General features: G+C 30.4%; 7 protein-coding genes and 1 long non-coding RNA gene across 10 annotated transcripts; 4 read left to right on the plus strand and 4 right to left on the minus strand.

Moving 5' to 3' along the window:
- The first annotated feature begins 18,494 nt into the window (after positions 1 to 18,494).
- Positions 18,495 to 18,982, plus strand: LOC108550821 (uncharacterized). Its single transcript, XR_001890443.1, has 3 exons — positions 18,495 to 18,549; positions 18,697 to 18,798; positions 18,902 to 18,982. It is a non-coding gene; the product is annotated as an uncharacterized LOC108550821 (long non-coding RNA).
- Positions 18,983 to 20,588: 1,606 nt separating this feature from the next.
- LOC108550803 (uncharacterized) lies at positions 20,589 to 23,489 on the plus strand (the record flags this gene model as incomplete). The annotated part of the gene is given in 4 exon segments (XM_017904668.1): positions 20,589 to 20,688; positions 23,130 to 23,180; positions 23,183 to 23,209; positions 23,212 to 23,489. Coding segments are annotated over 4 exon segments (402 nt in total), but the record flags the coding sequence as incomplete, so codon positions are not given.
- A 5,500-nt stretch (positions 23,490 to 28,989) lies between these two features.
- Positions 28,990 to 32,599, minus strand: Ubqn (ubiquilin). Its single transcript, XM_017904685.1, has 7 exons — positions 32,227 to 32,599; positions 31,914 to 32,112; positions 31,512 to 31,800; positions 30,702 to 31,406; positions 30,451 to 30,577; positions 30,252 to 30,384; positions 28,990 to 29,235 (listed from the first exon to the last, which is right to left on the minus strand). Exons 1-7 carry the CDS (start codon positions 32,326 to 32,328, stop codon positions 29,159 to 29,161), a joined length of 1,632 nt encoding a protein of 543 aa, XP_017760174.1. The 5' UTR covers positions 32,329 to 32,599; the 3' UTR covers positions 28,990 to 29,158.
- Positions 32,600 to 33,564: 965 nt separating this feature from the next.
- Smg5 (Smg5 nonsense mediated mRNA decay factor) lies at positions 33,565 to 38,383 on the minus strand. Its single transcript, XM_017904686.1, has 8 exons — positions 38,122 to 38,383; positions 37,250 to 37,472; positions 36,970 to 37,134; positions 36,507 to 36,772; positions 36,087 to 36,267; positions 34,276 to 35,989; positions 33,871 to 34,206; positions 33,565 to 33,648 (listed from the first exon to the last, which is right to left on the minus strand). Exons 1-8 carry the CDS (start codon positions 38,193 to 38,195, stop codon positions 33,581 to 33,583), a joined length of 3,027 nt encoding a protein of 1,008 aa, XP_017760175.1. The 5' UTR covers positions 38,196 to 38,383; the 3' UTR covers positions 33,565 to 33,580.
- Positions 38,384 to 38,707: 324 nt separating this feature from the next.
- On the plus strand, positions 38,708 to 39,432 carry gdl (gonadal protein gdl). The gene is made up of 2 exons (XM_017904684.1): positions 38,708 to 38,772; positions 38,882 to 39,432. The coding sequence occupies exon 2, from the start codon at positions 38,908 to 38,910 to the stop codon at positions 39,430 to 39,432; it is 525 nt and encodes a 174-aa protein (XP_017760173.1). The 5' UTR covers positions 38,708 to 38,772; positions 38,882 to 38,907.
- Lon (lon protease homolog, mitochondrial) lies at positions 38,982 to 44,998 on the minus strand. 3 transcript variants are annotated; one of them, XM_017904682.1, is made up of 11 exons: positions 44,600 to 44,998; positions 44,152 to 44,376; positions 43,915 to 44,084; positions 43,311 to 43,630; positions 42,905 to 43,096; positions 42,534 to 42,838; positions 42,267 to 42,406; positions 41,908 to 42,190; positions 40,876 to 41,779; positions 40,248 to 40,503; positions 38,982 to 38,995 (listed from the first exon to the last, which is right to left on the minus strand). In XM_017904682.1, exons 1-10 carry the CDS (start codon positions 44,860 to 44,862, stop codon positions 40,264 to 40,266), a joined length of 3,042 nt encoding a protein of 1,013 aa, XP_017760171.1. In that variant the 5' UTR covers positions 44,863 to 44,998; the 3' UTR covers positions 38,982 to 38,995; positions 40,248 to 40,263. The 3 variants fall into 3 exon arrangements, with proteins under 3 accessions (XP_017760171.1, XP_017760172.1, XP_017760170.1); XM_017904683.1 differs by lacking the exon at positions 38,982 to 38,995 and having other exon boundaries at positions 40,209 to 40,503; positions 43,311 to 43,579; XM_017904681.1 differs by lacking the exon at positions 38,982 to 38,995 and having other exon boundaries at positions 40,209 to 40,503.
- Positions 44,999 to 47,938: 2,940 nt separating this feature from the next.
- On the plus strand, positions 47,939 to 55,400 carry LOC108550814 (gamma-tubulin complex component 2). Its single transcript, XM_017904687.1, has 17 exons — positions 47,939 to 47,991; positions 48,163 to 48,333; positions 48,404 to 48,548; positions 48,758 to 48,929; positions 48,999 to 49,142; positions 49,224 to 49,378; positions 49,495 to 49,623; positions 49,702 to 49,878; positions 49,952 to 50,126; positions 50,254 to 50,447; positions 50,517 to 50,727; positions 51,224 to 51,392; positions 51,499 to 51,673; positions 51,965 to 52,108; positions 53,254 to 53,331; positions 54,732 to 54,892; positions 55,322 to 55,400. Exons 1-17 carry the CDS (start codon positions 47,939 to 47,941, stop codon positions 55,398 to 55,400), a joined length of 2,532 nt encoding a protein of 843 aa, XP_017760176.1.
- A 559-nt stretch (positions 55,401 to 55,959) lies between these two features.
- pain (transient receptor potential cation channel family member painless) lies at positions 55,960 to 60,660 on the minus strand. The gene is made up of 3 exons (XM_017904669.1): positions 60,615 to 60,660; positions 57,868 to 58,962; positions 55,960 to 57,533 (listed from the first exon to the last, which is right to left on the minus strand). The coding sequence occupies exons 2-3, from the start codon at positions 58,952 to 58,954 to the stop codon at positions 55,960 to 55,962; spliced, it is 2,661 nt and encodes an 886-aa protein (XP_017760158.1). The 5' UTR covers positions 58,955 to 58,962; positions 60,615 to 60,660.
- Positions 60,661 to 60,948: the final 288 nt, after the last annotated feature.

Here is a 60,948-nt window from a genome sequence, read left to right on the forward strand (position 1 = left end):
TTATAACCTATACTTAAATATTGTATATATAATAGTAATCTTAACTAAAAATCTTAAACTAACCATCTTGAAATGTTTAGTAGTTCCAGTGTTAAATAAATACTTACATCGATCTTATCGTATCGTTCCTATGCTTATCTCATTTTGTCAGAAAAAAATGTTCTTATACTACTTTCCCACTGAACCTCTCGAATATTCACACACTATTTCAATCACGATCGACATGTAGGGTATGGCTATATCTTTCGCTAGGGTCTTTTATCCTGACGATAGACACCGAAGGTTCCTCGTTCAGTAATTTCTTCTTCACTCGAACGACGCAAGTTGATAACGTAACACCTATGCTCGGATAAAAACGATCGAACTCGATGGACGTGTGAAAAAGATAGTGCCCTGGTTGATACATAACAGCCAAATATCGTTATCGTTGCTAGGGAGATAAACACGAGCATAGGTTAATTAGGATTTACCATGTCATGAGTATTCTGCCATTCTATACTTCTTTATATACAGTTACTCACAAAATTGACAATTTATGTGGTGAAAATTGGCGGGAAAATGAATTAAATCCTTCATATTTGACAGTGAGAATACAGTATAGATTTATTAGTACAGTTTAACAGACAATCGACAAAAGAAAAACAACATTGTGTTAAACTGTACTAATAAAAATATACTGTGTTTTCACTTTTAAATATGCATGATTTAATTCATTTTCCTGTCAATTTTCACTACCAACATAAGTGTATGCTTAATTTTGTAAGCAACTGTATTCGAAGATCGGTTACTTTTATTGCAGGAGAAAGTATACTACGTAGTATGTAGGGAATTTCAATAAATTGATTGGTTGCGATATATGGACGTAGGTTATTTGATTAGGTAGAAAAAAATCGATACGTGACGTGGCAATTAGTGATTATAGTTGACTAGCAATAATTACAGAAACTCAAAATAATTACTGATATTACAGATTCGCTTATGGATTTCTGTCAATTAAAAGAAATAACGCTAAAAAACAGTATTCGATTAATTTTTTAAATGATTTTTATGTTATACTTTTATATCGATTATTTTCTTATTAATTTAATAGTTATTTACTATAAATCCTGTGACCAAATAAAAATGAATGTCGATGAACCTGTGGTTGCTAGTATAATATCAGTATAAATGGAATATTTTCTCTTGAGATAGAATTTTATTCTTCAAAATACTTCTAGTATTCCCTTAAAAGCTTCTTTTATCAACTGAAATAAAAAATATGAAAAATAATATTTAGTTTTAACGAAACTTAGCTTTTATATATATACAATAATTCCTTGATGTTTTTCTTGAAATTAATAATTTTTTATTACAATATTATTAATAGTAATAATATCATCAAAAATTTGTTAAGATGAGAACAAGTATTATATGTATAACAAGGTTAACAAAGACCAACTATTTAGTTTCTTCATATTTCTTCCATAGTCAACCATTAACATCATAAACATCATTAAACATCATTTCCATCATAATTAAGCTTTTTCTCGGTCCAACAAACTGCATATCTCGAAAAAGCATATCCAAGTTTCATAACCTCAATCACATAGAGCGTACCTAATAAATGTCAATAGATATCAATGAAACAAAATAATACAAGAAGCAGAAAAAACAACTGAAAAATATCTACCTAATTATCATTTAAATTTTTTGCATTCCTGATACGAAATACAAAATATATAATTCATAGTTCATATACAATCGATCTGAATAATTATATTCACCTTTTGCACTCGAGACACCTTCAGTTACCGTTCAATAAAATTTTGAAGAACAATATTAATTAATATATCAAATTTAAGACAATGCAACAAGGTATCAAAATCAAATAATTTAACGTGTTAATTATTGCACGATTTCTTATTTACCGTTTGAAAAAAAATCTTTAAATTTCCACTCTTCTCTAGCCGAAAAATCCTCGAGTGCTTTTAAGGTTAACACGAAATTCACATCGAGCAATCCAAGTTTCTCTCGTACTGTACCAACAAAAGGATTAAACAACGAGTTTCAATCTTCGTCGCGTCTTCTTTTATCTAAATCCTTCGTGTCGACTCGTTAACGCGGTAAACATTATCGGAGGCGTCTCTCATCACCGCCTGCCTTGATTTCGAATTTTCACGGAGTAACTCGATTCGATCCCGCAAATACCCCCACCATCGCATCCTCTCTCTCCGTACTCTGCGCCACGATGTTCCAGATAACGTGGCACGATCCTGAACTACAGGCTCGGGCTGGGAGAGGTGGCACGCGGAGAGAGAATCTACAGAAGAAAGAGAGAAAGAGACAGAGTAGAGGCCGTTGTCAATAGCCAGACTTGACTCATAGAAACGGGTTCCGCTCGCATTCCGGACGTCCAGCCTCCGCTGGTCACACTGCCTTCGTCCAAGCTCAGGACACATTCTCTTCTTCTCGTATATGGACGTGTGTAAATGTGTAGAATGCGCGTATACACGCGCCACCGCGACGAGGATCGCGCGATTCCACGCTTTTATTCGATACCGGGGGAACACCTGTGTGGTGTGCTGGCTCCGTGGGAGCAGAGGAGGATACAGCGCAGATTTACGAACCGGACGCGAGGTCACGCGGTAATGGGATCGATTTCCAGTGATTTTTGACTAAGTTCAGAAGTGTAATGGACCTCTAAGCCTAATTAGTGTTGACACCGTATTTTACCGTTCTCGTTGCTGTTATTGTTACCTATATCGGACAATGTAAGTAACAGAGACACGCAAATAATAGAAATAATAAAGTCGCGTGAAGAGATTCGGCTTTATACGTGGCTACTGGTAAGACATAACCTAAAACACGTACAATGAAGTGTGGTATCTATAGAACTATATATTTTCATATGGATCGAGAGGTAATTTCTAATACAATTGTATATTTCCAATATGTGTGAAACAGTAAAATAAAATTAAGATTCTTGTAATTTTTTTCGAAATACTTATTAACCTTTTGATTCTATAATATTAGGTACAAGCTAAAGGATTCGATATTCAATCGATAATCAAGCGTATGTGTTATACATTATTAAGTAATAAAACCAAACCGGTGTGATCTTTCGTCCAAAAGTAACTAGGAAAATAAGAAATAAACTTTTATTTTATACTGTATTATTTATTTGGAAAATTGATTTTAAAAATTGGTAAGGTACACGTAATATTCTGTTATTAATCATTATTTGTATTAATTTAATCTTTTAATTTCCAACGTCATTCCTATACAGTTCCTGCACAATATCGCTCCATCATATAATGGAATTAACCCTTTGCACTACAATGACAAGTCTTCGAATGACAAATTCTTTATATCAAATTTCGAGATCATAAGCTATACTCACGCGACCATAATTATATTTCACACGTCTTAACACGCATAGAATTCTTAGAATTTCTCAAATTTTTATCCAATCTTATCGTACATGGAATAGGTAATTATACTGTAATTATACTGTAATTAATAATTATGATATATACTTGGTAATTAAAATTAGATACTACTTCGATATATAATTTTTCGTAATTAAATCGTAGTGCAAGGGGTTCAGTATCATAACAAGTGGATGTAACATTAAGAGAATTTCTCAAAAATACTTCACAATCTAAGTTTTCATATTTCCGACTATCGATTCACTGAAAAATCTTTCGGATCCCCCAGGTAATAATATTCAAAGTTCAATTCCAATACCGACTAACCCGTTCGAAACCAGGAAGAGAGAATCGGATGAATCCCGACCGTGGTTATCCTCCGAGTGCGACTATAACATGGCGAAAAAGGAAACCTGTTCTTTAAAGGCTTTTGTGAATCATCCGAATAAATTTCGACGAAAATATCAAACGGCATAGAAGAAGTGGAGGAGCTCGTATAATTTGAAGAGAAACGACAGGTTCCCGTGTGGATCCGCTTGATTTACCGATCGACTTTCAATCCTTCAGCCTCGCGCACCCTGGTCGGCGTCTCTTTAACTAACAGCGACATACGTTAAATCGACGTATAAAGTGAGAGGTTTCGTAAGAGAATCGACATGTCCTCTGGTGTTCACCGGCATAATGAAGAGAGCAGCCAGCCGGCGGACCCAGCTACGAAACGAATCGAGAGAAGATGAAGATCGGAGATTACATTCTTTCGATTCACTTCTCGAAACGGTACAGGCCATGAATATATGTATATTGCGTGTACAAGCACAGACGATTGCGCGCGCCGCGTTTGCAGAGAAGGGATTAGACAGGTTGCCGGAACCTGGAGCCCTAACCGTGCACCATACTTTTCTTATTCTATGCGTTACACGGGATTCATAATTGTTTTATAGCCAATTTTCCGTTTTCTCTATTCACTGACTGTTTTGATATCTTGCGACTTTTGGAAAATTTTACTTTATGTATGGTGTCTTTAATTTGTACTGTAGAGTATGTAGTATTTGTAATTTGTTAATTTTAACAAATTTTGGTAACAAAGTTTGAAGACTTTAGGTATAATTTATAACGACAGTAATATTGGCAATACTTGATATAGATAATTTATACTTTTATAAAAATTGAAACTATGTATATATAACTTAAGTATAAACCTTTTATATTTAAACCTAAAGAAATTTGTACCATTATCCTTCTGCAATTTCGCATTTCCGAAAATTATAATTTTTTTACTTATCTCTCCTAATTTTCCTGACTATAACTTAACAAATGCACGTTTCTGTTACAATTAAAATTAACGAATTCCGTTACATTCGATGTTAACCTTAAAAGAAAAAATTATTAAATCGATCGAGTTTTACTTTAATGATACATGATACTATATGCAGTATCGAAGTACATATGTATGTAAAGGATCATTCAATGTATCGACAGTGCATTCCGGAGAGCTAAAATTATCGTGTTTCACGACGCGGTCACGAGCAACGAGTAACAGCTCTGTCGTCGTTTGCCATTTTAACGTGAAAATGATGTATGGTTCCCGTTTGTGGCTGATGCACGTGCAAGCGATTCTAAAGTGTGTCCGGTGGAACCTGGCACGCATCACCCGTTGATAGCAACTGTTACGTATGCAACATGCCCGCGTAACTGTTCTTCAACTACGAAAATTATCCTGTCTACGTGTGTGGGTAACAGCACCCTAATGTACATATATGTAACTGAAAAATGGTATACCTTATTTGATTAAAAGTTTGTAAATTATCAAATTTAGCTTATATCTTTATTTTATTTTATATAATAATTTGATTTACTTTATATGCAGCTTAATAACTTGTGAATTTGACGGTTTTCATGATTAAAAATATGTGTATAGATATTTAATATGACAGGATGCAATTAACTTGCACTTTTGCACGTTCAACCCTCCCAGAATTCACTCAAGATTGACTAAAGTGCAAGAGAAATATATTGGCCGAGCAAGGTCATTTCTCTTCCACCGCTATTCAGTTTTACTCTTACCACAGAAAGAAAGACAAAGACAATCTAAAAATTAAACAAGAAAGACAAACATACAGAAGATGCCAGACAAAGAAAAATGCAAACTTCAGTGACTAAAAATGAAGTTTCTGGAAAAAACTGAAGTAAAAAAGATAGAATTCTTAGTATACATGGTACTATACACTGATCAGGCCAGTATAACTACTATCTTTCTCCTTCCTATTTGCTTCAGCCTACATGCTGGTAGCTTTGCTTTATCTCATAATTAATAAAGCTATAATTTCGAAAAGAAACACAAGATTATGTTACAAAATAAATATGTTTCAAATTACTATATGTGTGTATCTGCAGATTTCGTTATGGTTAGGTTCGTCGCTATGGAAAACCGATTGCGGCGGAATAATCTTCAATTAACACATTGAACATGTACTTTAAAAATTAATCTGCTCACGCATTTTCTACATTTGTCCTTGCATTAGCATATTTTCTCTTTTTCCATTTCTCTACTTCTCTTGTACAAGGCAAACTTTGCATTTATTTCTAGAAAACATTCATTCTAACCTTTTCTTGCATTCCAACATCAAATATACGTTTCACTTCTGGTGGTTAATTTTCTGTCACTCATAAATATACCATCGTATGAAATTTTCATTTTCATATACGAAACATTACTATTATGATTTACGATTACTGTTGTGCAACAGCTCAACGGTTCATCTATCGTACAATCGCAACGAAATAATGCGAACCGATATGAGTTAAGTGTAACACACACGCGAATATTCTTCTTAATCGAAATATGCATTTGCATAAACATCACAATCTAGAAGTAAAAAATAAATCAGATAAATCGTGTAAGAGTATATTTTTAGCTGATTATAAATATCAACGAAATATACGATATTTGTATAAAGACATTTGCAAAGTCTTTTTAAGGTTATGAAATAAAACGCTGCAAGGATAACTATTTCTATCTTTCATGTAAAGACATACACACATAAATTCAGGAACGTTTACTCCCACACAAATATTTACCAACACACGTGAAGCTGTTATTCAGTCACTATGATTTATGTACATAGTCAACTTCTTATCTCCTGTTCATTATATTTTCCGGTTATTGTTTGAAAATAAATATCCGTATAGATTGAAGAATACGAAGAACATACGTAGGTTTATCGAATGAAAGTGAAATTCCTAGTACAAGCTGAAATAAAACAGTAAAAGATACAGATATTTGTACGATGTTTGCAACTGTCAATTGACTAATTGCATATTAAGACTTTTGCCACCGTAGGCAATCAGGTTACCAAGAGAAGTCAAAGCAGAGTATCCTAACCAAATATCAAGTGAATCTGCAAAGTGGTGGGGATTGACGCAGGCGCCTTTTCTGTCTATTTGGACATGCGCATTGAAATTTTCATTTTTGCGCGGTAGAACTATATCCTCTTTACATAACAACGTAGTCTTTTGTTTGTTGGCATTTTTATTCGATCTATAGCTTTCCATCGTCTTTCTTCTTATGACAGAGTGAAACCAAAGAATAACACGGAAAGAGAAATGGTCTTTTGCTCGGCCAACATATGGTCAGCACTTCACTTACTTTCGACTCTTCCTTTTAATATCACAATCATCCGATCAGACTATAATGCGATCCGATCTACATATATCATCACGCTTACAGCAGCTTAGCTGTAGATCACACTGTGTGCTTTTGTAGGACTTATTTGTTGTTTATATGAGAAATAACTGTACTTCATTCATATTAAAACGTAAATAAGCGTACAAATTTAATGAATGTATTTTATTCATTTTAGGAATGAGAAAAGATTATAAGACATGGAAACACTTTCTTTTCAAGACGTATATAAATATGTAATTTGCTTTCAATAGAGATTGGTGATAATTAAATTACCAAGTGTAAGCTTCTACTATTATAATGTTTTATGTTTTATTTATAAATACTGCGAATATTTATAATCTAATAAGTTGACATGGTATTGAGGTTATGTTTACAATTTGAAATCACAAATAGAATCACAATAGTATTACATCTTATCTATATCTTTCTACCAATGAAGGTTTGTTAACATAATTTACCGTGAAATAATTTTTATATCAAAGGTTAATATTAATTATCTTTTTCTCAGTTCCCGCCTATTTTACTCGACCAAGGAAGGATTATGTTCACCGAAGGTTCGCTGAAAAATTCATTGGGAAACAATGGCGGTAGCATTCAAGCTTCAAACGTTCAGACCTCGTGATTTACTCTTGGGCCACGCATCCACCGGCTGGAATTAAATTACTTTCTACGGGGCGTTCGCTGTTTATGAAATCGACGCGATCCCTTAACAGCAGCAATCTTATTATCAACGATATGCGCCGGACGTCCGTTTCATTAAGCTGCGCATAAGAACTCGACGCGAGCACAATGCGGGCCTATTTGAGATCGTCCGGGCAATAATTAAGCATAATTAATGTCTCGGATAATTGGACGGGAAGATGCTGGCCAAAGGAGGTTCACAAAATCAGGATAAAACGCCCCCATCTGGTTTGAAACGAGGAAATATTCCTCAAGAAGGTATACGAAATTAATTGCCTGGTTAGTTGAGCGTGATAATCTTATGGAAACGATGTGAACAAAGTCAGGAGATGTGTAAATTGGTAAATGTACTTCCTCGTTCTATAAACTTTTAAACAGCAGCTGTAGTCTTGTTAAAGGATAAATTTAAAAAGTTCTCATTGTATTTAACATTAAAAATATATAATATACTATAAATATGTTGTTTCAAGAAATCTTAATATTTGCTATATTATTTGCCATACTATTGTCTGATTATTTAGTAGAAAATGAGATAATTATGATCACTTTTAAAATTAATTTATTTTTGAGTTTTCTTTATTTTATTTTTCAAATCTTTTGCATTTAATGACAGTAAAAACATATTCTACTGATGTATCTATTATAACAAAAAATTTAGAATCAAATATAAACACTTGTTATTAATGAGTTTGTATTAACAGATTATTATTATAATTTATTTCCCCCAACATTCAATGTCTAATAAATCCCCTACTTTCACATCTTTTCAATCATAAAATAAAATTATATCAAATAACCGTGGTTCTGAAAATATTAATATCACCAATAATTCTTACAGATAAACAAGTAATTTAAAAAGTGATCCAAAGTACAAGTCCGAGTGTAAGACAAAAAATAAACAAAATCTCAAAATTCACTACTTAAGAAAAATTATTAGTCAAGATATCAACTTTCATCAAGGTATGTATTAAATTATTTATTGAAAATTATTAAATTATACAAATTTTAGAGTATAAAATATGGTATACTTCACTCGGAATTATACATCGAATCGAACGATAACATTTTATTTACCGACAAAGATATATCCCATGTTGTACAACTGTATCTCACGAAAATTTTAATTTTCTTTTTTACACAGACATAAAAACATTTTGCGCGCACACCTAGCCACTATCCTTGTCCAAAAAGACACAAATTCAAATACAATCAAATCGCGTGGACCAACGAGGATAGTTTCTCTATCCATCTATCGATACACATAAACACTGCACCCCAGATTCAGGGATTGTTGATAGATCAAAGAGAAAAAGGAAAGAAGGGTGGTAAGGAAACAACAGTGGAAGACAGTAAATTTGTGAAATTGGATGAAACTGCATAGGACTTCACCCGTCATCGAAGAAACCCCGCAAGATACAGTAAGCTTGTTAATAATTTTAGAACGGTCTGTCTGTATATCCAGAAAAGCTGCTCTCAGGTAATTCGAGTCGCTCTTTGTTGATTTCTTCAACGTCCTGTCGAATGAGAGGAACTCGTTCTTAATTCCTATCACAGTACTAGTTACAATTTTAAGAGAAAATATAAAAAAATTATCTTATAATTCTTTACTCCTTTCAGAAAATCATTTGACTAATTTGTGCAAATTACATGGCAAGTATTTTTTCCTAAAACGAATTTGAAGTTATATACTACTTTGTGCATGTATGAAGCAAATAAATAATTAGTATAAATTATAAAATATATTGCACAAACGATTATTACAAAATTAACATTACTAGTAATCATAAAAATCATATTTCATCTTTAAAAAATATGAAAGGAAATAACAAATGATTTTCTAACATAATTTGGTCAATGTATGCATATTATACTACGTGAGTAATATTTATTTGTTTATATATAGAAAAATTATTATTAATATAATTAAAAAAGAATGAAAAAATTAAATATCTGAATAATCTTACAATTTTTAAATTGTTTTCCAGGACGTAAGTGTTTGGAACATTTAGGAGAATATTAGAAATAAATAAATAAATTAAGGTGATTTTATTCCCGTGTCTAAAGGATATAGTCATCGCGGAACAGCTTGATAATGATAAAATTTTTTATTTTCGGATGCCTCAAATAGCTTATACTGTTTGAATCGTTTCGCCCGAGGGAAGTACACGTTTCAAAGACGGTAATAACACGTTTCGTTTCAAGGTCGAGGCGGCTCTATGGCATCCCAGAGAGTCGAGAAGTGAAAAAAATCTCCGCAACGCAGGAAATTTAAACTTCGAAACCCGAGACTCGATCTGTGTGCTCGACTCTGTACTTAATGTAATGCACTAATCAACTTTTCAATTTCCGCTTCGTCCCATTTCGTAATACGACTTTGTCTTATAATTTGAAAATTCCTTTTCGATTTCGCTAAATATTTGCTCATTTCTTAGAAAATCAACGAAAGAAATTTTATAAAGAGGATTTAAAAATTAAAGAAATATTTCAAAAAACATCGTATAGATGAAGGATAGCGAATGCTTTGAATAATTTAAAAAATTAGATTTTTAGAAAGCACTAAAGATGATCCTAATTTTAGATTCAATTAAATAATTAAGAAATACTGTATTAGATTCATAGCCAAGCATGTATTATAAACATAATCATTATTTAATTATCAAGCCTAAAATGATATTCAAATTAATTTTGTATAAATTAATATATGATTAGTACTTAACATCTGACGATATGTCACCTTCATGTCGTACAGTATTATAATATATCATTTTTAAAGTCCAATAACCATTTATTTATAGTCATTTATGAAATCCATAAAGACCCATATTAAAGACAACATTATGTATTTTTGTTTCCGACAGTCATATTTAAAGCACGGTAATTATTCGAATCGTCACTCCAACGATCATGCGATCAACACCTGTCTCTCAATTAAGAAACGATATTACGTACCATATCGTGTATATTATATATACACAATTGACGCTTTACAGAACGCCATTGCCAAATATTGCGTGAGGACCAATCAACGCTATTCACCTGTTGTACGCCACCAAGGAACATGAATGTCTTTTTATTACTGCTCATATCATTTTTCTATCGTTATACCACGTAATAGAACATAATTTAGACAAGATACATTTATCTACTGCAAGATAAACCACGCGCAGGATAGATTATTGTTGACGCAGCATCAGATAACCTCAAAAATGTTATAAAAACGCGGTACTCTGCGCAGAGTGGACTGCTTCATATCGAGTGTTCTAAAAGGGTAAGAATATCAGCTTCAGAATATCAGCTACAGTAGTGTGTATAGTAAAAATACACAATTAATAATTTCCGAAATATTTTATGTGTATAATTTATGTTAACACCTTACTCTAATTTTCAGTAGATTGCAATTAATTAGGAACAATTGACGATGCTATGGTCTCCAAGATCAGTTATTGCAATATGTCTTCTGTGCCAAATTACACTATTAGCATGAATTTCTGTCAACACCTTACTTCGATAAGTAAAGATAAATTTGGACGCTTTTAAATGACCTTGAAAGATGTATCGAGAATCGTATGTATAATAGTCCATTGAACCTGTTTCAGAGTCGATTACACGTCCGAAGGAAGACAAAGAATCAAAAATAAAGTAACAAAAGCCAGAAATTTCAGGGACATCTCCATCTAGAAAAATTTTGTATTCGTCATAACTCCTGAAAATATTGAGTTCTGCTTGGAGAATCAGTATTTAAGAAGACGTTACCTGCTAAGATTAAAACAGGACATCTTACACAATGCTAAACAAATATTTCGAACAAATACGTAGATTAAAAATGTTTTAACACGACCACTGGGGTCAATGTTTTGTATTTTTATAACCAAAGTTCAGAATTTTATACCTTAGGATGAAGATCACGAACAGAATGCACGTTTATATGAACTTTTTGAATCACTTTTGCATCGTCCATCAGCTACTGAAATGTGATCCTTGTGTTATAAAACATGCTGCATATTAATCTACACGATACAGGAAGGTCTCAAATAGAAGCATCGTGTAACGGTAGTCAGTTGACGTACTAACACCCTAAGTGTCATGCAATATTCTACGTTTTCCAATGGACACTGAATCAAAACTGAGGTATCCTTCACGCAACCTTGATTAAAATTTGATCAGCTCTGTTGAAAAGATAAGTTTAGTTATATACAAAAATCAATCTAGGATATGAGGTATGAATAAATAATTTGGAAGACTTAAAGAACGAATGTTTATATTAACTTTAAATAAGAATTGAAGGTTTAGGCGAACTGCGTTGCGTACCTTCTTGATACTCTCTCAGGAGTCGATTAGTCGCTCTAGAGAAGCACTCAAAGATAGACTTCCTTGAGTAATACAAGGACTTAAAAGAGAATATATATATCGTAGTTATTTTACAATTATAAACTCATAATCCCAATAAGCCTAGATTGGTCCAGATTTCCTGACAGTAAGCTGTGATACTGAACGTCTTCTTATTTATGTTCCGTCAGTGTATACACGTACATATCCCAGTGGAAGAAAGAGCTTCGTGGCCTTTCACCAAACGAGTTGCTGTCCCTCTTCCTGATATCAAATTAAATTTTAATCTTCATTTGGAAGGTGGAAATATTTCCAACGAAACCCGTTAAATAATCTTAACAATAATCTAACACTTGTAACTCAATACCGAACCTCTGGTTCCGCCGTAAGTAATTATAACTGTAAGTAATTATATGCTTTCCCCAATTCCTTCCGTTTCACACCTGTAACTGTTTTGCTTGTAATTTTACTCGGTTTCCTTAGACAGTCAGCTGGTTTCCATTCCCCCGTAACGGACAACGAACAACGTAATAGGAACTGGAGGAATCCAGCAACGACGCTAGATCAACTGCAAGGTCAATGATTTTCCGAGCAGACCGATGAACTTGCCTTGCACATACATACGTGCACCGTGGAGTACCATCACCTCTCATGGAGAGAAACCGAGGAGAGAGAAAGAAAACGAGAGGAGGCAAGGTCGTTGCCTAGATAACAGTTGCAAGGTACAGTTGGCTCATGTGCCTGAAACCATGCGATCAGATGCGATCGCAGAAGGCAAAGGGAGAGGAAATGCTCCCATTAGCTGCAACATAAATTGTTATTCATCCGCAGGTTAAACAATACCCCGAAGTACAAGAAGGATGCTCGTTTCCATGGAACGGGTTACAGATTCGCTAGAACCAGCTCGAAGAAGAAACTTGCCTGGATAAAAGGTATTCTGGCTGATGTGGAAAAAATATTAGATAATGTGTCCTCTACCTTCCCGCTTTATGCAACAGGATGTTACGTTTTAATCGAGCCGGGTAACCAACTGTGCAATAAGCGGTTATCGGTATTAGTACTTCTTAATTTCCGATAATTTCTTTCAGACTATATGCATCCGTGAGTTTTTACTTCCCAACGATAGAATTACCGATCTGCGATTTCTGTTTAAATATTATTCGCATAGACGATAATAAACGCAATGTTTTTGATAAAAACAGTATCGAAATTGTCCAATACCAATACCATAGGTATTGAAAATGAGTATATAGAAGGTAACAGCAGACGACACCCAAATTCACTTTCCATTATCACTGTCACGTTTATAATTATCTATTCGAAACGATACTGAAGACACACACACGCGTATATACGCGAAAAAGAATATTAAGATACCCTGCGATCAATGTCGCATTATCGCAGCAAGGTATTCGGGGAAGCAGATACGAGTAAGAGGAAGAAGCGACGCCTGTGGGAGAACCGGGAGACATTTGTTATGCGGCTGCGGAATAAGTGGCCCTGTGAACGAATATAATGAGTGTAAACGTAGGTAAAAACACAGGAAGACGGGGTTATTGATGCAAGTAACCACATTGTTGGAATGACTATGCGAAATTCACCGGAGAAATATACTCGAAGGCGATCCCGACGCGCTTTGACGCCGCTGTAAGAGCCAGCAGGTAGCGGCCAACGATCCTCCTCCCCCTTCCACTTCCTCCTTTCTCGCCCTACCGCCCTCTAGCGTATGTTGCTCGTGTGCGAATGTAATTTTGCGACTACACGCCATTGAAAGAAAGATTATGTATGACCGTGCGATTACTCCATCCGTTATACCAGTATACCATCTTCAAGCTCTTAAAGAGCCAGTTAATAGAAGAGTCGAGCCATCGAATATTTCATTCAAATCAGCAGTGAGAGGAGGGGCTTCTGACTGGCCTTACGCTAGGCCGCCATGTTGCTGAAAAGAAACTGTGGATAGGACAATAAGGGTTAGATGAGCAATTTACTATATCCATTTGGAGGATGATTGTTGCGCCAAGTGTAATACGACGAGTAACACGGTGATGGTGTTAATACTGATTTTATAAGGCGAATTGGGTTTAGAGAGAAAGATAATGGGGTGAGGTTTAGGTCATGAAAAGAGGGTTTGAAATTGGGGTTTTAGTGGCGCTGGTTATTTGTTACATTGCTACTTGTCTTTGTTATCACGACATTGTTAATGATTCTGGTTAAATGTGAGCACTGACTGGTTTTAACCTGTATTAGCCATGACTCAAATATTCTTACTATAAGATTTAAGTACGAAGAAACGTACTGGTATATTCAATCTGATTATCCACAAATTTTTAAGACAATTTACTGCAAATTCTTGACAGACATTAATTTAGGGGTTATAGTAAGAAAATTAATCTCTGTTTTAACATCTGTTACAAAAATAATTAACACAGCTGCAACAATATCTCCAGAAAAAATAACTGAGCTAAAATTCTGAAGTTTCCCAAACCTATATTTCTTTTAAAATATTTAAAATTTGATCAAAACGAAATTAACCAATATTAAATAAAATAAAACACCTAATGAAAACGATAAACTGAGTTTAATAAAAAAAATTTCAAGGGAAAAAGGATCCAAAATATCACCGAAAAAGTTACCACGTTAATTTACCTTAGAAAATTTCTTTTCCGTTACAGGTAATTTAGTTACTCCAGAATTAAGTAATTCAATTTCGAAGAAACCCCAACAAAAGGACGTCATTTGTATGTTTAAACATTTCCCATAACAAAATTACTAAAAGTGAGAATAAAAATAAGTGACAAAATTTCAATCAATCAGAGCGAGAATCAGATACAGAAAGATCAGATGGAGAGGAGGTGAAGGTTACATTATCGGCGTGATATCTCAGCTTATTTTCTTTGGTCCGGTTGGGAAGGAGGAGCAGAGCAACGAGTGATGTAAGAGAGATGTACCTACAGGGCGCCTCTTCCTTCTTCTTCTTCTCCTTCCATCACTGTTCCCGGCGTCTTCTACAACTCTACCACTCCACCGAACATCTCCTTCTTCAACTTTCTCGAATAGTCCTTGTTTTCTTTCTGTTTCACGCTGGTCCATTCGAAGGAAGCACCCATCCAGCCCAGCCCGGTTGAATTTAACGTGGCAGGTGCCTGCTGAATGGACATTGGGCCCCGGTTCTCTTCGTTTCTTCTTCTTTACCAGCCTTTCTGTCTCTCTCTCTCGCAACGATTTCTCCTCTCCTCCTTCATCGTTCACGATCTTCATGCTTCTCTATCTGCCAGTCTATGCCAGCGTTCCCCAACCGAGGGTCCCAACGGGCCTGTTACGTTTCGTAGTATCGTTTCTGAAGTTTCTTTAAGCGGCGCTATGTTTTTATTTACCGAATGAGAAACCCTTCTATCGGAATCGCTGCTAAATCGTTGTTAGGTTAGGTTCGGTAAAGTATTTACTGCTATTAAATAATCCTATCTGTTGAAACAGATTATCATACTTCTTTGTTAAAAAGATATGTTTAGTTATATACAAAAATCAATTTAGGACATAAGGTGTGAATAAATGGTTTGTAAGACCTAGAGAAGGAATGTTTATATAAACGTTAGATAAAAATTTGGGGTTAGACGAACTGCGTCACGTACCCCCTTGGGGTACGAGTCTCCTCACGAGTCGGTCAGTCGCTCTAAAGAAACACTTATAGATATACCTTCCTTGAGTTATACTAAATGACATAATTTACAAAGGATGTGTAAATTATAGCATTTATCGTTAATAACAAATTATTAAAAATATGAAGTTATAACAAAAATAAGAAATTAATAAATCATGGACGTGGGTAGTAAAAAAATTAATTATCAGGGAAATCAGTAACGATTGTGACTATTCGTCTGACCTTCAGTAGACACCGGTTGTTAGCTGTATAAAGACCGTGGCATTATATAGCTGGAGCTCATTTGCCAATCTGACTCCGGATCAGACAGATCGAAAGTTTAATCAGAGTGGGTCTGAGATGTGAATAGGATGAACAGTGGTTATCAGTTAGCACTGACTCAATTGCATTTTGAAATTTTATTAAAATTAATCGTCACCTGAGTTTTACTCTTTCCTATTGTTTTAGGTTCCCTCCTTACTGTAACGTTGCTATGTAAGGATAGTTGTGCAAGATAATTCCAAATTTTCGTAAGCTGCTCTCTCAAAATATTATCTGTCGTTGATCATTCGACGAGTTTATCAGGACATCGTCGATTGATGCTCCTCTTTGTGTCGAGGTTTGCGGCCCTGGTCGACTTACCCGGTACCGGTGCATACTCGACCAGGGTATGAGACCTGTAGTTCAGACGCGCATACATGCCTACGATCAGACCTCATGGGGCGGTCCATTATTGGCTTCTACCCCATACGGCAGGGGCACGTGCGTCCGGCTACTAGGCCTCTCTGGGCCCTCGACTTGTCCCCGCGGGCATGATCGGTTTGGCGGCGTTGCCTTCGTTCCTGTGTAAGCCGTGTCGAGGTCGGCCGTGGCTCAAGTTGGACGCAGACCGATCGGCCAAGGGTGTTAAAGCCTGGAGTCATCTTGTGCATGCGAATGCGTCACGGCTAGTCGTCCGTTTCGGACCCGTTGCAACTTAGTTTCAATTTATGTGTCTTTAGTTTTTTGACTATTTCCTTTGTACCGGGAAATTCGAATCTTTTTTGGAAAGATGTCAGTGGTATAAAAATAAACAAGTGTATCTTTGCCTGGAATTCTCTTTGACTAGGAGACCAACCAATGTAGTTGGGTCCTAAAGGCTTGTTACTCGATGCAGAGCTACGTTCACATGATGGGACCTGGTATTTGGAATTATAAAAGAAATCTTTAGGAAAGGCTATCAAGGTAAGAATTACACGCAAAATTTAATCCTTTGAGCGCTGAGTTGTGCGACGTTAAATATTAAACGCTAAACGCTAAATATCAATCGCATATATGTATATTTACAACGCAGATTAAATGGTTATGTGAAAACCCATATATGCATTCATAACACAAATTGAATGGTTATGTGAATACCCATATATGTGTTCATAGCGCTCAAAAGATTAAAATATATGTAATCCAGTTGTAAGTTCAAAAGTTCTTTTTGAAACTTACAAATATAGAATAAATGATAACTATAATATAATCGTATCGAGATGCAAATTAAGTATCAATTAGTTGCGGTTCCAATAAATTTAAAAGTAATAACGTTGCGGTTTTGAAACTCTAATTGAGATTGTCAGAAACTCTTCTGTTTTAACAGTTATAACGTCATTTTATTTTTCGCACAGCTGTTTTAGGAGGGCTCTTCTATAACGGTTATTAACGGTTACTTTTCAAACAGTTTCAACAACTGATTCCGAAAGAGATCCTAACCACATAATAAAACAAGTTCCAACCGACCAGCTGTCATCAAGTCTATTCGCAGAACCTGCGTGGCTACGATAATTCTAGCTTATTACCATAAAGTGTTCAATTGATAACTCACATTACCTTCCCTAAAAGATATTTGACAAGTTGCACCCCTGAAATAGTTATAGAGTAAATTTGGTCACCAGCTGAACCCCAACAATTTCAAACGGAAGAATAACCAGGTACCTAGTAGTAAAAATCTTTCCCCTTAGGTATAATATATTTTACCTTAGGAAATCTAGCAAAATATTAACTTCTTGTACTACGATTTAATTATGAAAAAGTATGCATTGAAGTAGTATTTAATTTTGGTTAACCACTGTATACTTATCCTATCAGAGATAAAATTAGATAAAAATTTTAGAAATTTTTCGAATTTTGTGCATGTTAAAACGTGTGAAATATAATTATGGTTGCGTGATTAGTGTAGCTTACAATCGTGAAATTTGACATGAATATACACAACAGCCTAATATACACAATATACACAATCTGTGAAACACGCTAAATATATATATATCAACTTTGCAAAATTTACCAAAACGCACTAAACAGATCAATGTAGCAATATCTTATGATACTGCTAACATTTGGTATCATTCTTGTTTCTTTTATTCTGAGAACACATTACCTAAAGATAGTAGAGTCAAGAGAGTATCTTCGTAAAATCTAAGACCAAGGAAGCACATTTCCTTAAGAGAAAAGACCAAGACCTCGTTAAATAAATATATACTTTTAAAACATTAACAAGGTGATAGAAAATAAGGATCTATGATCTAGGCTCAATTAGACTAATCATAAATTAGCGGTAGCCTGGCTTCACTAGGTTAAACTCGATTTTGCTTAACTAGGTTAAACTCGACTTAGAACCTCTGTCGATAGATTTGGTACGAGAAAATGAATCTAACTCGATTATGTTCAGGGATGTTTATGATCCCCATTTCTATATAATTGACTCTCCCACCATCCCTGGGACATTCAAGTGAGGTCGACTGCAACAATAATAACTATACTTGCCAAATATCCTCAATGAACCTGTAAGAATAACACATCAAAAAAACGCAACCTAATATCTGGTTTCAAACAATTTGCCAATTATTTAACATACTGAACTACATCTATTACATTATATGATCATATATTACTATAATTTGACAACAGCTAATAACGCATCGATATTCCAGAAACATTCCGACATTCAAAATATTCTAATCTCAATATCCCAATAATATTGCTGCCTCAACGAATCACACGCTATGGACACGCGTCCTAATATGTATTTCCAGGTAATTAACATTGTTGATACATTGATTTGCTAAAAAAAAAAAGTACGTTTCATTTCAACGAAGCATCGAAGTTAACATCAAAGTGCCTTTCGTCTTACCGCAGTTATTTCCAATTCCAAATCAATCTTGAAGCCGCTCAAATACCATCTCGTTCGAATGAGAAAAATTAAAAAGAACAGCAGCGCGACCAGTGGAGCTGGCGGACACGCCGGTTTCGCAAGCGGCCGCTCGAAAAGGCAAGAAGAATTGTCCGGCGGCGTACTCCTGATCATTTACAGAGAGAGTCACTCTCGTTGACGAGCCTTTGCGTTACTTCTTTTTCTACCGCGGCGGCCTTCCATATCCCGGCGTCCCATCGAGAAGCCAACGTGCGCACGCACGCGCTACAGTAAGCAGAGGCCGTTTGCGCATGCCAACGAATTTGATGTAGTGCAGCCTTTTGTTCGCTGGCTTCTAATACCATGAATCGCAGATGGGGAAATACGGCTAAAAACACACGAAGCGATCTTTAATCAAGTTTTTAATACCTTAGCGGAGTGAGAGACTTCTTAAAAATATTTTATTGCGAAGAATAATTTCTTTGGAACATTTTTGAGAAATGGCTAAATTCAAATTCTACTGAGCGGCAAAGGCATGGCGCTTCAATTTCAGTCCATATCATCATAGTTAAATTCTTCAGAGGTATCTTTATACTATTGAATTCATAGGGATATAATTTGCCATAGTTATTCTACACCGAATTATGTAATGTTTGTAATATAACTTTTTACTTTTTTTATATGTAAAAAAAAAGAATGAAGACTGCAGCTTTTCATTTTATTATTTCTACTATTATTATTAGTAGAAATAGTAGCAACAATAGCAGCAATGACAATAATACCAATAGCAATAGTAGTAGTAGAAATAAAAACAGTAAACATGGCAGGTACAATAGTAAAAGTAACAGTGATAATAATAGTCAGACTATTACTACATAATCACCTAAACACTAACTAACTTATGTCTTATGAAAAATACTAACGTGATTTAATATAAAATTCATACGAATATTAATATAGATATTAAAAAGTTATTTCATCTGTTACTATTTTTTCTAATTGGCAATAAAAACAATTGGAGATTCTGCATTCAAATCTAGGTTAGAAAAATATTTATCGACCTTACAATATGTACGTCATTATTGATACTTTCAGACTTGATTTAACGACCTTCTCATATATAAAACTCTCAAATTGTGATGTACGGTTCGTTTAACATGATTTATCCTCTTGTTTGAACAGAATATATTACAACAGAAAAATTAAATCTCAAATTTCAATATTACGATGAATAAATCACTCGAATTATCCACAAATATTGAGTCATCAAAATTTGTTAAAACTTTGTACTGTAAATGATGTATCGATATATCGATATTTCATTATCGATACTTCCTATTGGTATAACCCGTAAAGGTTAGATTTAACATGGATCTAACAGTTGCGTATATACAATTAATGGACAGAAACATATACGCAGTTTCTTTAATTCGTTCTGTTCTCTTAATTCGATAGAAGAGATAACGCGAAAATCTGACCTTGAATTTAACAAATCTCTATTGATACAAAAGCATCGTTGAATTACCCACGAATACCAGAACATTTTTTACACTCTGCACAACTGCAAACGTCGGCGTTGAATTGACAGCCGGTTCGTTAAGAATCGCCTCGGGTGTTTCTAACCTAAACGCATATACGTTAGGAAGGACATGCGCAAAAGACAAGTCGCTGCAAATGTAACGTTTGAACCGCGTGCATGCGTGTGAAGGTGTAGCGAAGGAATGGCGGGAAAAAGGAAAATTGCAAAATTGCCGTGAAGCGACCGCACAAGTCGACGATGAGGCGAATATCGCGTTGGTCTGTAACCCGACGTTTTGCTGGCATTTGCGCCTCTTAGTACGATCACTTTTCATTCTGCTTGCATTTCTCTTGCACACGTTCTCTTCTTCCCTTGCTTCGTTCCCGTTTCTTCTGCTTCTCGTGCTCTATTTGGTGCTTTTGAAATCATATATAGGTATAAGAATGTGGATTACGCAAATAGAGGTAAAACGATAAAATATATTTTCACAGCAAATACCTCCTTAGTTATGACGTGTCCGTGGTTTTTCATTTTGATTAATCGTAACGACATTTGCATCTCCTTATCGAATAGGTTAAACGTAAGACCAACTGAATAACAGAAGAATATTAGATTTTTAGGAATTTCTAGGACCTCCAGTGCTGTAAATGTTGTGCACGTTAATACCCGTGAAATTTTTAATTTACAATCATTTACAAAAATATTTATTTCATTAGTCATAGTCTGGTGTGATCTAAAGAAAATATTAAATTTCAAATTAATACAAGGATTAGAAAAAAAAGAAATTAATCTAAAAAACACCAATATTTAGAAAGAATTGATACAAAGAAGGTATTGATTAATGCAAAAAGGCATTAACAACCAATTAAACAACAATACAAAAATTATAAATAAAGTATGATGAACTGGAATTGTATTTTTGTTAGTATAAACTAAAATTTAATAATCTCACGTTCCACATATTACAAAGGAAAAAAAGAAAATGAATTTAATAAACTACAATATCGTATTAAGTGGTTTATGACCGCGAATTAATTAGTAAACAACAGATCAAAGTCGAAGCAGTTGTTTGAACCAAGGCCAGATCCCAATTTCCTCAACTTTTCAACGTTTTATTTTACACGAGATGAACGTACACAACCGGCGTGTACCTAGTAAATTCGAAACCATTACGCTAGTCTCACACTCTATGTATCCTTTTCTTACTCTCACCGAACTATTATTTGCAACACCTGCACTGGCAAGCACAGGAAGTATCGAACGTTAATACTCACTATTTAACCACAAGTTGAAATCGAAATCTAACCCAAACTTAACCTCTTCGAACGCTGAGCTCATTAGTGTTCATCTTTTTCGACGACTAATTTTAAATGTTGCATACCTACGATTGCAGTAATTATATACTTAGATGAAATTTAACGTGCATTCACGGTCCCCTAATAACTAGCAATTTGAGAACAACTTACAGTTTGAGAATAAGCAAGTAATTAAAAAGAATTATAAAAATTAGGTCATGAACAATGTTATTAAAAACTAATTAATACGTATATGATAAATACTATGTTAAAAATGTCTTCTTTTGCTTTCTTGCTTTTTGTAATACAGGAACCTAAAAATGAAATTTATAAATAAATAAAATCCTGTATGACTTAATGGTTAAAGTTTAATTCCGCAAATATTTAAAAAATATTATTATTCTCGAAGATAACCAAAATCAAAACGGCGGCAAATTTAAAAATAAAGTTAAGTATAAGACATTTTAAACCATAGTTAACAATTATAAAGTCACATAATCTCCAATGTTTTATGAAATGTTTAATAAAAATAATAAGCTAACCTTTAATCAAAACAATAAATGAATCTCGAGGAACTTTTTATGTAAGGCATCAAAAGATACTATGTAGTCGAAGTAACCTCTATGAAAATGCAGTCACAATTGAGACAAATGAAGTTCGTCAGCTGGATTTTCGCCGTTTTCACTATTTCCTAACCTCGAAGTCCATGTCGCAGCAAGTCGTTCTTCGTAACGACGTAAACCCGTCGGTGTGCTTTAGTCTGTTAATAGTCCAACCTTGAGCCAGAACTAAGGAGTGCCTTTGCTACAGCATAACCTTCGTATACGTTCATCAACAGGGCTCAACCTACGACTGACAGCGTACTTTTGTTTCCTCCCTTTTACACTAATTGAAGTTAAGAAATTCTTCTTGTTCTCATTCAGTATTTTTCACTGTTGCTGTTCATGAAAATATGCCATTTCCCTCGTAGCGAAGATTGATATAGGTTCTTTGAGCGGGAATTTTCAAGCTTGCGTCATATTGAAATAATTGTTAAAATATCAATTTCATCAGATTCTACGTAAAATATTTTATAAAATCAGTAACTCGAGTATTACCTTCAGATAACATACGTGTTGAAACAGCCTCATGATACCGACAGTTATTCACACTTTCAATCAAGTAACAAGATAAAAGCGCAAGGGTACATGCAAACATATCGCGTGTCATGCGTTGTCTAACACAGAGTCGTAGAAGCACCTTTCCTTCTCGACAACTTCAGATTGCATAACTGATCCTCTAAAGGGGCAATAATATAGTGGTGAAAATCTTCAATCCCTAAAACACATTATCATAGTTGTTAGACAAGGTTGGTAATTACGTAATACTCGTCGAATCTGTTATTATTTCGCGCCACACTACATATAACCTATAAATATAACGTAATCGATGTTACCATGAAATCAAATTATCGACAGGCGGAGTTAAAAATTCTCAGTCGATAAAACATCGAGAAGAACATGTAATTGCAAATGGAGGATGAAAGGATACAGAAGAAACGCGTTCCAACGAAAATGGAAGAAACACCATGTACACTCTAGCGCTCGAACGGCCGAAGACAAATTAATCTTCGCCGCGATTCAACAGTGTGAGATGGAAAGCGTTCGAGGGAGTAACGGATACAAAATCTCCTGCATACACGAATCGCGAGTCCACCTCTTCTCCCCGTCACAGGGGCGACGTTAGTCTTCGGAAATCACGGGGGGCTGTCAAACCCGACTTTTCTGACATCTTTCGACTAACGATGTCTTTAATAGCATAGAAGTTCGAACACTACGCAAAGATAGCGCAAGTGTATGTGATAAAAGATCACGACAAAAATGACGACTAAACACCTACAGAGGGTACAATATGTTCCGTGGTATAATTAAATAAAGAATTTCTAATATATTTAGAAATAGATATATTATTTAAGAATAATATTAATCTTGAATATGAATAAATAATATTATGTATGTACTACCTTTTATTTTTCATAAGAAAAATATAACAACGAGGAAAAGATTTCATTCGATAAAATTAGCAAATTATTATACGTATAATCGTAACATTATTATACGATTCATTGCATATAATGTATTATATATGTGTATATTTAGTTTAATATATATCTAACAAATTATTCCAATCATTTTTTTCTACAAAAAATTCTGAAACCGTTTTCCACTAAGACACACGCTTTATTTTATGTAAATCAAATAAATTGTTTACATATTAAAAACTTTTAATTTTGATTCGACAACTATTAGTACAATTATCACTGAAGAATAACTAAAAAATTTTACTTGCAAAATGATATGATACGACACCGTGAAATATATGAACTGAGATATTATTATTGATGTACTTAATAAAAGCTAGTGATTTATTGCAATTTCAATGTACACCGGAATCTATTTCTTAAAATGGAAGAAATTGGTCATGCAAGCTTGACACAGATATAAAATACAACAAAGAGAGCAAAGTTATGGCAATGACGTAAGGAACAGGCTAATCTCGTACGTGACCCCATTATTTATGCCAACTGTGAGCCATTTGCCTGGAACAACATCTGCCCATCACATAACTGGAATTCCTCGAATTTTATCCTTTTAGGATTAATAGATTATTTTCATGCATTTTACGTAATAGTTTAGTCGAAGATTTTATCGGTACATTATATACTTCCTACATTAAAGAATATGGACAAATAGTGTAATTTCATATAAATTATGCAAATATTTAGTTTAAACACTGATTAAAAACTTATTTTTGAATTACAAATATTTTGTAAAAATAAAAATCTGTAAGATTTTCTTCGCGTCATCTTAAAATAGTATATAAATTTATTTATCATTTTAATAGCGCCAAAAGTCACGAAGAATGTAATATCACCATATGATGATATTATTTGAGAAAACTAGATCGCTGTTTAAATTATAATGTGTAAACACGTAAAATTAATATTTTGACCGGTATTAAATATGGCATGATTTAGTGCTTCATAGTTTGTAGTTTTATTAAATAAAAAAGCCAGTTATTAATTATGCATAAGGAAATATTTATGAATATTTTTGTAAATATTTATGAGTCTGACGTTCCTTTGAAACGAATCCTTATTTTGCATTAGTAATATATTATTTTAAACATCTGTCATTATTTCACATAATGAAATAATAAATGGTTCGCGCCTGTCAAAATTATTCAATACTTGTTTTTTATGAGAAAGAAATGAGAAAAAATTCTTATCAAATTTAATTAAGTAATTTCAGTTATAAATTTCAATCAATAAATAATTCAAGTAATGAAAATTGAAATAAATGCAATTATTTTAATATATTCTACCAATAAATACTTTTCATTAATAATCTTATATAGCGATTTTTCATTATTAACCGATTTACTATAATACTTTCAACATTATTATTCTAATGAGCTTAATAGAAATGACAAAAGTTGTAAATAAATATATCCACAAAATTTGACGTAGAAGACAAACAATTATTTTTAAATATTACAAAATTATATAAATTCTGTTACTTATTTATTAATATATTTATTAATTCACCATTTACAAAATACTATTAGTCATGTAATTTTGATCATAATATATCTACAATTATGTTACTTTGTAAATGCGACGAAGTATCCTTAAAACGACGCACTATCAAGTTTTTTCACCAAGCAGTTGGCGCGTAACGTATTTATCGATCCTATCTCCACGAACAAATGTTTTTCTTCGCGTTACACGGTTGCACGTTTTAAATGGAGCTTCTTTGGAGTTACCGAATATACACAACACAGTATACAACGACAAATAAACTATGAAGATTGTTCAAATATGCAAATCAAAAGTTACGTGGATCTAAAACAAGGAAAACAACTATATATGTACAGACATTTTGATCACGTGATTTCTCTACGGACTAATTTCTTGAAAAGTCATTATCAACATTTCTAACGAAGTTAAAAACTTAAAAACTCATTTACAAATGGAATTTTAATGATTTGGATTTGTTGTCACGTTACACGCACAATTGCAAACTCCAAGTAACAAGTAGCATCGTTACTAATTTTACTAGCTAAAGCGAACACTGTGCGAACATACTGTAACTGCCAAATTTTCACAAACGATACCATACGGTCTACTTTCGCAGTATTTGCAGATTAATGCGTAATATTGACCACTTTAGTAAGGGAGAAAGATTCACACGACAATAAAGGTTTAGAAGAAACCGCGAAATGCGAGAGAAAAGGAAAAGGGCCCATCGAGATCCGTCCCTGGCCTCGGCGAAACCGGGCGGGCTGCTAACTCACCTCGTGCCACATTCCGCTGGCTCTGCCAACGTTTTCGAAGACGAGAATACACCGAGTTGGGCTTGAGCACCACCTTTTGCACTGAACAAACCACACCTGCACCACCCGGCACTCGATCTTTTCGAAAATTCAAATGCACACGTGATAGTCCAGGCGGCTCGCGTGCCCGCGACGCGATTCGTCCGCGCTGCCCGCGCGCAGACTCCGACGAGGTTTCTCACACCACAAGAAACGTCAATCCGACGACCGTCGTGTGTTTCTCAAGATCAACGATTGCCTTGAGAAGCCGGCGTTACATACCTCACAGCACACACTACAATGTAGACCGTGCGAGCGATCAACACAGACTGAATCGCCACCGCGCCAACCGACTGATCGTAGTACAGTGCAGTTCGTGGACGACGCAGAAGAGGGGATGCGCAAATCGTCCGTTTGTATTTCCCTCTCCATGAAGATTTGAATTTCGTTATTGAAAAATGCTAATCATTAATACTTAACTATTAAATTATTTACTTGAATTTTGTAAATATTTTTTTATTCTCGATATGCAATTATTATTACTAATATTATCGTTATTATTATTGTTATTGATGTTTTTGTTAATTTTATGTATGAATCGTAGTATTAGCTTTGTGAATGGTTATTCCCAACTTAAAAAAATAACGTATATTCTCATGCAGTCAATAAATTATTCGCTATGATATTCGAGTTTGGCGGTATGTCAAATAAATTTAATCACGAATGAATTCATTAGTATTAAATCCAAACTTCGTTATTGTAGAAATATATCTGAAAAATAATTTCTTTTTATAATTGAAATTATTTAGGAACTTATAAGACAGAAAGTATCTCATTATTCAATGAAATAGAAGATCATATGGTGCACAATAGTGATGTAATTTCTTTATTTATAATAAAGGGAGGAATTAATGGTGTTATAATTGACAAATTGCAACACACATAGCATAACACAATATAATACGAGTAATAAAAACGAATGTCCCATTATTTTTGAATATAGGTGAGTTTTACATAAAATTTGAAGTACAATGTATGGTATTGTTTGTAAACATAAGATGACATTAATTTGTTGGGAAACAAAATCTTTCGTTCTTTTACTCGAAATATTTCATTCCAGGTCGGAAATAGTTGAAATAGCTCAAATATATCTAAAGTGCATTGACTAGTAAACCTAAAATTATCTTTGATTAGGAATATTAAAAATAAATAACAACTGTTTAAACTATTTTTCAAAATATTATGAGAGTAAAGGATGGTAAGCATGAAATATTATTATGGTATTATGGAAGTAGAATTTAATGTATCAATTTATGTTCTAATAGGTAATGGATTTATTAAATAATAAATTTTAATTATAGAGGCGGGTTACTAAAAACATCAATTCGATTTAAAATGTATATTTTACATAGGTTCCAGTCTATGTTGTTTCTAAATATATGTTTTTTATTCTTATATCATTCACTTATGTGTATTGCTAAAGTAATCAAATAATATTTCAAATATATTTCCGTACTTAAAAACTGATTAATATGAATCAAACATAAATTTATTTTGTGATATAATCGCTTGTACAGAATACCTTGTTTAGTGAAGATTTACTGAATACACATAAAAGTTTATTATAATGCGCATAGGTATTTATGTAATCGTACATCAATTCAAAATATTAAAATTAAAACTGTGTTGTTTTTCCTTTAATAAAGATAATTTACAACATTTGCCATGTTCTTCTTCTACCTTCGTATGTCTTAAACCTAACCGGCGATTACATTTCCAATTTAACACATTTACATGTAATATTTTCGTTTATAATCAATCTTTTCGCGTGTTTCTCTATAAACAACCTACACCATAAAATTCTCGATCATCACGCTACAAATCTCTAAATTTGTATCTTAAAGGCATATAATGCATAGTACTTTTTTTTTATACTTTTTTTTAATAATATAAAAACTAAAGGATAAAGAAAACGGAAAAGAAAATAGAAGAAAACAATGTGCGTCGGCATAAAGAGGAAATAAAGAAAAAATCTTCCACTTCTTATTGCCGTACATACAAAACTTACATGGAAAACACTAACGAATCACCGAACACTTTTTTCTTTAACCAGAAAGAACAAATTGAATTATGATTTATTTGTTTGCTCGAAGTTCTTCACTTCGCGTTTCGACAAATTTATTACTATACATCAAACGTTACTTAGAAATCAATAATTATCCCATAGCCATTTTTGTATGACAAACATGCTTGTATATGACAACATACCCATTTTTGTATATGGCAAACATATGAACGTTTCATGCAGTACATTTACTAATATAATAATTACGTACATTTAAGCAAAAGAAATGACCTTTCTTCATGAAATTTACAATCGACTGATCAAGCCAGAAGCATATTTATTTTAACGGCAATCTATTTTCCATGCAGGTTCCACTGTTTCTAAGAAACACCATAAATGTACAATATAACAAAGAAGAAGGGTAGGTCCTTCGTATTACGATCTAATATAACTCTTTTTCCCTCTCTCTCTCTTCCCCCACTCTTCCCCTCCGCCCTCCTCCCTCTCTCTCTCTCGCTCCCTTGTTCTCTTGCCCATCTTCTCCCTTTCTTGCATGCACTCTTTCGCTCATTCCTGTGTTTACCTTCCGCCACCCCAACCATCCTCTCACTCGCTCTCGCTCTCCCTCTCTCTCTCTCTCTCTTTCTCTGTTTCTTGAATATACGATAAACAAATTTACACCGACGAAAGACATTAACAGAGCTACCTAGTACTTAGAGCACATCGAGAAATACGGAATACAGAATTAAACTAGAAAATTTTAAAAGTGAAATATATCATGTAACAAGATAAACATTTAGATACCAGTACTTATATCATCGAAATATGATGAAAGTACCAATCAAAAATAAAAAATGCATATTGAACGAGTCAGTAGCGTGTATTCTGTCAAGAGTTGGGGTAGAAGTTTATAATTTTTTTTTTTTCTGACAGTCAGTTACCTCATATATCTCTCACCACGCCTGTTGTAAGAGGTAAATAAGGAAAAAATTAGAAATAGTAATGGAATAACAGTATTGCATATTGGTGGTTAGCTCATAGATACTTGTCCATTGGACAGTAGTCGTTCAACAGCAGCGTTTATATCTCCGAATGTGGCGATTAATGCTGAAAACAATAACAAAATATGTGTATATTACAATATTAAAAACTGTACCTTTTAATATGCGAGATTCACTTCAGGAACTGATTCAGTATTTTAAAATAATGATAAAAGGTTCATATGAATATATATTCTGTTTGATCTTATTTGAAAGATGCAACATGAATTATTATTTGATATTTGATCTAATAATTTACACAAGAAGTACTCTAAAATGACCATCTTGCACTTCAAAGTATGTTAATATATACCTTGTCATTTCTATTTTTATTCAAAAGCATTGGAAACTTTGTTCGATTCTATAGTCACATAACTAGACAAGTTTCAAACAAAAAATATTCAAATAAATGGATTAAATGAAATGTAGTCACTTTGAAAATTTCCAATAAAAATAATCAGATATCAAATGATAGAACACAAAACTTGTTATATCCCGTAAAAAGGATCAATTATGTTCGCATAAACTTTGTTTAGTACTTTGAAATATTAAATCAATTTTTGAAATGGATCTCATATTAATAAACATTTATATATTATATGCTCTTTAGTTTTAAATTATGTAAGTTATATCAACTAAAATATATACAGGACTACTTTCATTCAATGAAGTATTCTGATAAAATTATTATAGTTCAATTAGAAGTTCCACAAAAACTGTTTCTAAGTACAGAAAGTTAATAAAAACTAATTCAATCGTAAAAAATCAAAATTTGATTTAATTTCATAATGAAGTAAATATATTAAAGTACAAAGTTCGTAAAACTGAAATGTAAGAATTTGTAATCTTATTAGGAAAATTTTATTATGAAGTTATTGCAAAAAAATAATATTCCAATTATTATAAGATAAAGATACTATAAAGTTTAATTCTTTACCTCTTAGTTTGATAGCGATAACAAATAAAGTTTATTGATAGTTAAAGCTACATTTCTTAGAAAAAGATATCGATATTATTAAAAATGTTTGTAAGCCATGATAAATTAATAATGAAAACTTTAAAAGAAAACATGGATGTCGTTACCTTGTAAATTAGCCTCTCTATTAACAAAACCCATGGCTGTAAGCTGTTCTAATTGCGCTCTGTAACGTTCTTCCGGTGGAGGAACAGGTTGCCCATCCACTTCTACACCTTGATTTAATGCCATTGCCGTTACCTGACGAAAATAAACTTAATAACTAATTCTTTTAATATATCGTTCATAACTATGTGAAATGTTTACCATGCGTGCCATAAATTGAGAAAAAGAATCTTGCTGGTTCGTATCTGATGATTCTGTCGTCGGTGGTGTTGGATTTGTTGCACCTGCATTAGGTGTTGTAGTTGTAGGTGGCACAGTCAATCCCATACTAAAAATATTACATTAATTAACTTTTAAACGTAACTCCCCCTTCTCCGATTATATTAAACAATAATTATTAAAATACGATATAAAAACTATATTATAATGCGTATATAAAATTTCTAACTTACTTTTCAACAAGATCGGGAGCGACAGTACGTAACTGTTCCATGCCTTGTTGAATTTGCATAATAGCAGCTAAAGCATCTGGATTAGTAACGACATTTTGAATTTGAGGATTTTGCATTTGTTGGATAAATGCAGGCATCATAGCTCTCATCTGTTCTTGCATCTGTGGATTTCCTCGAAGGAAAGGATTAGCAGAAATCATTCTATTAGCCATAGCTGGATCTGCTGCCAAAGCTTCTAACATAGATCTTGTATATGGAGCATTTAACATATTTCGTATCAATTGTGGATTTTCCATCATTTGAGACACAAGACTTTGCATTCCCGGTGTATTCAAAAGACCTCTTCCTGGCTGCTGTGGCTGCTGCTGCTGCTGTTGTTGTTGTTGTTGTTGTTGCGATTGCGGTTGCTGCTGATTTGAAGAGTCACTCTGATTCTGAGACCAAGGGTTTGGTAATGGATCCCTATTTTCTTGGCCTTGCTGTGGATTATTCTGACTATCCTCACCGCTATTGTTTTGCACTAATGCTGCAAAAGGATTTTGTTCATTGTCTGCTGCTGTAAACAAAGGCTCCTGAATGTCACGATACATTCGACGAAGTGCACTATAACCACCAGGAATGCTTTCTAGGTTAGATATAGCTCTGTCATGAGAACGCATTAATTCTTGAAGCATTGATGGATTACGTGCTAATTCCATTGTTTGTCTGAAAAAATGTAATATTTAGAACATAAATCACATTTAATAACATATGTAGAAAAACATAAAAATGCTACTTGTAAAGTTATACTTTAAATAATTTTATTCTCACCTCAATAATTCAGGATTATTTAACATCTGATTAATTTCTGGACTGCTTTGCATTAGTTCTTGCATTTGTGGATTGGCTGCAACCAAACTACGCATACTTTCTGGGTCATTCATTAAACTCTGCACCAATGGATGATTAAGTACTTGACGCAGTGCTTCTGGATTTAACAACAATTCACGTTGCATACGTTGTTGTAAATCTATGAAGTTAGTGGACCCTGAACCAAGCGATGTTAGACCTACAAGACCTCCTAAACTTCCTAATCCAAAGGGACTCGCATTTATATCAGCTATATAAAACAAAATAATATATTTTATACTTCAGAATAAAATAACAGCACATTTTTAAAGAATAGAATTAAGAAATGAAATATTCTCTAATATATATATCATATATTTATACCATGTGATCTTTGAGATGGTGTGGACTCTTGATTCTGATTAGTAGGAGTACATGGTGCTTTGATAACCAGATGCACCGTGAAACCATCTTTTACATTATGTGTTCTTAAAGTTTCATAATCTTTCATAATCTTCCCAGCAAAAATTAGGCATAATTGCTCTGTTTGAGCATTGAACTTCTTCGAGATTGCTTTTTTGAACTATGAATTTTAAAGGAAATAATTATTAGAGTTAACCCAACAATGACAATTATGTTATTTAATTCAAAATTTAATTTCTGGTGAAATTCATAGATACAGGATTGAAAAACTTACGTCTTTAATACTTGCACCTTCTTCGATCTCGACACTTTGTTTTTCTTTTGGCGTTTTGACGTTAACAGTAATTTTCTTTTGAGTGTCCTGGCCTTCTGCCATCTTGAATCGGTAGATGACTCGTTACTTTCGACGCTTTCGATTCTCCCTCGTTGAGGGCCAATTGCGTACCACTTTTCTTAAATTCTTTACCTCTTTTTTGCACCACGGGAATTTCGTTCGCGAACTGATTCCCGAAGAAACTACGCTAAATTTTGTTAACAAGTTATTCCAAAAAACTATAAAGATCACATAGAAGGGTCAACTTGAGCGACTATTCTATGAACCATAATATATGAAATGATGAAAAGTATACGATATGTCAAGCACCTGTATATAATTCCGTTAAGAATCAAAACATAACGTGTTTATCAAGAAAATATTCTATTGTTTTGTTAAACAATTTTTACTTAAATATGTGAATAACAAAGTAATAATCTTGTTCAAAAATGTTTGGTCTAATTTGTGAAAAATCACGAATCGTTGTATTAAGAGGTTATGTCGTGTTACCACTATCGTAACTTTAAAATACTAATACAAGCTTGCTTATACGTCATGTATTAAATATCTACCTGGTATATATTATATCATTGAAAACTGACGTATTTTACGAAGAAATTGTGAAATAGAAGAACTCGTTATATTCAACAATAACTGGATGAAATATGTACTTAACAAAATTATTATTAAATAAAATTAATAATTTTTGAACGGCATATTTATCAATTAGTTTAAGACCTCATTTACAAATAATACTGTAGATGTGTATTTCGATAATGATAATGTATTACGCGTCACGATTCCTTATAATATTATTTCTTTACAAAAGGACGCTATTTTCGGATAGTTAAAAATAACAAAATTTAATAATATTATATCGTAATAATACGATTTATTTTCATTTCGGTAAAATTATTTATAATTAAAAAAAAAAAACAATTAATAAGACAAAAGTACGTAATTTTTATCCCAATTTCCTTTGTTTAAAGCATTGAAAAATTGCGAAAGCAAATTTATTTTTATTGAAAAATATTTACCTAAAAATACAATTTTTTAAACATAAAATTCAATACGGGTGATTAAAAGGAAACCATTTTATTATTTAGAATTCACGAAAAAAAAGATATTAATCCACTGGTTTTATTACAGGAGAACCGTCGATTTTCCTTTCTGGGTTTCCAGCCCTCTCTGACTCGCCCGCTCAGCTGATGCCGTAGCGTCGCCGTATACGCAGCTCTTAAGAAGGGCCAAGTCTTTAATCTTTCACTTCAGTACGAGGAAGCAGCAGATGATCATCTTCATTAACCCAATATGTTCAACCGTGACTTTTACTTGATGCCTTCCACTTTGTGTGAAATGACTCAATATATTCGATATTGACGCCTAAAATTGAAAATTAAATTTCTATTTTATTCTAATCTATTATCAAATGAACAAAGAATCCAACTTTTCTATATATATTATATATATTGAATTATTTAATTATAAATAAAATTTTAAGTTATAATACAAATTATATTCATTATAAAATATTAAGTGATATAATCTATTTTTAATTTATATAAATTACTCTAACAAAACATCTAAAAAAATTGTATGCAATACCTGCACTCTTTGCCAATCCTTCTGGGCTAAAAGTGAGGACTCTTTTATCATCTGGATTACAACCAGTCAATAATGTCACAACTGGTGTTTCTGCATCATTTGTTATACCAACTTTTGTTTGTTGAGTAAGATAATGGCAACACTCTATTATCTGAAAGAATAACCATGCTTCTTTATCCTTTGGCCTTGGCCCTTTAATGAACGGTAGTGCTAAACGTTCGTGAGGTCTTTGAGCCCGTAGAAACCTCGAACCACGTTTCAACTGAGCTTCTAACCAACGTGTTGCTTCTCTTGCTCGACCACTAATACGTTTGACTTCATCCAAAGCAGAAACAACTAAAAAAATACATTGTTATTAATTGAAACAAATAAAACAAAAAGAAAACAGAATGTAATTAAACGTACCAACGCTAGGAATCACAACAATAAACTTTTTAGCATAAACCAATCGCTTTAAAGCTGGTGTATGTTTGGATAAAACCTCATGATCAGGTACCAAGTAAGGAGACATAAATTTAGATCTTAAACGAGTCTCCAAAGCACAAACTTCTGCCTTCAACCATAATTTTCCCATATGTCTCATTAACTTTCCGCGTGAATGATCCATTTCCCAACCTTTACTACTACCCTTTGTGTTTGAAGTGTTCAAATCAATCGTTATAAATAATTGCTTCGTTTGTTCATATTTTACCCCAGCATCATCAACGGAACTAAGAAAATGACCAAATTCGATTAATTTTAATGCTCTCAATAGAGTTTCTTCTTCCTTATTCATCTTATGCTTATGCAGTATCTTCCAATCCAAAGATTTCTGAGCATCTTCTAAAAGATTTAATCCTCTCAAATCTATATCTTCTGGTAATGGAACTATCTTAACGCATTTTTTCAATTTATCTAAACTTGATAAAATTATACTATCATCTTTGCAATTTTTCAAGAGCATTTCTGTATCAATACTAATCAAATTCAATAAAATTGTAACGCGTTTTAATAAAGTGCGTGAACTTTTCCCACATATACGTATAATTTCTGGATTACTTTTCAACCAATCGCAACATATTTTAATGGATGCCAGTATTTCTTTTCCCGTTATAATGTTTAGTACGTCATTTGGTTTTAAATCTTGCTTTTTTAGTTGAGCAATGTATATTACTCTATCCGATGATGCACTATTTTCATCGAATGTGCTATTTGTATTAGTTGTTTCTGTATTTCCAGAATTAATTATCGAATCTTTATCACTGACTTTTTTCTCCACTTGGTCATCAGTTTTTTGTTGACCATTTTGTACATGATTGTTGACTATATCAGATATTTCACTTTTTCTTTTCATTTCTACATGTCCATTCATCTTTTTTATTTCAGTACTGTCTGTATTTTGTTGATTTACTTGTTTCGATACGCCTTCGTCATCTGTAATGTCTTCAGATAATGCATCTTCTGATAACACATTTTCTTCACTTAATATGTCGTCCTCTGTTTCAGAAACATCAGAATTTATGTCATCACTAGAGGATTCCATAGCTGTGTGATCAATATCACTTGCATCTGAATCACTACTGTTTCTCCGTTTTCGTCTTCGAAGTTTAGTGAGCAAACTTTTAGTTTTATCTCGAGTTTTTCGTGAGCTATTTTGAATGTCTCCGTTGTTTTCCATACATTCCTTTTCGGAAGATGTTTGGCTATCATTTATAATCTTACATTCGTTACTTTCATTCGAATTTATTTGTTGTATAGCGTTACTCTTTTCTTCAATATTCACTGACTCAGTATTACAGTCATTATCTTTCAAATTTGATAGTCCCATATTGGGTAATGATAAATCTATAAAAGATTCTTGTAATCTAGTTATTGTAAATTGTATTAATTGAGACAATATTGCTAAAGTTATAGCGATAACGCCTTGCGCCTCGCTAGATTCTTTACTTTTTAATCTTGACATAGACATTAAACATATAGCCACAATTTTAAATATCATATCATCTGTCAAATAATTCGTTTGTTCATTTTTACAATTTTGAAGGTATATTTCAATATTACTCTCTTTTTCATTGGAATTTATATCATTTGATTCAGGTTGTTCTGCACTCAAGCAATTTTCGATATTAGTTAAAAGATCCTTTAAAAAATGTAATCAAAATAGAGATTAATTTTTATAAAAATAAGAATAATAAACAAATAACTTAATATACAAATACATATATTAATTTATGTACCTGACATTCGTGATTTATTCGATCAGAATTTGGTACATCATAATCCCATAATTGTAATAAGGAAAACAATCTTGAAACACATACATATGTAGAACACTTCTCATCAGTACAAATAGAGTGTGTGACAATGGCTCTTTTTAAATTCCCTTCTGCTCCTTCAAATGGTTCAGAACATAAAATGCTATAAAACAATAATTATTAATTTATATTAAATGCAAAATATATTATTAATTAGTGAGACACATTATAAAAATATAATAGATTTTAAAGAATATTATAATAGTACATCTTACTGATTTAACAAAATTTATATACTAAAATGTTCTTATAAATTACAATTAATAATTTAATAAAATTGCTGAACAGAAAGTAATAAGCCTTATGTTGTTATTCAGGTATGAAATAAAAAGGTATTCTAACCATCTCATGTAGTGATATACTGCATCAAGACCATAATTTTTATTGCCCGCTATAGTGCCCAATTGATTATGTGGCATTCCAATATTTGGATCAATCGTTATAGCCATTTTATAATACCTCTTTGCTATCATTGGATCCCAATATGGATCTATTTCTAATTTATATCTAGCTAAATCTCCAAGGCATACCAAACTTCTATGAATTAAGCGCATAACACACTGTTTCACTTCTTCGGTATGTTTAGATTGACTGGTTTTACTTTTTGCCTAGTAAAATACAAAAAAGCATAAAATTAATTTTATTGAATATATTAGCTATAATTAGCATTACATATACAGAGCATCAAAAAATTGCATGAACTCTGATTTAATTTAAATCTATTAAAATCTCTTTTATATTTGAAAAGCAATGTATATTTGACACTACTATAAAATTTAGGAACAGAATATACAAAAAAACTTACACTTGATAATCCTGTTACATTATGTGTAAATGCAAAATCAATAGTACCAACTAGATCTAAACCATATTCTAATTGCAGTTTTAGTATTAAATGATGATAAAATCCAATCCCTACTGCCAGATGAACAGATAACATTGCTTTTTCTGTTTCAGTCCATGCATTATCCTAAAATAAATTTATGTTTATTAATATAATATTTATGAAAATAATAATAATAATAAACAGAATATTAAAATAGTATAATTTATTATTTAAATATGTAACACACAAATGTTAATACCTTTCGTAATTTTTTAGATGCATAAACAATATCGTAAAATGCTTTTCTCCATAATAACTCTTCAGTTTTACGTGCATACTCAACAGGATCTTTAGTTATTAATCTTACACAATAATCTTTAAGCTTCACCCGTAATGTTTCCCCTGAAGGGGTAAATAAATCTCTTATTGTTAATGCATGGTTTTTTTGTTCATCTAATCTTTTGGCAATATCTGTTATACCCCTATTAATGAAATATATTCCAAATAATTAATTATGTATACTTTTGTAATAAATTTATTATTATAAAATACCACATTATCACATGTTTCATATTATATGCTTTATAATACTCATTGTTTTTATATTACTTCTAAAGTAAAGTTTAATACTGTATTCAATTACAGTATGCATAAACGACACAAAAAGTGACAAAGTTACCAACAAAAGTCATTATTTGCAATTAACACGAAAAATTAATTATTGTTAAATAAAAAATAATAAAATAATAGATAAAATAAAAGGTACAATTACAACCATATTAGTAAATTTCTATATTAGCCTTATGATACTGAACTATATTTTATAAAGATATAAATATGCTTTGTAGTTGCAGTTGATTCATGTTAAACATCTAAATAAATAGTACATGTTTTTACACAATATACATAGGTTAATAACATAATATTTTTACAGAGTAAATTTTCCAATTAATAAAGGTAAACTCTATACAAAAGCGCGCCAATAAAAGGCTATGGTTTATGAATATAGGTTATGTTAACATAAGGTAAATTTAGATGTTCCAGTAACATTGAAAAAATTCTTCCAAATATAAAAGCAAATAAACAGCATAAAGAAAAATGAATTCTGATGATATTATAGTTGAATATTACTTGTGCAAACGTCTTGTTTGTTCAAGTCCATCAGTTGTTCGGACATCTGCTGCAGTGTTATATGTCCTCCTCATTTTGCTTTGATCATTTTTCACTTTTTGGCCACTTCGTCATTATTCATTTTCCCGCGGTCTCTTGACACGCGCATCTCCGTCCCACGGTAAGAAAATTCGACATTCGCCCTCGTCTACCTCTAGAAACCTCCCACGAACTGCGGAGCTCACCACAATTAAATGTACGTACACGTACATACGGTTTGCTTATATCCTTGCAGGAAAATCATCTGGAAAACTTATGCAACAGTGTTGCCAAATAAAATATTTAAAAAAATTTAATTTAGTTAAAACAGAAACTTTTATTTTTTATTAATTAAAAAAATATCTGAACGTCAGAAGTTTTATTTTAAAATTATGGCTTAATATGATTTAATTATATAAGATATATAAATGTTACATTTAACGTTCACTAATTGTTTTTTGTAAACAATGCCTTAATTTGAGCTATGTTAGATCTCAATGAAGCAAGAAATTTACTATTTATTTATATATCTCTTTTAATTTTTATTTTAAAATTAAAGTTTATTTTTGATTAACTATTTTTTGTTTGAAAACTCTTTCGAAGATTTCGTTAGAATATTATTACTAGCAAAAGGTAATTATTCTAAAACTAACCTTATTTCTATATTCTAATATGTAAATGCTTTTATAAATCTAATAAAATATAGATTATATACATAAAGAAGTATATTAATTTTGTTTAGATTTTGTATTTTTTCATGATGAAACAATGGATGTTACAACTCCAACTCCTCAAGACCTCCAAAGGAAATTGTATTTTTTAGTGGAGCAACTTCAACACATGGCTGGTGAACTTCCTGCAAAGTATCAAATGCGCCTTCCTTATGAATTGTTATCTGGTTTAGCTAATTCTCTATTAAATGACACAATATTTGAAATAGTTAAGGGGTTAATGGAGATACAGCATGTTACAGAGAAACATCTTTTTCAACAACGTCTTCAGTTATTAAATCAACAAAAAATTGAAATGCAAGAATCATTATCATCAGCAACTGCAGATGAAGCTAGAGCAGCAATGAAAATAACATTATATAAAAAGCACAAAGAAGAACTTAAGGAAATGGATATGAAATTAGTTTTACAATTAGATCAAAAAGTAGCTGATCAACAAAGCATTTTAGAAAAGGCTGGTGTACCTGGTTTTTATGTTACAAACAATCCAATAGAAATTCAAGTGCAAATGAGACTTTGTGATTTTATAATTAGATTAAGTAAAATGGAAGTTCCAAGTTAATATACAACCTATAAAATATTGATTATATAAAAATTGATTACTATTTTTTAATTAAATTTTCAATTGTATGATTTATTATAATTATTTATTTTAACAAATTATATAATAGTTCAATTAATATATTATTTCTTCTTTGCAAAGTAACACTTTTTAAAAACATTTGCATGTGTTACATAAATAATTTAAGAAACAATATACCTATGTTCACAATTATTTTTAAAAAGATGGGGATATTTGCAAGTACATATTTGTAGAAAACATTTTGTTTTATTTATTAAAAATTTGTAGTCTTTGTTATTTTTTATGAATTATATACATAGTTTTCATTTATGTAATAAACAGTACTGTATGATGCAGAACAAAATCTGCATATAAACATATCTTACTTACATTGTATCATAAACATTAATTCAATTATTATTCTTATTGAGATATTATAGCCATATGTGACAGTAACAAAGAATATTGATTTGTATATACAATACGTTTTTAATAAATTCTTTATTAAAAAAAATATTAATATATTTTAACAATAGTAAAAACTTAAATTCCCTTTCTCGATAATTTTTAATTTATTCCGATTTTAATTAAAAATGTATTGTTCATTAAAAAATGTATTAATGAAATTGAAATAAAATTAATTTGAAAATTTTTAATTCCTTTCTTGAAATAAAATAGCTCTCTACACTGTTATTTCAATAATATTACTTAAAACAATATAGGTTAAAACAAAATAGATTCAATTATTCTATAATCTAATTGTTTCAAGTGGACCATGCATGCATAAAATGATAATCTTTAAAATGCGTAAGTACTTAATCCTTAAATAATTCAGTCGATATTTTTACCCAAAAGAGGTGCGCTTTGTGGTGGTGAAATATCAAGATCTACAGGTTGTTGGTGATGAATATTATCAGTTTCTTGTTGTGGTGCAAAACATATATGATATACATCTTCAAAAGTCGAAGCAAAGTGAACTTCCAGACCATCCGTAATGTATTTAGGAAGATCATTGTAATCTTTTTTATTTTCTTCAGGTAGAATTACACAGTTTACACCGACTCGTTTTGCCTTAAAAAGAGAAAATAAAGAACATATTAATTCATTATTATAAAGATATTTTAAAAATGCAAACCAATCTTGTTTTATTTTTTAATAACAAAACATAAAAAATTAAAGTTAATAAAAAGTAATTATACGTTTTTATCAGATATCAATAATATTTTAAGTGAAAAATACTATATTACTTAATATAAAGATATTATTATTCTATTTTCATGTTCAAATTTTAAAGAAGGTGAAACAAAATTAAATATTTATCATCGTTATAAGAACTATTTCCCTTTTTATTTCTTATTCTCTATTTAATAAACTGTTAATTTTGATACATCTTGTATATGATACAAAAAGATTTAATAAAGTATTTATCTTGTTCATACTTACAGCAATCGTCTTTTCTTTAATGCCACCAACAGGAAGCACTCTACCCATGAGGCTGAGTTCACCAGTCATTGCAACATTTTGTCTAATTGATTGATTTTTAGCAAGCGAAATCAATGCTATTGCAATAGTAATACCTGCGCTAGGACCATCCTTTGGAGTAGCACCTTCAGGTACATGTAAATGTAGATGAGAATCGGCGAGGAAAGTATTAGATGGATTTTCCATACTCATAAAGTTTCTTGCAACTGTCATTGCGATATAAATAGATTCTTTCATCACGTCACCTAAATGGCCAGTGACTTCTAGAGTACCTTCTGATTTTTTTTCACTAAAAGGTTTCCTCACTCTTGTTTCAATGAACAGAGTAGATCCTCCCATAGCTGTCCATGCAAGGCCCATAACAACTCCAGGAGGTGTAACTTCATACATTCTATCATGCGTGAACACGGGTTTTCCTACAAACTCGTGTAAATTGTTGACAGTTACTTCCACTTTTGCTACTTCTTTGTTAACAACTTTAAACGCTACTTTTCGATGAACTTTCTCTATATGTTTCTGAAGACTTCTTACTCCTGATTCTCGACAGTAGGACTTGATTAATAAGTGAAGCGCATTATCGTTTATATTGACATGTTCATTAGTTAAACCTGAATCATTCATCGCTTGTGGCACTAAATATTGCTTAGCGATCGCAAGCTTTTCTTCTGCGACGTAACCTGACATGTCTATCATTTCCATACGATCTCTTAAAGGTTCCGGAATTGTATCAATTACATTCGCCGTACAAATAAAAAGCACTTTCGATAAATCAACAGGAACGTCTAAATAATGGTCCAAGAAATTTGCGTTTTGTTCTGGATCTAACATTTCTAACAGAGCAGAAGCTGGGTCACCTTGATGACCTCTAATAAAAAACAGAGAACAATGGTTACATTTTTAAGAAGACATTAGTTACTAGAGTATTTGATTATAAGCTTAACTTATCCAAGGGAAATACAATTTAATATGTGTAAATGATCGGTATCTACATACTTTCCAATTTTATCAACTTCATCAATAAGAACAAGTGGATTTTCAGTCTTGGTTTTTTTTAAACACTGAATAATTTTGCCAGGCATAGCACCCACATAAGTTCTTCTATGACCTTTAATTTCTGCAACATCTGTCATTCCTCCCACACTAAATCGAAAATACTCTCTGTTGAGAGCCCGAGAAATTGACTTAGCTATCGATGTTTTTCCTACACCCGGTGGTCCGTGAAAACATAATATTTTCCCTTGTGTTGTACCTTTCAACTGACTGACAGCAATAAACTCTAGCGTCAAAAAAGAAAAAAATAAACATATTTTACGTAATTAGTAAACGAAATAATTTATTAAATATTTCGTTACCCAAGATTCGTTTTTTTATTTCTTCCATTCCATAATGATCTTTATCCAATATCTCAATTGCTTGTTGAAGATTTAAATTTTCTGAACTAGTTACACCCCATGGCATAGATGTAAGCCAGTCCAAATAATTTCTTGTCACACTGCAAATAAATTTATACTACCAAATTAAAAATAAATTAAATTATTTCCATTAAAAGTAATATTTTATTCATATTATATATATTAAATGAAAATTTTGTACACAAAAATTATAAAATTAATACATACTTAAATTCACTACTATGACTCTCTAAGAAATTTAATTTATTTAATTCTTCTTCTAATACATCCATCACTGCTTTTGGAACTGCTTTCTGTCGTATACGTTCTCTATATTTTTCTCCTATAGCATCTTTATCATCTTTTTCAAGTCCCAGTTCTTTTTTAATAACTTTTAATTGTTCATGGAGGATATATTTCCTGTGTTGCTGCTTAACTTTTTCTTCTACTTCTCTTCCAATTTTTTGTTGAAGTTTGCTCAATTCATATTCTTTCTTTAAGAGAGCTAGTGATAATCTTAATCTTTTTAAAATCTGTAAGTTATTACTTTAGTAATTAAAAGATTAATTTTAATAATAGCTATAAATATAATTACTTACATCCATTTCTTCTAATACTTGTTGTAATTCTTGTGCATCTGCTCCTGTCAAAGCTGCACCTAAATCACTGAGATAAACTGGATTGTCTACAACTCGCTGTCCTTGATGCAACATTTGTTGCAAAGACTCACGGTATAATGGATTCATACTTATTATATCTCGAATTGTTTTAATTAATTCTTGTGTTAAAGCCTATACATCAAATAAATTTTTAAAAAATATATGACATAATAAATTCGTAACTAAATTAAAAACTATAACATAGGCTGACATAAAAGTTGTGTAATCGAATTTAAATATAAAAATGGAGAAGGAAAAGAGAAAAACTTTTTAAGGAATTATATAACTAATGTTATTAATTTATAATACATTTATAGACAACCAAATAAATATATTTTATAACTACCTTAATTTCTTCAGTTTGCCTAAATTTCTCATGGGTAATATTTACAACTTCTGCCATTAACAAAGGTTGAACACTAGTGTGAGTTGCAGAATCTGCTGAAGGAGTAACTTTTTCTTCAACTGTCTCCTGTGCTCCTTCTGTTACTTTATTTTCAGGGGTAGTAATTTCCTCAATTTTTTGTACCTTTTCTGATTCCAAGACTTTATTATCTTTACTTTTACGAATAAATGACCTACGACTCAATTTGCCACCAGATATTTGTGAATCGTCTACAGGGACGCGAATTGTTGTATTTAATAGAGGAAACATCAGTTTCATTTCTGTGTATTTCAGCATTCATATACAAATTATTACAAATTACTTAAAAATATATATGGAAAAATACAACTAGATCAATGTAATAATTTAGTTTTATTCTTTAAAATAAAATAAAATTCAAAAATTAGATATTTACTAAGTAAAAAAATTGTATTCCTTTCGAATTAAAATATAAAGTCAATAAATAAAGTTATTCTCACAAAAACATTTACTTTGATTTATTTCAAAATATTGGAATACATAAAGTTAGTATAATATATATGTCTAACTGAACTTTATTACTTACCATGGGTAGGTTTTGGAAGTTCATCTAAAATTTGGCCAACAATCTTAATCCTTCTATGTGCCATTACTACCAACCTTAATCGATTTCCTAAATCTTGTATTTCATGTATCTGTGCAAATGTTCCAACAGAGTAAATATCATCTAAATTTTGTACAATTTCTGCTTCATTTCTAAAAAGTTCAAGCATCAAAATTAAGTTTATTATTATTGACTAAATAAGATGTCTGTAACACTTACTCTTCTGCTTTCTTTAAAAAAATTCCAACATATGGTTGATTTAGTTTGACCTTTCTACGAATTAAATCCATAAGAATTGGATTACTAAGTTCTATGAGTTTTATAAACCTTGGAAATACTGGATTTCTATTAATTGCTATAACAGGAACATGAGGCCAAACTTCTGGCACAACAACTGTGGCTGGTAATGAAGCTGGATCTCCAATATCATCTTCATTGCTTCCACTATTAAATAAAATACAATTTTATTTATAAAATTTATTTTGAAAACTGCAACATGTTACAAATATTAAACAAATTTTTCTCTGAATTATAAGTATATAAAAATTACATTCAATACTTAGGAATTGTTATTTGCACCTAGGATATGAATATATTTTATTTTTAATGTAAATATAATTTTAGAAAATTGAGAACAATAGATTTAAAATGAAACAAAGAAATTTACTTGGAGGGATCTTTATCGTTGAATCGTTTGGTAGAAAACGATCTAATTGAAATAATAGCGGCAATCTGACGACGACTCTGGATATTCCTGGCAAATGTTCCATACTGTTCATTAAGTTTTATTCTTCTAAATTGTGGTCGTATGCACATCGACAACTCTTCATAATTCGGTCGATGATTTTTACAAAATGATCGAACGTTTGTCACACGATGCCGAAAAACAGGCAAAATCTTGAAATTTACCGCTGTCATAAAACGCATCATTCCACGTTCACAATTTCAATTCGCATAAACGTTTTATATTTGGTGATTCGATTTACTTAAAAACTTCTTAAAGGTTATGCTTCTGGTCTGGCACACTGACCAATCTGATGAAATTTTACTAACCTACAAGAAATTATTTGTATGTTGATTAGCTATTGAGTGCATTTCAAATACAATTGTAAACGTCAAATCAGTGATTATATTTGTACGAATTCACATTTTCACATTTTATTAAATTTTAATGAAACAGGCAATAAAGTAAAAAAAAAATATGATATTCATTTGTTGCTTAGTGCAAATAGCAATTTATTCTTTTATATATTTCAATTGTGGATATATAGTATGAACTTTTATCAAGAAATGCAAATTAATTTTAAATATTTATTATTTTTTAATATTTTATCTTATTATTTTATTTCATTACATTTTTTTTAAAAATATTATTTTATCGTATGAACGAAAAAATATATAAAACAAAATATTTTTATATATTATAATATATGTATAACTTTACTTATACATGTATAAATATATAAATACATTAAAATAATGTTTAGAATTATCATTATTATGTGTTACTATTCTTAATCAAGAATACTATGTACTATTTTGTTTTTAATATAAGGATTTTATTTATGATATGAATAATGTAGTTATTAAAGCCATAATAATAATAATTTTACATGTTAAATATAATATTAAACAGAATAGGGATCAACAATGGAAAAATGCAAAATGCATATAAATTTGAACAATTCAAAATCATCTATGCAAACTTTGAATAGTAATAAAATACATACTAATACCACTATTACTAATCAACAGAACTATGTAATGGATTTAAAAAAATTTAGCTCGAGTAATTAAAACCCAATTTATATTTTATATTTTAATTATTAAATATTTATATTTAATTTTGTATCATAAAATTAAATTTTATTTTCATACTTGGTTAAAGGAATTATATGCTCTGATAATATTATTAGACAAAATTTAACAAAGAAACCAAGTACTTCAACTCCAACTATGATTACAGATGATAATGATGATGATAAATTTTTCAGGAAAATAAAATCTGAAATTGATAAAAAATATTTCTTGTAAGGAAAATTCTATTGCACCAAACTTTATGCATTTTAATTATTACTTTTAATTATTTTTATCAATTTAGGCATTCTAAGGAAAATTATAAACTACCTATCAATTATCAAAATATTAATTTAATAGGGAAAAAAAGACCTATAATTAATAAAGAAACTCAAAATGTGATTAAAAGATTTAAAAATGATACAAATCATACAAATTTTGTGCAATCATTAAATGATACAAATATTATGCAACTTAATCACATTAATAATACTGTGAGAGAAAAGTACAGATCATCAACAAATATTAATGATGAAAGTACTCTGCAACATAAAAATATGTTTTCTTCCATTATTTCAAATACAAATTTCAGGTATATTTTAAGAAAATAAAATTAATATTTCATAGTAATATACAAATCCATATTTATTTACTTTATATAGATTTATAAAATTTTTAATCTTTTACATTTTTAATTCATTTTTCGACTTTTTTATATTATGTAGAAAACATTATTAATAATTTTTTAATGACTTACATACTAATGTTAACAAATTTTTAAACAGTATGGAATAATAATTGCAATTTGAAATAACTGATAATTTATTAATTTTAGTAAATCTGTTTTATATGAAATATATTATATTAAAACAGTTTTTTTTGCATCTTACATTTTCTAAGATATTGCAATAATCTTAATTTTTTTAAATGGAAAAATTTTTTTAGTTTCTTTTTATTAGATCCATCATAGTATAAATGTATAATTTTTAATGCATTTTTTAATATAACATTTTTGGTATTACTAAATGTGCTAAAGTTGAAATTACATGTCATTTTTTTCTATTATAATTTATTAATCCTGTTTTTTGTCAACTACAATATAAATAGTAAAAAAATATGTAGATGGTACTATTAAAAAAGGAACGGAACAAAGTCATTTTAAAATCTTGAAAAATATAATAATTAAAATTTTATCTTATTTATTCCCTATTCTATGAGTCCTATCAGATATATTTTATGTAATTATTATCAAGTATTTTTGGACAGCAAATATCATATAATTTTATGTGCAACATAAAATTCTTGTACAATTTTAGAATTCCTGCTAGTAAATATGTGTTTCAAGTCACTTCAAAATTGCACACAAATATTTTACCATCGCCTATAAATGAAACAACTATCCTTCACGAGGAAGAATCTTTATTTTATGGAATGATGTTTCTTACTCCTCCAGATAGTAACTCAATTAAGGATAATACAAATTTATAACCTTGATGTACAATAATATGACATACAATATTAAAATATAACAATTAATAATTGTAATAATTATTATTTTAAATTTACATATGTTTTTCATTTAAAATAAATGATGTAAGATTAAGTATGTTAAATTATGTATATAGATCTACTAAAAAAAATTAAATTTGAAATATATCTCACTTAGTTATCGTAATATTTATAATTTATTTCAATTATAGGATATGTGTTAAGTATTATATTTCGTAAATTTATTAATAATCTACATAAAATTTTCAAATTTATTCTAAAATACTGATTGTCAATAAATCAATACAAAGTTTAAAATGTACGTATATTATTGGTCACTTAATATAAATTGGTGTTTGTGAATTCAAGTGCAATTCAATATCATATAAAATACGTAACTCACATTTGTGTCTAATGATTTTACAAAAGTAAATTAATATTAACGTAAAATAATAATTAGAAAGTATTATTTTTTACTTAAAATTAAAAATTTAGTGACTTTCTCTTTTAATTCATATTCCTTCGTATTTAACCTAACCTAATATACTCCTAATTAATTACAATAATATCAAAAACAAATAAATATATAAAATGTTCAGTGAAATATTTTTTTATTAAGCATATTTAAATATGCTACAGAGTGTAACATTGTCAGTTACAGTTATAATGATACAAAAGAAATAAGTATTTTCTAATAGAATATGTTTACTAATTTGTAACAATGAGCGAATTTAAATTACATCATTTAATAGTTGAATTAATTGGATTACTTGGGTGAGTAGAAATGGAACATATTATATTGTTTTTTCATTAATTTTTCATTAACAAACATATAAATTTTGTTTCAATTTATTAATTATACAAATGTGTATTTCAAATTTTACATTGTAGTTATTTAAATTGCTTAACAACGTGAAAGTTAATTACTATTTCTTTTATTATTAGATCATCTTCAGCACCAGAAAAACATATAGAGAAATTACAAAAAGAAGGAATACCAACAAGTGCAAGCGCTTTAACTATTGTTGCATCTCAAAGTTCTATTCGCAACTTGGCAAAAAGTTCTCCTGTTCCAGAATTGTTTCTTCAAAAATACGAAGAATTAAAAGCAAGAAAGTTAGTATTATCACAAACACTTACACATCTAATATAAAATTAATGTAATATTCAAATAACATTTTTATAGGGTAGATTTATTAGGTTTATTCATTCAAGTATTAGAACTTATATCTGAAGATAAAGAATTGAAAAGTTATTTAGCTAAAGAAGCATCAGCTTTAACATCAATTTCTACAAAGAATGCTGCTATCACTACAGAAGATTTACCACAGGTTTTATTTATTTTCAAAATAATAATTTAATAATCATTTAAATTATAATTATATCTTAATTTAATTATATTTATTTATGTCATTATATTATTAAGAAAATTTGTATAGTGAATTCAAAAGTATTGTAAGATCTACAGTTAACAAATAATGAAGTGTACATTAAGTATCATATTTTATTTTTAATTTGAATTGTATTATGTACGATATAGATTTGTAAGAATGTGATTAAAGCTGCAGTGGAAGGAGAAAAGAAATTAAATAAACAAGTATGTGCAACTACGAAAAAAGCAGAGCCATCTGTAATAAAACATAACTGGGTTTATGAAAGGCCTAGAATAACATGGGACTTTTATAATGAACCAAATGTAATGCCATGTCAAAGTAAGCATCATTTTAAATTGATATAAGAAATTAATATGATTAATTTATTAAAAGATAAAATGTTTGCAGAAGTTGTACCAATAGTTTCTCAAGAATCTATATTACTTTGGGACATTTTATATTGTTTGAAAGGTATAGATGGAACTTACATTGTTTCTGAACCATTAGTGAGTCCATATGCAGTGAAAACGTTTAATATTTCATCAGATGTTTGTAAGAGAAAACATAATTTTGTATGGATAATTTTATATGGACATGGATATTCATTAACTTTTGTAATGTTATTATTTTTAGGTATATCATACAAACAAATGACTCAACAAATATTACCTCTGGCATCTCACTATTCTATGACAGCTAGATTTGTTGAAGAAAAGGTTTTGCCAGAAGATGGTCAAGTAAATCATGCTTTAACAGGAGCTATAAAAAGTTTATTGAAAGATTATTTAGTAAGTATAGTAATATAATATTAATATGGCCTTTGCTTCAAATCATTTATTTTAAGAAGATTATAGTTAGGTTACTTATGGAGTATGAATTAATTCAGTATTTAAAATTTTTTTAGTTATTTGTTGTACAATTGGAAATGGAACATGTACGAGGCAAATTAAATTTACAAAAATTGTGGTTTTATATTCAACCAACCATGATTGCAATGTCTATTCTTTTTCAAATTACATCGACTATATGTAAAGTTAGTTCTAATATTTCTTTTATATTTTTTTATGATCAGGCACAATAAATTAGGATATATGAAAGTATTTTATTTTAGGCAAATGCAAAAGGTGGAAAGGTGCTTAGCCTTTTGCATGAGCAAGCAAATAACATTAGTGGAGAAGCAAAATTTAAAGAATTATGTTTGTTTCTTATACAAACAGCAAGTGTTCCATATATGCAAATATTAGAAAAATGGGTATATAAGGGAGTGATATGTGATCCATATGAAGAGGTAAAAATAGAATAATAATTAAATATATTTATTTCATGTTAAGTAAATTAATAAATTTTATTATGAATTTTAGTTTTTTGTGGAAGATAATGAATTGATTCACAGAGAGGAATTACCTATAGATTATTCTGCAGATTATTGGGAAAAGAGATATACTATGAGACCAGAAAGAACACCTATATTTCTTAATGAACATGCACAAACAATTTTAAGAACTGGAAAATATTTTAATGTAATTAGACAATGTGGTATGTAATAGTTATCATACAATTTTTATATTAGCATTTATAATTTTAGCCACCATATTTTATACTTAGAAAAAACAAAATGTTTTTATACAATTATATATTATATTATATATATACACATATATAGGTAAAACAGTTCAGTGGGGAAAACAAGAACCTTTAATTTATCAACATCAAGGACAAAAATATATAGCTGCCATCGATAGAGCATATTCTGAAGCTGCAAAGACCTTATTAGAAGTTCTTATTCATGAAAATGATTTAATGGGTCGACTACGAAGTGTAAAAAATTATTTTCTTCTTGCACAAGGAGATTTTGTGGTAAGATTATCCAATAGAATATTTCATCAATGTATTATTATCATATTATACAATACTATTTTATTTCAGGTCCAATTTATGAATCTCTGCGAAACTGAATTAAATAAAAACATGTATGATATTGTCATTCACCGACTAGCATCTCTTCTTGAAGTTGCACTGCGTATGTCTACTGCAGATTCAGATCCCTATAAGGATGATCTAAAACCAGAACTTTTACCATATGATCTTCAGTTTCAAATGTTTAGAATACTTTCTATTCAAACTAGGGAAGAAAAAGGTATATTTTATTAATGTATTTATACAAAAATAATTTAGAAAAAGAATTGAATCTTTTAGAAATATGTAATGCTTATCAAAATAGGCAGGAAATATCCTATTAGCAATTAAGGAGAACATAGATCAAAATTAAGGTTGGTGTTTATTTTTAGATAAATTTTTGTTTTAGTTTCTCCTAAGAAATATTCTACATCTCTATTTTTTATTGTTTATATTTCCTTAGAAAAGAATTATAAAAATTAAAAAAAAATTTTTATTTATCTTTAATTGTCACTGAAATTTAGTATCTTGTATATAGTTGTTTTTAGTAGACAATTCTGCATGTAGCAGACTATATCTTTTTCAATATTAATTTAGAAATTTATATTGATAGAACACTTTTAATTTTATTAAGTATTATATAAGTATTATATATCTCGAAATTATTTGATTCCTATATTATATAATACTGTATATCATTCTCCTAATACTGTTTATAATGAAATCTTTTGTTTCAGAGTATTGTTTTCAGACTGATAAAACTTTAACTGGTTTGGAAGCATTTGTGTTTAATTACGATGTAAAATGGCCGGTTTCACTCATTCTGAACAGGAAAGCAATAGCTTGCTATCAAATGCTGTTCAGACATTTATTTTATTGCAAATACATCGAAAGACGTTTATGCAGGTTATTATAAGATTTAATAGTTCAAAATCTTTATCCAATTTTTTTATAAATTAAGGATGCTGTAAATAGTATTAAAATATTTAATGTTTTTTTCATTCCTTTTTAGAGTATGGGTAAGCAATAAAATTGCAAAAACTTTTACTCACAATGTAGCAATGTCATATAGACAAGCATTTTCTTTAAGACAACGAATGCTTGATTGCATTCAACATTTAGCTTATTACATGATGGTTGAAGTTATAGAACCAAATTGGCTTACATTTATAAGTAAAATGAGCAAGGTATGATGCTGTCTTATAGTACTTAAGCATCTATTTTTAAAGTAACATATCTTATATCATGAGGCTTATTATAAGTGGTAAAGCTAAAATTATCATTCAAAGAACAAAAACATTTCTTACCTACTGTTTAGTAGTTACTGTTTAAAACAGGTACAATAAAAAATCAAATTATTTAGTACAATTGTTATATCAATCTAATTTTTGAACTCTAATTCATAAATATATGAAAATTAACTTTATTTATTTATATTGTGAATTTTATAAAATAAAATGTTTAACTTAAATGCATAGGTCAGTAATGTGGATGATGTTCTAAGTGTACATCAAGATCTGCAAGATAGTTACTTGAAGGAATGCATGTTAACAGATTCTGATCTTCTTGGTTGTATAACAGGCATTTGTGCTGCTTGTATTGAGTTTTGTAATTTTATGGAGGTAAGTGTTATAATCTTCACATACCAATGTATGAATGTATAAAGGTAATCTTAAATTACTATGTAATTATATTTATGATACATGCATATGCATAAAATATAAGAAAGCAGTTTGTCTGAGTTGCATTCTTTGCTTTGATTCAGATTCTTTCGAATATCTTTGTTCTTCATCAATATCTACAAAATTCTTTATAAAATTATAATATACAAATAAATAGTAATGCTAACTATATAACAGTATTGTATTTAATATTATTGAAAACTCATATAATTTTATACTTGCACTGTACATACAAGATAAATAATATAATACCTAATATTATCATTCATATTATTTTTGTTGTTATAGACTAATTAAAATTTCTCTTATTGCAAATGATATAGTTCAAAAGAACTATTAAGGTAATAACAGTAAATATTTTATGTATCTTTTTTCTTTCAAAGATTTCAATTGTATGATATTGAATTATATTTTTCATATTTCTTTAAATTATTAATTAACAGATATGGAGACAAATTTAACAAGTTTAGTCGAAAGTAATCTTTATTATCTAGAAAATAATATGGTTAAAAAGAATGTTTATGACAAAAAATAATTTTATTCGATATTTACGAAAATTAGTGATATGATACATTATTCAGTTTGTACAAAATCATTTTTGTCCTCAGTACTTTTCCTTACAATATTATTTTTTAGGTGGCAAAGATATTTTTATTAATTTGATTGAATTTGTCTTAATATCTTTCAATTAGTAAAAAATGGTAAAGAACAAAATAGTGTATAAAAATTAAAAATTTATTAAAAGATATATAAAGAAAGTCTAGTGTTATTACTTTAAAGGTGTTCCTAAATTATATCTATGATACAAAGTTTTAATTAGTCTATTAAGAACACACATAATATAGCTAATCATATTACATAATTTGTCTTATGTAATATGAATTAAAATTATTGCTACAGTGATAAATTTAAAATTGTCAGAAACACAAAATGGATTTGCATGATGTGTTTACAATTAACATATTATTGTTGACATTTAAGAGTTATAGCTTAATATGTTCCATATCAAGTGTATTAACAAACATAAAACTAAAGAAAAAAAAATGTAGTAGTAAACTAAATTTTAATATTTTACTAATGTTAAGCGTATGAGCCCATACTACATTGACGCCGAATTGACGTCCATGATTGGTGCCTATCAGGAAGAGGTCTATGATTCTGAGGTATATCCCCAAAATTATAACTTTGCCTCCATGCATTTGTGTAGCAATAGTATCATGAAGCTTTTCTTTTTTAGTCAATAAAAATCGTCCTATAGATCATTTTTATATGATACTTAAGATTTAAATTCGCATGATTTATAGATACGATAAATGAAATTTAAATTTACTCAGACTCAATTTTTTAATTCGGATAGTAATGAAATGAAATCATTAGATATGAATTTTTCGTTCCTATTTAAAATTTCCCAAGTAATATAAAGGAATGATTACATTTGATTTCTAGTAGATTGATTGTTAAATTTAATATTTTTTTTATTGTTATTATTAATAACATTTATATTGTCATAGTAATATTTTTATACATTTTTTAATAAATATTATTGACAAAAATTAAATATGTTTTATTGGTTCTTGAATACATATTTTATTAAAATAGAAATTATATGTGTGAAATATTAATACACATGTATATCATAGACTCATTTTATGAAACTTTATGAAATGACAAAGAAATTAGAAAATTTACATATGCTAAAGTATTATATATATATAATGAAGCTATGATTAGACATTTCATAAATTTCATTATATGTCCATATTATTAATATATATTTTTATATATGTATAATATCTTTTATTTTAGTTAAATGTTAGTACATGAATATATGACAACATATTCCATACAACAAACAGTAGATTTTAGTTCACTAATAATATTAAATGCAAATTTTGTATTATATATGAATATTTTATACGAATATTACATATATGAATGTTATATATGAATATTACATATATGAATATTATATATGAATATTACATATATGAATATTATGTATGAATATTATTGAATCATAAATTATATATAATAACTTTATAATATGTGATTAAATGCATATTGTATGTATAATTTGAAAATAAATAAATTATTTTTTATATTTATTTAGAAATCCATCCTTTATGAGATGCATGCAGTTCAAATATTGTAGCTTTCAATAGTGTTGTTAATATAAATAATTATTTGATTAATTTTATTTAATTAAATAATTTTTTCTTCTAATACAAATAACATGTCTAATTACTTTATCCAATTGTTGAAAGTCATGAAAATGTAAGCATGATATTTTATATTCTGAATTAGAACTTTTTATTATAAACTTGTATTTACAGTGAAACAATATTATTTTTATTTTCAGCTACAGGTATATTAAATTTAAATAATATGGTGCATTTGCTTTACAAAATTTGGTGTAATTGTATATTTTATTAATCTCTTTCAGATATCATTACACATATATTATATTCATTTTTTGCAATATATGCTTCTTAATCTTAGTTTTATGAAGGGTTCCATATATTCATTTAAATGGAATATAAAGTATGTTCCTATTATTTATTAGGGTGAAGATGGAGATGTATCTAAAGAGCATGCAGCCAGTTTTGAAGAAACTATTATATCACTGGATGAAAAATTTACTCAAGTATTAATTCGTCTTTTAGACAGAATATGTGATCTAGGTTGTGATAATAACAATGAAAAACTTCTTAATGTTTTTTGTAGGTAAGTTTGATTGTAGAATTTCCAAATATTTATCATACAAACTGTTTCATAAAATGTAGTACTAACAAGTAAAGCATGAGTCTTTGTTAAATACATCAGAAATAAGGAATAAAATATTATTGAATAAAATTTTATTTTTAAAAATTTGTCTTTTAAATTTCGGTTTGAAAATATTAACTTTATTGGCTATTTTTCTTTCGTTATATTTATCATTTTATGCGTGTTAGATAAAAATATGAATCAAAAATTTTTTCTTTTTAGCTCTTTTATTTTCTCATCCTATAAAATAGTAATTGATATATTTTCTTCTTTTTAATTAAATTATACTAATTAATTAGTACTGCATCTTATGGAATATTTTGTATATTTTCTGCATGAATTAAAAATTTTAATTTCCAGTATCGTTATATTTTATTACTTTTTAATTAGGCTAGATTTCAATTTATTTTATACCGATATTTTGATACGACGTGGAAGAGAGAAAACAGTGCAGGATGTTTCCGGTTAGTTATTGAATACTCATATTCGGTAGAAGATTCGGTAATCATAGATATATTTATAGTTTTTGATTATATTACATCGTAAAATGAAATGTTTTGCATATTTATATACAGTATGAAGACAATCTGAACAATTTACGGTCAGATAATATTATCGTTATACCTGTTCCATGTAATGTCTACATTTCAAATTGCTGTTGTATTAAAATACTCACTATAGATAAACAAATTTCAGCTTAGACACATATTGAATATTTTATTTAAATTATTTAAATTACTATCTTGTATGAATTTTCTGAAAATCTTGTATATTGTTGAAATAGACACTATTTTGTACATTTAAACAATAAAATGTATTAAAAAATTTCTACCATTTGTATTATGATACCTGTATTAAAAGTATGCGTATACAGTTATAATTCTAAGAATAGAAATGCAGTCTGTACTTAATACTAGGTCAAATAACGATATACGCAGTATATAATATACATATATATATTCTCCTATGGTATAAAAAAATAAATTTTTTAGTATCCTAATTATAAAAGAAGAATAAATAATAATATTTTAATTTGCATTGCATTCCGCAACATTAAGATTATTATTCTCAATTATGGCATCTTTTATAGAATTTAAAATAATCTCTACCATTCTAAGTCTTTTCTCCAAATTCTCCAATTTACTGAATATTCTTTCATTATTCGATTCTCTACCTCTTCTCAATAAAATATCTTTAGCTTGTTTAATAATGTGTGGATCCATATTAAGGATGCGTAACGCTTTGTTTTTCGAATTTTTATCTGACCTTGCCTTATAAGTTTCGAAATTATTGTACGGCTTTACACTTAGCTTACCGCTATTCAAGTAGGTCGGGAAAAGAAGAATTTTCTGTACGAGGAATGCCAATGGATTGTATCTCCGAGCATGCAACAAACTGCAACAAATCAAATAATATGGCCTACGTATAAAAGGTTTGCGAACAACTATGTTTTCGATGTAAGCAAGAATTTGTACCCTGGAAATTAGCCCAATTACTTCAGCCTTTCTAAGTATATCTGCAGTATTGCTAACTGCTAAACCATTTAATAAATTGAACAATACTATTACAATAAGGAAAACAAAGAGCATGAAAACAAGATGACTAAGAATGGGATGTGACACAAAAGAAATATCATTAGCGTCGAACTCTCCAGTGAGCATGATGATAGTTTTGAATAACGAATGTCCAGGATCTGGGAAATTTGTATTATCATCATCCTTGAAGAGAGTGAAGAAAGCCAGTGCGAAGGCTAGGATAAGAACTGCATAAAGGAACAGGAACCGTATGAAGTTTAACGATACCGATTTAAATATTTCGATAGCGGTGGACATTCGAGGATGCTTGCCGATTAAAATTACCAATTCCCAGGCAGACAATAATATTGTTATAGCCGCAACTTGTGTAAGTCCGCTTAAAATAAAAAATCCGAGTATTATTAATGCCATTTCGATCCAATTTTCCAAACTGGATACATAGTGATACGGTGAAGAAAGAAACTGAAGGATTTCTCTGATTGCGAGACACAATATCGCGATGCCAGTGAGTATTTGTAGAATATAGACGAAAGATGATTCTTTTATTTCTTCGTTGACATATTTGCTCGAGTTTGTCGATATCTGTGTATCTCTTGCATAAGTGGTGTACAGAATATAAGTGTTCAAAAGTAGATAAAACAGAACGTAAAATGCAAAGTTTAGATATAAAATATATCTTATTCGGTGCCATTTGAGGTATAAGAAAGAAGACAACAGAGGATGCGTCAGTAAGTGTTTTAAGCCATTGTTACTAGCGATATATTGAAAAACATCCATTTCTCGGTTCTCTTGTGCAATTAAATTTTTCTGATGATCTATCATATAAGAGGTGTCGTGAGACATTAAACATTTGTAATCAAATTCGATAGTGTACTCGTTTGTTCGTTCTTCCCTAGCTTGTATGCAATCGTCAAAGTACTGGGATAAAGTGGACACGGAAATATCGGCAACTGGAGGAACGCCAAAGTGGTTCATGTGACCGATGTAGCTTCCTTTTTCGAGCAGCAGGGTCACGGCTTCGCGACAATCAGCCCTAGCTGCGTAATGAAGTGGAGTATTTCCTTTACCTGCAAATTAATTATTTTTCATTTAAATTCAGTGTTAAACTTGGCATATTTGCAATTTCTGATCTATTTCTACATTTTCTGATAATGTTAAGTCATTTTAATAAACCTGTTCAGCTTTCACATTGTAAAAGAGTATCTCATCTTTACCGTGTAACAATAGTTTAGTAAAATTTCTTTGACTTTTTATATATACTTGAACTTTTTATTTTCTTCTAGTTGAAACAGAATAACATCTGATACACCCTTTTGCAATATAAAATCTAAAGAAGTTATTTATAATAGATCTAAATAAAAATTATTAAACGAAAGATATGTATAAATATGTAATACTTACTATCAATGCATCGAACATCCACATCCTCTCTTTGCAGGATCAATTTCAAACATTCCAATCGATCATCCATGCTTCCTGATCCTTCTTTGCCTGGTATACCAAGCTCTAGGCAAGCATTTAATAACAATTCATTTTTAACTTCAACATCGGTATCTAGTATTCGACGAAGGATGTATGGTGACCCTAATTGAACAGCTAAATTTGCAGCCTTTTCCAAGTTACTTCCAATTCCTCTTGTTTTTTCTAGCAATGCAATGACTGCATCCTCGAAGTTTTTCTGCACGGCCATTTCGATCAGGTCCTCTGCAACATTGTTTACTACGTCAGAATGGACAATCTGCAGGCATTTTAAAAAATTCATCTCGTCATTGGCGTTTAAATAATATTTCAAATCATGGACGTTTACGCCACGTTTTTCGACAGGTGGTAACTGAATATTTGGTAGCTTCTTTTGCAACACTTCTCTAGTTGTTTGGTTATTATAGTCTTTATACGTATCTAAATCCAAAATCTTGGCTTTCTGCAAAATTAGGTTCACCATATTTCTTTGGCCTTTCATGGCTGCCATGTGTAAGGCAGTCAGACCTTTGTTATTGGGAATATTAGGACTGGCTCCTTTTTCTAAGAGCAACGATGCAGACTCCTCGTCATTCTTTTTCACCGCTATGTGCAGAGCTGTTTGTTGTCCAGCCTCCAGGTTTGGATTTATAGTAAGTTCGTCTAATAATATACTGAGGATATCTCTGTGGCCATAGTCGACAGCGAAGTGGATTGGTCCTCGGTTGTGAGCTTCGTTAACCCTATTTAGTGTCGCCCCTTTCTCTAGTAAGAACTTTACGAATTCTGGAAGACCATTCTTACACGCAATGTCCAAACAAGTTTCGTTCGATCGATTTGGATAAGCATAGTTTATATCGATAACAGGTGGTTGTTTTTTTAAACTCTCATCTATCAGACACTTAAAATGTCTAATGTTCTTCGTTCGTAAATAGTCTAACAGTAACGTATATATTTTTGGGGTTTTTTTAGAATTCGAAGTGTAACCATGTAGAAGGTGCATCTGCAAGGCCTCGCCTTCAGGATCCATGTTTGAATCTGAAAATACACGGATGTGAAAAGTTTAAAATATTTCGGTAACATGTCTACCAAAGTTGGTATTTTTCATTAATAAGTATTATCATTTGTGAGATTTTGATTTCAGATGAACTTGGACGACTTTTTGTGTCTAGAGCATAGACCTGACAAGAAGTGAAATGGAGAATAGCATTCCTTCAGAAGACAATATTTATAAAATAATTAGTGCAACCGCAAAGAAAAGGTTGATATATTAAAATTTTTCAGAGAAAGCTGCTACTGTAATGTATAAGACGTGTAAACAGCGAGAAATTTTACATAAGGTGTAAGTTATACCTGGAACGAAACAGCTTACTACGCGACAAGTCTGTCGAATGCCCTATGTAGGTGTAAATCATCATGATACTGTTCCAGCAATGACGTCATTAAATTATACTTTACTAGAGTTAATAAAGATATCATATTGCAATAATTCCTTTGCAAGCATGTACTTAAGAAGTTTATTACCCAAAACATTTCAGAGATTAGTGTTTTAAATATTTTTAATTTAATTTTAAATGTTAATATTTTAATCTTTGTTTATATTTCAGTTTATTAACAGTAAATCAACGAAATGTTTTTGTTCATGCGATAACGATTATTGTCTTATTGAGTAGTACGGTTAACAACCATGTAATGCGAGATGACGGATCATCATATAGCCACAATAAAAATCAATATAATATATTAATTTACACAAGAGTAGAAATTTAAAAATATTACATTTTTCATTTAAGACTATTTGTAAATATTAAACTTGATCCGACATATTTTTATCGGAGTATATATTATTTGAAGATTAACACTCGTTCCCTAAAATACGAGACACATATTTATCATTCATGGAAGCAAATGTACTGCCCGGATGTGTTTCCTGTTATTAGCATTGGTTCAAATTCAGGCAAACGAGGAACGATGACAATGGTGTTGTTGAATTACTTTGAACAATCATTGCAATCACACTGAAATTAGTATAACGAACTTCGTTATCAACGATGGAATATCAAATGCCATTGTGAAATAACGAATAAAGATAATTTTCAACGTTGTGCGTGCGAAATTTAGAATTAAAACACAAGCCATTGACTAAACAATTAATGTATATCAATTAATAACGCATGCTTTAATAATTACTTTACTATTAATTAAGTAGTAAGATGAAAGTCAGAAGTTTGATATCTAATATCAGATATACTTTTATAGAATACATTATAAAATTTTATTTAAATTATTGTTTATCAAGGAAAAAAATAACAAAATAATGATCTGAAATTTTTAAATGATAGTGTAAATATTCTTATCTTATACTAACAATATTAAATTAATAATAAATTAATTTTAATTACTCATATGTCAGTTGCAATCATTAATTTTCAATTGAATTTATTATTAATTTAGCATCATTAATTATATGTCTATTATACCATTTTATATACTGTTTATTCTCACATGTAATATTAAAAAGTTATATGGTCCACGTAATGAATGGCCCACCTTCGATAGCTGATTGTTGAGGCCCACTTTATACAAGCAGGGTATGCTTAAGTATAATTTGGATGATTTGGTGCGCCAGTAGATCACTAGATGGACATGGTGTCACTATACACTTTCTACGAATGAAGAAAAAATTATACCTGATGTAATGATATAAAGAAAACGTAAATCCCTTAGCGAACTCGGTCTGTCATATAGAAGACTAACTTGTAAGAACAGCTTTTGCTGACCAGTTCTGTGCATCGTGATGTCAGCGTGGCTATGGAGAGGGGAACGATCAAGTATCAGGCAGTATTCATAGTCGTTCTGCTTCTAACAACAGAGAATGTATATTTCTCGTCTCTTGACGCATTAATTGAATGTAATATTCTGAATAAGCGTTGAAATATTTGTGAAAACATAATATGGTGATAATTACACCTAAATGGTTCAGTACGGAATTTAATTATGATTTCTACTACCAATACAGATTTT

This window comes from Eufriesea mexicana, unplaced genomic scaffold (assembly GCF_001483705.2).
Source record: "Eufriesea mexicana isolate 0111107269 unplaced genomic scaffold, ASM148370v2 scaffold2977, whole genome shotgun sequence".
Classification (NCBI taxonomy): Eukaryota; Metazoa; Arthropoda; class Insecta; order Hymenoptera; family Apidae; genus Eufriesea; species Eufriesea mexicana.

Excerpts from the sequence above, each read along its gene's own strand:
- gdl (XM_017904684.1), top strand. The coding sequence starts at position 38,908 with ATGGATGTTACAACTCCAACTCCTCAAGACCTCCAAAGGAAATTGTAT.
- Ubqn (XM_017904685.1), bottom strand. The coding sequence starts at position 32,328 with ATGGCAGAAGGCCAGGACACTCAAAAGAAAATTACTGTTAACGTCAAA. Across the intron at positions 31,407-31,511 it reads AATAATCCTGAATTATTGAG|ACAAACAATGGAATTAGCAC; the intron begins GTGAGAATAAAA and ends ACATTTTTTCAG. Across the intron at positions 30,385-30,450 it reads CTCAATTTATGGCACGCATG|GTAACGGCAATGGCATTAAA; the intron begins GTAAACATTTCA and ends TATTTTCGTCAG.
- LOC108550814 (XM_017904687.1), top strand. The coding sequence starts at position 47,939 with ATGAGCGAATTTAAATTACATCATTTAATAGTTGAATTAATTGGATTA. Across the intron at positions 48,930-48,998 it reads AAATGTAATGCCATGTCAAA|AAGTTGTACCAATAGTTTCT; the intron begins GTAAGCATCATT and ends AAATGTTTGCAG. Across the intron at positions 53,332-54,731 it reads AAGAGGTCTATGATTCTGAG|GGTGAAGATGGAGATGTATC; the intron begins GTATATCCCCAA and ends ATTATTTATTAG.
- Smg5 (XM_017904686.1), bottom strand. The coding sequence starts at position 38,195 with ATGAGGAGGACATATAACACTGCAGCAGATGTCCGAACAACTGATGGA. Across the intron at positions 36,773-36,969 it reads ATGTAACAGGATTATCAAGT|GCAAAAAGTAAAACCAGTCA; the intron begins GTAAGTTTTTTT and ends GTATTTTACTAG. Across the intron at positions 36,268-36,506 it reads GTATATCACTACATGAGATG|CATTTTATGTTCTGAACCAT; the intron begins GTTAGAATACCT and ends ATTGTTTTATAG.
- pain (XM_017904669.1), bottom strand. The coding sequence starts at position 58,954 with ATGGATCCTGAAGGCGAGGCCTTGCAGATGCACCTTCTACATGGTTAC. Across the intron at positions 57,534-57,867 it reads GGATGTTCGATGCATTGATA|GTAAAGGAAATACTCCACTT; the intron begins GTAAGTATTACA and ends ATTAATTTGCAG.
- Lon (XM_017904682.1), bottom strand. The coding sequence starts at position 44,862 with ATGATGCGTTTTATGACAGCGGTAAATTTCAAGATTTTGCCTGTTTTT. Across the intron at positions 43,097-43,310 it reads GGCAAACTGAAGAAATTAAG|GCTTTAACACAAGAATTAAT; the intron begins GTAGTTATAAAA and ends TTTGATGTATAG. Across the intron at positions 41,780-41,907 it reads GAAGTTGATAAAATTGGAAA|AGGTCATCAAGGTGACCCAG; the intron begins GTATGTAGATAC and ends GTTTTTTATTAG.